Source organism: Macaca mulatta, chromosome 1 (assembly GCF_049350105.2).
Source record: "Macaca mulatta isolate MMU2019108-1 chromosome 1, T2T-MMU8v2.0, whole genome shotgun sequence".
NCBI classification, from domain to species: domain Eukaryota; kingdom Metazoa; phylum Chordata; class Mammalia; order Primates; family Cercopithecidae; genus Macaca; species Macaca mulatta.
The window spans coordinates 131973013-132045101 of NC_133406.1; the positions used below are offsets into that span (position 1 = coordinate 131973013).

At 40.7% G+C, this 72089-nt stretch overlaps 1 protein-coding gene across 1 annotated transcript; it reads right to left on the minus strand.

The window, feature by feature from the left end:
- Nucleotides 1–22919: 22919 nt before the first annotated feature.
- Nucleotides 22920–46236, minus strand: LOC695159 (NBPF family member NBPF4). Its single transcript, XM_077952256.1, has 14 exons — nucleotides 44545–46236; nucleotides 43028–43127; nucleotides 41949–42163; nucleotides 40835–40907; nucleotides 39476–39687; nucleotides 37919–37970; nucleotides 36920–37059; nucleotides 35886–35937; nucleotides 34910–35079; nucleotides 33837–33888; nucleotides 32922–33094; nucleotides 29698–29907; nucleotides 27133–27347; nucleotides 22920–24193 (listed from the first exon to the last, which is right to left on the minus strand). The coding sequence occupies exons 1-13, from the start codon at nucleotides 44780–44782 to the stop codon at nucleotides 27142–27144; spliced, it is 1893 nt and encodes a 630-aa protein (XP_077808382.1). The 5' UTR covers nucleotides 44783–46236; the 3' UTR covers nucleotides 22920–24193; nucleotides 27133–27141.
- Between the last annotated feature and the right edge of the window lie 25853 nt (nucleotides 46237–72089).

A 72089-nucleotide genomic window follows, 5' to 3' on the forward strand; every position in this document is an offset into this window, starting at 1 on the left:
TTACGAATAATGCTGCTATGAGCATTTTTGTCCATGTTTTTGAGTGAACATCTGATTTTAATTTTCTTGTTTATATACCTAGGAGTGCAATTGCTGCATCATATATGACTTTATGTTTAAGTTTTTGACTAACTGACAGACTGTTTTCCGATCTCAGTGGCTACAGCATTTTACATTCCCACTAGTAATATATGAGAATTCCATTTTCCCCATAACTTTCCAAACATATGTTGTGTTTTTATTAAAGTCACCCTTGTCAGTCTGAAGTGGTATCTCATTTTGATTTACATTTACATTTTCCTAATGAGAAAAAACATTGAACATCTCTGCATGTGCTTGTTGGCCATTTGTATGTATGCTTTACATAAATTTCTATTCAAGCTTTTTTTTTTCCCATTTTAAAATTGCCTTTTTTGCTCACTTATATGAATTCTTTGTATAATCTGATACCAGACCCTTGTTAGGTATATGATTTACAGATAGTTCTCTCATTACATGGATTATCTTTTCACTTCCTTGACAGAGTCCTTGGAAGCATGAACGATTTTTTATTTTAGTGAAGAACATTTATCTTTCTATTTGAGGATTGCTTGTGCCTGCCTCAGAAATGTCTAATCCAGAGTCACAAAGGTTTGTACCTATGATTTCTTCAAGACATCGCTTTTGGAAGGAGAACTCTCCTGGTTTTTAGGGGAGGAAGGACATTGTTTATTTATGCCTCTTGTCTGTTAACGATATTTCTCCTGATTGTATTCATATGCCCACCACCCCTCCATGGAGCATCCAATGGCTTGGAACAGAGCTCTTGGGACTGGCATCCTTCCACTGACTTTGACGCTGATGAGAGCCCTGATCATGTGATTCTACTGGCCTTACCCCAACCCCCATGCACGTACTCCTCAGACATCTAGAGCCGGAGTCCAGAGCCTCTGTGGGAACGCTTGGCAGCCCACGCTGTTCTAAGGCTGGAGCGGACTTTCTCAGTCTATTCCAGGCAGACAGGACAGCAGGGGGTCCAGCCCCTACAAGCGCCTCTGTCTGGAATAGACTGCGTTCATCTCTGGTGTTAGGAAGCAGGCCTGTTTCAGGGGTTGGGGAAGGTTGTTCGGTGTGAAGTGGGTCCTCTCTAATTATTTTTACAGTATGTGTGACTTCTTCCTAGAAAGAATTGGAGAATATTTACGTTAGAACATTTTATCTATTCTTTGTCAATTGTTGTTTGTCTGCAATTTTAAAGTAGACAAAGGAGAGCTCAATGTAAATATGTTCTTACTACTTAATTATGGTTGATGTCCACTGCCATGAGATCATATTTACTTCTATATACCATCTATTACTTAGGTATTGTCCTGCTCCTGATGAGAAAGCAGACTCAGAAAGATTATAAAATAACCCTAGGCCACAAATCTTGTGAGGAGAAGAATAACAATTAGAAACGAGTTTCTTTGGGCCTTCAAAGTTTAACCTTATACCATTAGATTGAACTGAATGACAGTACTTTTGCTATAATCGGTCTCAGAGTTTGTGGTTCTGTGTTGTTTTCCCAAGGAAACAGTGTTCCCCTTTAATGTTATTTCAAGCTTTTAAATGTCAACACCCTTTTTTTTTTTAAAAAAAAATACAGCTTCTTTTTTGTTTGTTCTATTCCATTGTTATAGTTATTGTTTTTTCTCAAGGCCATAAAGCGCGCACACACCGCCCGTCACTCCTCTCAAATATATTTAAGGAACATCTTAACTAAACGCCCTAATATTTATATAGAGAGGATAAGTCGTAACATGGTAAGCGTACTGGAAGGTGCGCTTGGATAAATCAAGGTATAGCTTAATATAAAGCACCTGGCTTACACCCAGAAAATCTCAATACCACTTGATTACCTTGAGCCAATACTAGCCCTAAGCATAACCAACACTGTATTATTTATCTGCTGAATATTTCTTACCTATCTTCTGTCAACTTTTAGTTTTTGAGTGTTTGTCCTCTGTCACTTTGTTTTATGCACCAGCTATTCACTAAGATATAATTTGCATGGAGTAAACTACAAAAAACCTAAGCGTACAGATTAATGACTTTTAATATAATTATACATTGTATAATAACACCCTGATTAAGAGAGGGAACATTTTCCTCTATGCCTAAAATTTCTGAAGTGCTCCTTACCAATCAATACTCACCCCTCAAATGAAGAATATATTCTAAATATTGTCACTATATTAGTACCTTTGTCCCTTTGTGTTGCTATAAAGGAATACCAGAGGCTGGGTCATTTATAAAGAAAAAAGAGGTATTTCGCTCATAGTTCTGTAGGCTGCACAAGAATAATGGCACCAACAACTGCTCTTCATGAGGGCCTAGGCTGCTTTCCCCCCACAGCAGAAGATGAAAGGGAACCAGTGTGTTGCAAAGATCAGATAGTGGGAGAGGAAGCAAAAGAGAGAGGAAAAGCGCAAGGCTCTTTTTAATAACTAGCTCTTGTGGGAACTAATAGAGTGAGAATTCACTCACTACCTTCTCCCAGGGAGGGGGTTAATCTATTCATGGGGATCCACTCCCATGACCCAAACACCTCCCATTAAGCCCCACCTCCAACATTGGGGATCAAATTTCAACATGAGATTGGGAGGGGACAAATATCGAAACTATAGCAGCCATAGCAGATTAATTTTGCTTAATTTTGTGCTTCATAAGAATGAAATCATTCAGTATCTTCTCTTGTTCTGACTTCTCTTAACCAGTTGGATATATATGCTACTACTTTGTTTGTTTTTTCTTTCATTTCATTTTGTTTTGGCCTAGAAATATCCTATTTATTGTATAATTATCACACAGTTCGATATCCATTTTTGTGATGGTGGACAGGTTTACTTGTTGGCTATTATGCATAAGTAACTGAATATTCTTGTAAACTTCTTTCTGTTAAGATACATACTCATTTTTCCTGAGTATCTATAGCTGGGGATGGAATTGCTTGGTGAAAGGCTGAAACGGACACAGAGTTTTGCAAATTTTGTATTTTTGTATTTTGCAAAGTTTGTATTATTTTACATTTTTATGAAAAATGTAGACTATTTGCAGTTGCTCTATATTCCCATGCATTTAGTCTTTTGAGTCTTTTAAGTTTTAGCCATTCTCCCAGGTGTGTAGTGATATCATCTATTTTGGTTTTCACATGACTATTAGTCATTTAGATATCTTCTTATGTAAAGCACCTTTTCAAATTTTTCCGCTCATTGATGTACTGGGTTGTTTGTCATTTTCTTTGTGATCTATTGGAGTTCTTTGTATATTCTGAATGAGTCCATTGTTTCATATATGTACATGTGAAGCGTTGAAGTTGACAGCCTCTCTGAGAATGCTTGGCAGCCCATGCTGTTCTAAGGCCAGAGTGGACTTCCTCAGTCCATGCCAAACAGAGGGTACCATAGGGATTGGACCCAGTCAAGACATATATATATAAAATATATAATTATTTGCAACATGCATATATGTTGCAAATCATTATTCTTGGTCTCCAGATAGCTTTTGCCTTGTTAAACACTAACCTATAATAAGAAGAAGTTTTTTAAAGATGAGGTACAATTTAATTGATTTCTTACTGTAGTCAGTGCTACAGTACCTGGTCTAAGAAATAGTTTCCTACGTCAAGTTCATGAAAATATTTTGTATTTTTTCCTTTACAAGGTTTCTAATTCTAACTTTCACATCTTAAGTTAATTTCAATGTATGGTAGAAAGTGGTTTTTACAATTAACTTTTTAGAACAACAATTATTATTTCACTCAGAAACCTTCAACTGAAAAATCTCTCATTTCCCCAATGAAGGGCATTGATGTCTTTGTTTTTTAAAAAATTAAATGACTGTACATAGGGGGCGTACTGTTTGAATCTGTATTCTTTTACTTTGATATATTTATGTATATGTACGACTGTACCATAGCTTTTACATTATTGTAGCTCTTAAATGAGTTTTGAAATCTAACAGAGTAAGTCCTCCAACTTTTTCAAGACCAACTTGCCTATTCTAGATTATTTGATTTTCAAATACATTTTTAAGTTAGCATCTATATTTCTCTAAAAACTCCCACTAGAATTCTTAACCAGAATTATGTTGACACGATAGCCTCACAAAATTGAGTACTCCAATCCATGAACATGATATATATTTCTCTATTTAGTCTTCTCTAATTTTTCTCACCAATAGCTTTCAGGGGCTTTGCACCTGCTTCATTATATGTATTTTCAATCATGTAATGATTTTGAATATTATTCTCTAGTATGTTTTATTAAATTTCATTTTCTAGCTGCTAATTGCTAGTATGGAGAAATTAAGATGATTAAATCAATGTTATAAAGGTATAGATTAAGTACAATAGACTGCAACACTTTAAAACATATAATTAAATGCAGGTTTACAAATGTATACACAAATGGAGCAACTGCTATAATCAAGTATGGGAATTTCCATAAGCCCAAAGTTTCTTGTAACCCTTTGCAGTTCATCACTCTTTCAACCCTCCGCCCCAAGGAGCCAGTGTTACTTTAGGTCAGTTTGCGTTTTTAACCATTTTCTGTAAATGAAATTAGACCTGTGTTGTTTTGTGTCTGCCTTCTTTCATGCCTCGCATTAATTTTAAAATCCATCCATATGAGTATTTTCATCAACAGTTAATACCTCATAATTGCTGAGTAGTGTTCCTTTGTGTGCAGGTTTGTTTATACATTCACCTGTTATTGGACGTTTGTGTCATTCTAGGTTTGGGCTATTAGGAAGAAAGTATCATATGCATCCACATACAAATCATTGTGCAGACAAAGTATGTAAATTCCTAGGAATGGAAGGACTGTCCATCTGATTTGTATTTGTTTAAACTTACAAGAAACTGTGAGTCAGATTTTCAAAGGAGTTGTACTGTTTTTCATTTCCACAAGCATAAGACTTCCAAGTGCTTTATATCTTCACCAACATGTTGTATTTTCAATCTTTTGAATTTTAGTCATTCTCATGGATATGTAATGGTATCTCATCGTTGTGTTGATTGATCTCCCAGATGACTAAAGAGTTTCTTTTCCTGTGCTAAATGACCATTCATATACCTTCTTTTCTGAAGTATCTATTCAAGTCTTTTGCCAAATGGTTTCATTGTACTGTTTATCTTATCAGACTACATTATATATATCCTATTTAAAAAATCCATTATTGGAGATAAATATAGTATCTCCTATATTGTGGCTTCTTTTTAAGTTCTCTTAATGTTCACTATTTTGGAGATAAAGATAGATAATCACCAAAAAGTTGATTTTATATATATATATACACATATAACTATATTCATGTCTAAGAATCATTAGTCTAACATATATGTAAGGATCTATTTCTGAATTCTCTCTTCTCTTCCATTGATATATGTTCTGTTTTTTTCAACAATACAAGTGATCTTGATTTCCATAGCTGTACAGGAAATCTGGAAATAGGTAGTGAATTCATTCACCATTGTTCTTGTGTAATGTTGCTTTTTTATTATTCTTGATCATTGACATTTCCATATAAATGGTAGCATCAGATTATAAATTTCTACCAAAATGCCTGTTGGAATTTTTACTAGAATTGCATTGGATCTGGAGATCAATTTGGGAAGAATTGACTTTTTAGCGACAACAACTCTTGTGATCCATGACAACGTTTATCTCCCCAGTAATTCAGTTCTTTTATAATTTCTTAAAGCAATGTTTTGTAGTTTTCAGCATACTGGTCTTACATCAATTTTGTTGAATTTATTTCTAAGCATATCATGTATTTAGATGTTACTTTAATTAAAATTGTATTTTTATTTCACTTTCCAAAAGCTCATTGGTAATATACAAACATACAACAGACTATTTATATTGAACTTATATTCTGCAGCATTGGAAACTCACTTATTAATTTTTATAGATTTTTGTAGATTTCTAGGATTGTGTACATACACAATCATTATCTGTTAATAAAGGCAGATTCAATTCTTCCTTTTCAGTCTTTTCAGTGCTTTATTTACTTTTTCTTGCTTCATTGCATTAAGATCGCTAATCTAATGCTGGATTGAAACAGTAAAAGTGGATATTCTACCCTTTTGTTTGATTTAATAGAAAAGCATTCGATCTTATGCCATTCAATATAATGTTACCTGTGGGTTTCTCAAGTCTGCCCTTAGTGGTATTGGAAGTATTGCCTTCTATTCTTATGAAGCTGAGAGTTTTGTGGAGTTTGTTTTTTATCATCATGAAAAAAAGTTTTCAATTTTACCGAAAACATTTTTTCTGTGTATGTCGAGGTAATCATATAGTCTTTCACTTTCATCCTGATAATGTAGAGAATTACATTGGGTTTTCTGCATATATACAAAAGATTTATTGAATCAAGTTATGACAGTTTTTTAATATTTTAAACTGTTTTAACAACTATACCGAGATATAACTTACATGCAAAACTGAACATAATTAAACTGTATAAATTTAAAAGTTTGAACATATGTATACATCTGTAATCAAGATAGTGGATATAGGCTGGACACAGTGTCTTATGCCTGTAATCTCCGAACTTTGAGAGGTCAGGGGAGGCAGATTGCTTGAGCTCAGGAGTTCAAGACCAGCATGGGAAACTTGGTGAAACTCTATCTCTAAAAAAACAAAAAATTAGCCAGGCATGGCAGCGTGTGCCTGTAGTCTCAGCTACTTGGGAGGCTGAGTTGTGAGGATGGTTTGAGCCCCGGAGACAGAGATTGCAGTTAGCCAAGATTGTGCCTCTGCACTCCAATCTGGGTGACAGGTCCGGACCCTGGCTCAAAAAAAAAAAAAAAAAAAAATAGTAGATATATCTACTACTTCCAAAGTGTCCTTGTGTCCCTAATAATTCCTCCCTCAGCTTTCTCCCCCAATCTCAGACAACCACTGCTTGGCTTTCTGTCATAATAGAGTAATTTAACTTTTCTCAAGTTTTCTGTAAATGGAATCATACACTATGTATACATTTTTGTTTGTATACTTATATATTATGGTATTTTTGTATATCTTTTTCATGCAGAATAATTATTTTGATTTGTAGCCATGTTTTCATGTGTATTAATAGATCACTCCGCTATACTGCTGAGTAATGTAATAAATGTAATATTCCATGTGATGGATATATCACTATTTATTTTATTCCTTCATCTGTTAATGGGTTCGGAAGGCTTCTGGTTTTAAACCAAAGCTTCTCTTGCAAAGTTGTATGGACATAGCCTTTCTTTTCATTTGGGTGAAATAGTATCATATGGTAGGTACAGTTTGACTATATTAAGAAGCTGCCACACTGTTTTATAATATGCTTGTAAAATTTCACATCCTCATCAGCAGTGTGTGAGTGTTTTAGTTTCAGTACATCTTTGCCAACATGTGGAATGGTGAGTCTTTCAACTTCACCCGTTTTACTTGGTTTACATTTGCATTTCCCTAATGACTAATGGTGTTGAATACCTTAATAGGCTGTTATGTGCCTTCTATATGTCTTCTTTGTTGAGGCATCTTTACAAATCTTTTATTCATTTGAAAATCTGATTGTTTGTCTCTTTATTAATAAACTTTGAGAGTTCCCTTAGTGTTATACACAGGTCCTTTATCAGATATATGATTTCCAAATATTTTCTCCTTAAGTGTGGCTTATCCTTTCATTCTCTTGCCAATGTCTTTGAAGAGTACTTTTTTAAAAGTGTTGTTGAAGTGTAATTTATTGTTTTGTTCTTTTACCAGTTCTTAGGCGGAATGCTTCCAGCTTTTGCCCATTCAGCATGATGTTGACTGTGGGTTGGTCATAGATAGTTCTTATTATTTTGAGATATGTTCCTTTAGTGCCTAGTTTGTTGGGAGTTTTCACATGAAGTGATGTTGAATTTTATCAAAAGTCTTTTCTGCAGCTATTGAGAGAATCATGTTGTTTTTGGTTTTAGTTCTCTTTATATAATGAATCACGTAACATATAATTTACCTGTTACATCTGGTAACTCTCCATATCTGCCCACTTTGTGGGAGGGGCCCTTGGTGCAACAAACAAGGAGGATTCAATGTTAGAGACACGGAGACTCCACTGAAGCCCTGGACCCCGAGAGTGAGCAGTGTCCCTGGTGTAGACCAAGAACTCTCAGCACTGAGGCTCCTGACACTCAGGAGGATGGTAAGGGTCAATCTCTTGGTGAGCAGCGAGGTCCCTGGAACTCTCACCTAGGTCTCAATGGGCATATGGGCAGCTTTTCTTTGGACAGGCCCTAGCCAGGTGACCCAGGTGCTGGCTGCATCCTAGGTAATCCACTGAGGACCATAGGATGGCACCAATACTAATGCTGGTCTCTTTGGTCATTTTAAGTGTTGCTTTTACTTCCCAATAGGCTGGCTTTAGTGCAGAACCCTCATAGGAAGCCACCATCACATGGAAAGGAGGAAAAGACCACAACAGAGTAGGTGAGCCTGGAGCCACACTAACCTTCCACTCTGAACATTCAGCTAGGTCTAAATGGAGAAGCTGGGTAGTTTCCTTAGAACCTGCCCTGGCCTGACCTCCCTACTGCCCCCAGCTCCTAGGACCATGGGGATCCTTGTACACTTGCTCCCCCACCCCCAAGGGGACACAAGAAAGCAGCATGGTCCTTCCCCTTGGAAGTCCCTTGCAGAAGAGCAGGGCACCTGGGAGACGGGTCCAGTTATTAGCCAGGGACCAAAGTACTGGTGCTTCCTTACTATTGGTCACACCATGTCCAAGCTTGGCCTAACTCCTGTGCTGCCTTGGCCTTAAGGTTTGTGTTTGGAGGCTCCACCCTACAGCTGGAGCCATCTTGCTTTGTCTCCTCTAAAACAGGTCCTGACCACACAGAAATGTAATTGTGCTTCTCCTCTGGCGTAAAACATTCCTTCAGCTTCTCAGACTGCGGCAACCCTTTCCGGTGTTGACCTGCATCCTGTGTGTATGAAAGGAAGAGGAGGTGACAGGGCATGGGGGAGGGGGAGCAGGAAGAGGAGGGGGAGTGGTGACAAAAAGCCTGAAGGACAGAATGAGTGGAGAGGCAGGATGAAGAGGACCAGGAGAGGAAGAGGACCAGAGTGTGAATACCAAGGAATCTGTATTCTCAGCCCCAGAAGGGTAGCCCTGTCTCTCTAGAACTCCACTAACCCCATCCTGGGCACACACACACCTACACACACACACACAGAGTTCTCTGATCCTCCAGCCTCCTTTCTTCCTTTAAAAAGAGCCTCTCACCCTTCCTCCCATTCCTCATCCTGGGGGTTCTTTCTTTTTCCACTGGGTCTTCCAGGGCTGGTTCAGGTCCTTCACCTGCAGCCAAACCCTTGCCTTGTGGTTCTGGAGACTTCAGAGCAGTGAAAGCTCTCAGGAAAAGGAAGTGCAGGGCAGATGAGGTCACAGGGTCACCCTGCAGAATCTGAGCGCCGTTGTCCAAGTTCAGATGTCAGACTTTTCCCAAAGAAAATCAAAGAAGATTCTTGGTCCAGGTCATTCTTGTACACAGTTAAGCTATGGGACCATTATGACCAATTCTCTTTCGAAAGCCGAAGGTCAGCCTTAACAAGGGTAAGAGTAGGTGTGGATGAAGATTGCAAACTGCACAGTGAGCAAAACTTGGGCAGCTCCCACAAAGGCCCAGGGAGGAGCTGCCTAGGCCAGAGTCTAAGAAACCTTCTGTATTAGTGAGCTTAGGCCGCCATCACAAAATACCATCAACAGGGTGGTTTGAAAAGCAGAAATGTACTCTTTCACAGTTCTAGATTCTAAATGTTGAAGATCAAGACTGAATTCCAGTGAGAGCTCTCTTCCCGCTTTGGAGATGCACACAGAGTCTCTGTGTCCCCACATGGCCTTTCCTCACTGTGTGTGATTTGTGGGAGGAGGAGTGGGGTGAACAAGCTCCCTGAGATTCCTCTTAGAAGGACACTAATCCTATCAGATCAATGCCCCATGTTTACGACCTCACTAATCTTAATCACTTCCTTAAAGGTCTTGGCACTATATAAGTCCCACTGAGGTTAGGGCTTCAACATGTACATTTTGGAAGGCTGTAAACCTTCAGTTCTGGCTCCTCCTCAGCGTGCTCTCCCACAGTTTCTCCTCCTCTCTGTGATTCAGATCCCTCTGCAGTGGCACTTGCGTGGTCTTTCTTTATAGTTTCCCCCTTCCTTGCATTCTCTTCTTTCTGTTTTCTTTCTAGGTAGTTCTATACATGTAACATTAGGCATTTGTCAAATGAAGAGACCACCTCGTAATATCTGCATTAATAAACACAAGCCTGAATTTATTACTTCTTAAAGGGAGAGAGCTATGCTGATCATTCAGTCTCTCTGAGCAGCCTGGACTTAGAATTTGTGGAAAGTGGGGTTGAGAGACTGGCTAAGGGCACAGACATCAGTGAGCTGGTGTTGATTCGTTGGCACTCAGAGCTGCTCATTGGACAAAGTTGCTTTCAACTGGCTTACTTTCAGAAGTGGGGGGCAAGCACTGACTGAGGGGCTTGCAGAAATATGTCACTGAAGTGAGTGGCTGTGGTAGGCAGAATAAACTCCCCTAAAAGTGTCCAATCCTAATCCCTGGGACTTGTGAATGTGTTACTTTACATGGCAGAAGAGACTTTGGAGAGGTGTTAAGGATGTTGAGAAAGGCAGATTATCCAGGAGAGCCCAGCGCCCTCACAAGGGTGCATGTAAATGAGAGAGGGAGGAAGGAGAGTCCGTGTCGGAAAGGTGCAATGTGACAGTAACTTGACATGCAACAGAAGGACTTATGTTTGGGGGTTGAATTCCTTCTCTCCCCTAGCAATCACTTTTTATTTCACATGGTACACATTTCTTACAATCTACTCTGTAACGTCTCGTGGAAATGCTTTGCTCAACCTTTGTGGTTACTTTTTTTTTTTTTTTAATTTATTTATTATTATTATACTTTAAGTTGTAGGGTACATGTGCATAACGTGCAGGTTTGTTACATATGTATACTTGTGCCATGTTGGTGTCCTGCACCCATCAACTCGTCAGCACCCATCAACTCATCATTTACATCAGGTATAACTCCCAATGCAATCCCTCCCCCCTCCCCCCTCCCCATGATAGGCACCTGTGTGTGATGTTCCTCTTCCTGAGTCCAAGTGATCTCATTGTTCAGTTCCCACCTATGAGTGAGAACATGCGGTGTTTGGTTTTCTGTTCTTGTGATAGTTTGCTAAGAATGATGGTTTCCAGCTGCATCCATGTCCCTACAAAGGACGCAAACTCATCCTTTTTGATGGCTGCATAGTATTCCATGGTGTATATGTGCCACATTTTCTTAATCCAATCTGTCACTGATGGACATTTGGGTTGATTCCAAGTCTTTGCTATTGTGAATAGTGCTGCAATAAACATACGTGTGCATGTGTCTTTATAGCAGCATAATTTATAATCCTTTGGGTATATACCCAGTAATGGGATGGCTGGGTCATATGGTACATCTAGTTCTAGATCCTTGAGGAATCGCCATACTGTTTGTGGTTACTTTTAATGTTTCTGTAACCATTGCCGCACCCTACTCTAACACGTGTAGACATCTGTGCTCCCCTCCTGCAAATATACCTGAACTCCTGCAAACTCTGTCTCACTAACAGCTGGCTTGCAAACCTTTGCAAACTTCAGCCAGGTTCTCCTGCCCCTTGCACTTCCTGGGTCAGAGGACACCCCACCCTGCTTCTGCTAGCCCTCCCTGTGCTGCACCCGCTGTCTAACCAGTCCCAGTGAGATGAGCCAGGTACCTCAGTTGGCAATTCAGAAATCACCCGCCTTCTGCGTTGGTCTCGCTGGGAGCTACAGACCAGAGCTGTTCCTATTCAGCCATCTTGCCCCACAAAAGATCTCTGGGAGGATAATTTTATTGTGCAATAAATTTTGAATTCGGGTGTCCTAGTAGTCTTCAGGGAAGCAATCATTTTAATGTTTGGCTCACTTACATGACATTAAGCTAATTGGAAATTTCATCAGGTTTTCCAAGTCATTTAGGAGATGGAATTCCAGGTAAAACACATTCCATCTCTTGCTCTGCCTATCTGCTAATCCCATTTCATCCTCCAAAATAAATGCAAACAATTGTCAACCATAAAAATAAGACTCTTAGTTACCGGAAAATAGCCATCGTCACTAAAATATGTAAATACTTCCCATTTCAAAATAGTTGTGTTAAATTCAAACTGCCTTAAAAACCCCATACCTCAGCATTTTGAAATGCTTGAAAAGACTATATTAAGACTGTTTCTAGATTTTCAGAATTTATTTAAAGTATGTCCTCAAGACTGATTTATGCAAAATTTAAAAAATACTTTGTAGTTCCAAGAATCAATGATCATGGAATTTGAATTGATATTTTACACTTACTTTTTATATATAAAGCCCCACCTCCCTCCCTCCCTCCCACCCTCCCTCTCTCCTGCCCCCTTTCCTTCCTTCTGTTCTTCCTCCTTCCTTCCTCATCAGATTAAAGCCATTAGGCAGGCTCGAATGAGGAACCCTGCCCAACCAGAGTCAGACCTCAGAAAGGAAGGTCGCTGAGAAGGGCAACAGCCTAATGAGGCTGAGGGATTGGTTATACAGAAGGGGATTGAGCAAATAAGTATGTTGAGGATAATGAGAGCTAAGTCAGAGAAGTGAGTTACAAATATGAAAAGAGTTAAGCTAGAATGAACCCTATAGTGTTGGATTCTAATTAGTAGTATTGGTGTGAGTTCATGGTTTTAAATAGTTTTAGATATATAAATATAAACAGATGTGTGTGTATATATGTGTCTAATGTGTGTGGATGTATGTATGTACACAATTACATACACATATTTTCTAACTCTGTCCACTAACGGGGCCTAGTAGCATGAGCGCATCCAGTACCCAGGTCTTTCTTTCTAAATATCACTCTCCAAAAGAAACTACGGGACCTTGGAGAAATAGCTGATTCCAGGGTAGGGACAACAAAGGCACAAAATAAGCCCAGAACATCTTGTTTCACCAGATAGTAAGTGCTCAAAGAATGGAGTAGTGTCAAAAGGACACAGAGTCAGCTTGAAGGGGCTCTCCCTGGAAAATCCTAAGACAATTTGCACATCAAAATAAATAGTGTTATCAGATTATATCACATTAGATGAAACAGGAATCCATTAATCCACATGGATGTCATACAAAAGAGATAAAAGGAATTTCTTCTCTAAAGTTGAATCCCAACTAATAAATGTTAGTGGAATGATGGAATTAGCATATCACCATCTGGTGATCATCATGGTAAAAGTAATTAATTCAGGCAAAGAATATCAAAAAAGGCTAACACTCAGTGTATAAGAGTTGGATAAGAAATGTGATATTTACCTTGTTTCAAACTGTTTCTCAGTAAATTATTACACATTAAAAGGGAATGTAGAATTTTTAGTGAAGAAGCTTAGAAAATACTAGCTTACTCCAATGACTAAATTTAACGTCACCAGTAACAGGAAAGAAGATCCTGGGTCACGTGATAGAGAGAACATCACTTCTGGGATAATCCCAACAAAATGCATAACGTGAATCTAATCATGAGGAAACATCAGAGAAAACAAACTTGAGGATATTCTACAGAGCAACCAGCCTGAACTTTCAGATATGTAAAGTCCACAAAGATCAGGAATGACTGTGTTGTTTTGAGTTGAGGAAACTAAAGAAATCTGATAAGTAAGTGTAATATGTGGGTCCCAAGGATGTTGTTGGGACATTTGGTGTGAAATGTGGATGGAATCTCTGGGTGAACATATATAGGCATTACTTAAAGTGTACTTGCAACTTTTTTGTCAATTAATTTTTCTTAACATACAAACTCCTAATGCCCTTTAAAAAGCCTTCCTTAACTTCCTCAGATTATACCACTCCTCAGGTTTGCCTGTGATATATTTTCCCCTGCAAACTGCCTCTGTGTGATCTAAACAAAAACAACCTATACTACTGTATCAGATCAGCAGTGCAGTATAGCTAAAGAGGTCACAGTGATGCTAGACTGATGGAATACCCGCCTTTGTTGCCTAGTTTCGTGGTCATGAATGAAGTTACAGCAGATAATCTCCCTTCCTGCAATCTCTCCACTTGCGATGCCCTCTCTGATGCTGCTAGCATCATGGGGAAGCGCTTAGAAAGCTGGCATGAAGAGGGCTGCAAAGGTGAGTGGAAGCAGTGATTATTCCATACCCACAAAGGTCGCTAAGGAAAAAGGGAATTGCCTACTAGGTGCATAGCATATTATCCATCCTTACCCTGAGAGAATCACAAGGTAAGTTTACGCTGGCATTTGTTCCAAAAATTCTCTCTAGAATACCTTCCTTCTGCTTATTTTGGGGCCAAATGTGTAAAAGAAAGGGTGAATGAAGAATAAACCAAATTCCCCTAATACCCACATTTCTTCCTATTTGTGTAGGAGACATTTCAAATAAGCACTGGCAAGATGCAATGTATGTAATGGACACTGAGCTTATTTGATGTTGTTTCTGATGTACTTTCAGAATATATTCTATGGAAACAGTTCATAAAGGCTCCAAACTTTCCCAGCTTTCATTTGAAGATATCATGTGCCAGAAGCAAAATGTGTTCTATTTGTTAGGTGATACATGGGGATAACACGTCATTCATATGAAGACGGAATTCTCAGCTCCACACAGAGACTGTGCACTGAAACCCTGATTTTTGGTTCTTATTCGGAGACATATTGAATTTTATTTAATATCTGGCTCTTGTCATATTTGCTTAATTGCTTTCCAGCAGAAGAGCAGAATCATAGCAGGAAAGCCTCAAGGGTAGCTGGGGAGAGGTCAGGAACGTCTGAGCCAGGCACAATGACAGAAGAGACTAGTGGGTGGAGGAAGAGCTAACATCCAAGCTAGAATTTCATTACAACACAAGGCAATCACAAATATTAACACAAACAGAAAGAAAGGGTAACTCCGAAAAGGCTGATTATTATCTGCATTCTTCACTTGAGAGGACAGGGGAATTGCTACTACATTAATAAAAAGTTTACATAGGATTATTTAAAGAGAAGCACAGTTACATGAATTCTCTTATATAAACTACCTTCCCCCAATCATCTTAGATATATAAAGTTTTACAAGAAGAGATCCAAACACTGAAGAGTTAGGTACCATATTGTAACAATGGTGATCAAAGTTCTAAGAAGAAAAGGGCTCTAAGTAAGATGGAAATGAAAGGACAAATCACAAGTGGTTCCATAGAAAACTCTTCTGTGCTTTTCAACATGCAAAGCAGGTGTGTGTAGACATTTCTTCCTACATACTTTGTTCCTTCAACTATTAAATATTTATTGAGTGTCTACTATGTGCCATACGCAGATCTTCATATAGGGGATGTAGCAGTAAAGAAAACCAACAACATTCTCAGTCTTCCTACAGCATATAATCTAGTTAGGGGATACAGGAAATAAGTTTACACACTTAAAGGGTTTTATAGCTAGAAGAAATTTGCGTCATATAAATAACAATTAACCTAAAAATCCATAAAAATTGCTCCGCTAACATTCATTTTAATAGCTAACACACTGTGCAGAGAAAAATTTTAAATGCACATTTCTTATTTTAAAGTATCTATGACTCATTTTTAAAGTAGAACTTTTTGTTATTTTCTTTCATGTCTTTCTGCTAAATATACTCAAAAGCTGCATGTCCTTTAAAGTCTGATTGTATCTTCAAACTCATGACTACTTGTTTCTTTGCAGTAATGTGGCTGTAAATGTATAATTCCAATAAGTTTCAAATAGTTTGAGAGCAATTGGATTTGCAGAGAGTTCATCTCTGTAGTGCATTTTCAAAATATTATTTTGAAAATTATGTTTTACTTCTGAAAGAAAGGCACCCACTAATGGAGAAATGGCGACAATGTAATGTTGCTAACCGCTCAGTAGAGGGTGCTGTAACTTAAAGCTGAAGAATGGCTCTGGGCTAGATTATTAAAGCTGAAAGGTGAATGCAGGCTGAGGGGGTAAGAGGAGAGAAAACTAAGTGGATCTTTCCTTTTTTATTCATCGCTACAGTTATAGAGCCTTAAAATACACCAAGAAATGATACAGAGCTAAAATATGATTTAAAACCTGAGTGTAACACTTTTTTTTTTGTTTTAAAAAATAATCTGTCTATATTCACTCACTGTGTACTACAATCTTACTAAAAAAGAAAACAAATGTAATACATTTATATTTCAAAATTATATTATATATTGCGAAAACGATTACATCAGCATCCCTTCAACAATAATAAAATTAAAGGTTCATATTGAGTCAGGACTTTTGCAATTCCTGTGAATGATTTATCCATGATTCAGTCATCTATTTAATCCTAAAGTGTATAATGTAGCTTTATGCTGCAAAAATGGCATGAGATGGTTAAAGTTAGTTTTGTTTTGTTTTCTTTCCTTTTCTTGTTTTATTTTATTGAGACAGGGTTGCCCAGGTTGAAGTGCAATGGCATAATAATGGCTCACTGCAGCCTCAAACTCCTGGGCTCAAATGATCCTCCTGCCTCAGCCTCCAATGTAGCCAGGACTACAGACGTGCACCACGATGCTCAGCTAATTTAAAAATTTTTTTTGTAAACACTGAGTCTCACTATTTTGCTCTGTCTGATCTCAAACTCCTGAGTTCAAGGAATCCTCTCACCTTGGCTTTCCAAACTGCCTGGATTGCAGGCATGAGCCACCATGCCTGGCGTTATTTCTTAATTGTGGTAAAATTCACATAACGTAACATTAACCATCTTAACAATTTTTAAGTGTACAGTTCAGTGGCATTAAGTACATTCATACTAATGCAACCAAACTCCAGAACTCTTCACCTTACAAAACGGAAACTTTGTGCCCATTAACACTAACTCCTTATTCTTTCCTCCTGGAAGCCCCTGGCAACCACCATTCTATTCTATTTATGAATTTCACCACTCTAAGTACTCATATAAGTAAATCATACAGTATTGGTCCTTTTGTGATGGGCATATTTCATTTAGCATAATGTCCTCAAGGTTCATTCATACTGTAACATGTCAGAATTCCTTTCTTTTTTCAAGTGGAATAATATTCTATTGCATGTATACACTGCATTTCTTATCCCCTCTTCATGACAGACACAAAGCTTGATGCAATTGTCACGGGTTTTGAGTACACAGCGAAATAATTAAGAAAGGTCAGCTAACAGTTCTCACAATAAAGTGAAAGAGAAGCTGCTGCCTTGGGTGAGTTTCTCACTCAGTTTGTTGAAAGAAAGAATATATGAATTTTTCTCCTGTACCAGATGTGGACTGTGCAAGACAGCCATGGTGGGGTTGTCTTGGATTTTTTTCTGAAGAGACTCTTCTGGAAGAAATACAGATTTCAGCAGGGGAAAAAATGTTGAGGCATCATCAGATGTCTAGGACCTGAAAAAGGAGACATAAATGACCAGCCAGGGAGGAGAGAACCTGATCCCCACTAAGAAACTACATGAGAGATCCATAGTATTGCGGTGGGGTAGGGAGTCTCCATATAACTCCCAAAAAAGAGCCATAAGAGACAGAGAGGGTTTTAAAAGCTCTCAGGGCGGAGAACGTAGTGCTGCTCACAACTGTATGAGTCAAGTAGGAACCTGCTGACTGCCCGCTTCCTCTCCTCTCTACCCTGTTGTGACTCTGATGTGGTTAGAGAGCCAGAGAAGGAAGAATCCTAGACGGAGAAAAAGAAAAAGGGAGACATGTCCACTTTCTCCGCTGCAGGCTTTTGGTCTGCAGCTGGCCTGAGTGGAGGGAGAAGAAGTTTTAGCTTGAAATTGAGATTGAAGTTTTGATGACCACCCTGGGTCTAACATATGAATTCCTTTTTGAAGAACCTTTCATTAACTGAAAATGATAAGTTGTAGGAGTTGCCCTTTCATCTAGAGCAAGGGAAGAATTAATCCCACAGAAGAAATTCAAGGTGACCCAGGGAATCACAGTTAAAATTGTCTATAATTGCATCCCCCAGTCATGCTTGTTTCTATGCTTAAAATATTCAGCTACAACTGTCTCCTCAACATGAAGATATTTAAGAGAAATGAATGGAGATGGCTGTTAAAGAAACATCCTAAATTCTAGATACTTAACATGTATTATTCTTATTTATGTCATAACATTTCAGGAAAGTTGGACTTAATACCTTTTTTTACATATGGGAAAAGTGATTATCAGTGAGATTGAGTGACTTTCCCAAATGACAGAATCATGACTCTTATCCATGCTTGTCTGGTTCCAACCACCTTGTCCTTTCTGAATATCATCTTAGTTCACATTTCCTTCTGTTAGCCATCTTCAACTTTGGGTGAATTAACTGAAAATCTCTAAGTTCCAGTTTCCTTATGTACAAGACCAAATTCATAATGCCGGCTCCGCCATCCTGCAAGGAGTATTGAAAGAATCCTAAGATCCACGCAGTACACTGTAAAGTACTACATGAACTCAAGAATGTTACTATTGGCGGAAGAGAGCGATATCTTATGTCCTCACTCTTCTACAGACAGAAGAATTATACTGGAAGCTACAACATGTGTTTGGGGACCAAAATTCATAATCGTAAATTGTTTAGAATATACTATCACACTAAAGGCCGTTGTGTCTTCTCTTAAGAAAAAATGTTTAAAAATAAGCATAAGTTGGCCAGATTTGGTGGCATATGCCTGGTAGTCCCAGCTACTCAGGAGGCAAAGGTGACAGGATCACTTCAGCCCAGGAGTTTGAGGCTGCAGTCAGCCATGATCACACTTCTGCATTCCAGACTGGGCGACAGAGTGAGACACGGACTCTAAAACATTTTTTCTTTTGTTTTAAAAAGGGTATATTGGTTTAAAAACAATAACAGTGCTACCAAAAATAAAAGTAGAGAAATGAAGACCATTGCTCTTCATTTGTGTCACTGAATCTAAAAAACTATTTGTATTATTATTTTTTTGAGAGAATCTTGCTCTGTCGCCCAGGCTGGAGTGTGATAGCACAATCTTGGCTCATTGCAACCTCTGCCTCCTGGGCTCAAGGGATTCTCATGCCTCAGCCTCCCGAGTAGTGGGAGTTACAGGTATGGGTCACCACACCCTGTTAATTTGTGTATTTTTAGTAGAGACTGGGTTTCACCATGTTGGCCAGGCTGGTCTTGAACTCCTGTCCTCAAGTGATCTGCCCGCCTCGGGTCCCCAGCGCGCTGGGATTACTGGTGTGAGCCACCAGCCGGGTCACCTATTTGGTTGATTAAATCATTATCAACCCAATGATGACTGGGCTGCAGTAATCCAGATTGCACATGCATGAACTGGAGTTCTGTCTACTATGTGCACCCGTCAGAATTTTATTTAGCCAAATTTATGTGTTAAACCTCACAACTTCCTGCTACCCACCAAACATCTTTCACAAACTTCCTGGTAGCTTTTTGCGACCCGACAGGATGAATCAATGAACAGCATTGTAAACAATACTTTGCTTGCATTGAAATATTCCCGTGCTCCCCCTAGAAGAACAAAGGTTATTTATGAAAGCAGTGGTGACTAAGAAAATCAACTCTTATAAAATTACTAAGTTTTAAAAATAGATTGAAATACACTTGTTTTATTCTGATTATATGCAGTCTAAGCAATTAATCTTAGAAACAAAGAAACTACATTAGTTAACTGGGTTATATTAGAATGATTTTTTTCGGCAACCTTAAAATTATCTCCTTCATACAAATTTCTTTGCTATTTTTAAATGATCTCAGTAATTTCATTTCTGATTATGAATCTGGCACATATATACCATATAGAAAATATAGGAGATCACGGAGGAAAAAATACTCATGATTTCACTGTCCAGAGATTTAAGTGTGTAAGTTGAGTATCCCTAATCTGAAAATCTGAAATACAATTTATTGTTAAGTACTGATCTCAATTTCTGTAACCCTGATGAACTTATTCATTCTAGTGGTATTTTAGTATACTCCTTGAGGTTTTCTTCATGTAAGAACATATCATCCTCAAATAAAGGTAGTTTAACTTCTTCTGTTCCAATCTGTATACCTTTTTTTTTTTTTTTTTTTATTTCATTCTCTTACCTAATTGTCCTGGCTACTATCTCCAGTACAACATTGAATAGAAATGTTGAGAGTGGACATCATTGTATTATTCCTAATTCAAGGTGAAAGCATTGAGTCTGTCCCACTAAACATGATGTTAACTGAAGCTTTCTGACAGATGTCCTCTATCAGGTTGAGGAAGTTCCCTTCTATTCCTTGTTTGTTAAAAGAATACTGAATTTTGTCATATGCATTTCCCACGTCTATTGAGATGATCACATTAGTTTTGGTTTATTTTCTACTGATACTACATTAATTGGTTTTCAGATGTTAAACTAACCTTCTATGCCTGGGATAAATCCCACTTGGTCATCAAGTATAATTTGTGCAGATGTTACTGGATTCAGTTTCCTAATATTTTTTGAGGATTTTATGTCTGTATTTAAAGATGACATTCATTTGTTGTTTTCTTGTGATGTCTTGGAGTGTTGGAGTAATACTGCTCTCATAGAATAAGCTGGGAAGTGTTCTCTCCTCTAATTTTGGAAGAGTTTGTGAAAAAGTGATATCAACTCTCCTTTAGATGTTTGGTAGGATTTAGCTGTGAACCCATCTGGGCCCAGGCTTTTCTTAGCATGTGTTTTTTTTTTTTTTTTTTTTATTGCTAATTCAATCTCTTTAGTTTTAGAAGTCTATTCAGATATTCAGTTTTGATTGCTTGTGGTTTTTTTTCTGTATTTAAAGCTATTGCAAACTTCTACTTTGTAATGTTTGTGATAAGAAATAGAATGTCGTCATTTCATTTAGTCCTCTGTATGTAATGTGCTTTTTCTCCTTTTATTCCTCTTAGGATTTTCTGTTCATCACTGGTTTTGATTAATGTGAGTACAGTGTTCCTTGGTGTAGGTTTATTCATGTATCTTGTCCTTAGGATACACTGTGTTTCTGTGATATTAGGGATTTATGACTTTCATTGACCATCAATGATAGACTGAATAAAGAAAATATGGTATATATACACCATGGAATACTCTGCAGCCATAAAAAGGAATGAGATCATGTCTTTTGCAGGGACATGGTTGAAGTTAGAAGCCATTATCCTCAGCACACTAAGGCAAGAACAGAAAACCAAGCGCCACATGGTCTTAATTATAAGTGGTAGCTGAATGATGAGAACACATGGACACATGGGAAAACAACACACACTGGGGCCTGTCAGAAGTGAGGGGTGGGAGTTGGGGGGAGGGAGAGCATCAGGAAGAGTAGCTAACAGATGTCGTGGTTAATAGCTAGGTGATGAGATGATCTCTGCAGCAAACCGCATGGCACATGTTTACCTATGCAACAAACCTGCACATCCTGTACATGTACCCCACAATTTAAAAGTTGAAGGAAAAAACTAAATAAAGATTTAAAAAATCCACTTAAACCTCCATACTGGCATCACAATTAAATCAAAATTAATTACAGAACTAAATGTAAACTGAAAAACTAGAGAAATTACACCAGAAAACATAAGAGAAACTCTTCATGATGTGGAGTTAGGCTAAGTATTCTTAGTTATCACATCAACAAAACGATTAAGGAAATCATTGATGAATTCAACTTTATACAAATTAAAAATTCTTGGTCAGCACAAGACACTATTCATAGATTAAAAAGACATGCCACAGACTGGGAGAAAAATATGAGAATCACTAATATGACAAAGAACTTGTGTGATGGTTAATTGTGTGTGTCCCTGTGACCGAGGCCCAGGGTGCCAGGACATTTGTTCCTATGTTATTCTGTGTGTGTACTGGAGGGGGATCTGGATGACATTAACACTGGAATAGGCAGTCTATGTGAAGCAGATTGCCCTCCATAAAGTCAGTGGGCCTCATCCAATCAACCAAAGGCCAGAGGAGAAGTAAAAGGCCTAATGAGAAGGAAATACTTTCCCGGGTATCTGCCTTTCTGTCTTGGAAATTTCAGCCTCCAGAATCTCATGTCCAAAGTGTCTGTATACACACACACCCCCCACAAACACACACACACACACACACCATATACATATACATAAATATATATTAATATATACATATATACACACACACACACACTTCCTAGGTAAGTAAGAAGGATTGCATTTTGTAAGGCTCAGCCATTCAATGATAATTCTTGAAGCTGGCCAGTGATTATGGGGATGTTGTAGTGTAGGATTCTGTCTCCTTATTTATACTGTTAAAGTTCTGCATTTGGAGAAGTAGGATAGAATAATAGCTGAATTTCTCCACAGACACTTCAAAGCCCTGGGGATTAACACAGAGTCAGAAATACCACCCATAATCCTGCCCCCAACCAGGGCTAGGGAACTCTGGGCCCCAGGTAATTTTATTTAGCCAGGTCTGGGAGCCACATAACAGCAGAGGGAGAGGAAACACCAGGCAAACAGAGGCCAGCACAGCAGCGAAGTCCTGTTAATGACAAAACACAGGTAAAGGCTTCCTCAGAAAGCCAGTGTGGAGAAACACAGATGAGGCCTGAGACCTGGTGCATCAGAACCCTGCTACTGGGCAATTAAAAACCTTTTCAGTACAATGTTAAACGGGAGCTGTCCAACTCTTCCTATAAAACAAAAAGCACACACACATACACAAACACAAAAAGAAAACATCAACATAGAAATACAGTAAATACATTCTACCATGTATGGTAAACATAGACTAAAACATGGAAGAGTTTAGAATATAAACAGAGAAATAAGACTTTTTAAATTAATCTAAATTCTTATACACCAAAATCAATCATAATAAAGCTTAAAACATTATCCATAAAAAATCCAGTAGTCCAGAGTGAGAAGCAAAAAATGTTTTAATGGAAGAGATTTAAAACTTAAACATTTTAACTGATGGACTATAATTAATTTTGGATGCAAGTTAAAATTGGGGCAGAGAATCTTCTTTATCACAACAGAATGCCAGCAAAAAGAATTAAAATTAATTTTGGATGAAAGTTAAAATTTGGGCAGGGAATATTTTTTCTTATGAAGAATGCCAGCAAAAGCAAGTCTAAAGTAAGATTTTGAGATAGAAAATTTTCAAAGTACAGACATAAATATAATAACTGACACAGGCAGGGGTGGTTAATCGATGATAAAATACTCAGAGGAAGATTGTTAGAATACAGGATGTTGATACTGTTTCAAACCACTTTCCAAATTAATTATAACCAAGATGACTTTACAAGGGACAGAGCTCCTAGACACCTCCTTTACCAAGTGACCATCCTAGTATCACAACAATGGGGATGGACACACTGGGCCTTCTCTGCCTGCAGATGGACTGAGGTAGGAAGCTCACAGCATGGACTCTGCAGAGTTCCTGGCAAAATGTTTAGGCTGAATTTAATCATGAGGACATTTTCAGATAACTTCAGAATGTAGACCATTGAGCCACACAGTCGACCTGTCCTCTACAAACATTCCATGTGATCACCATCAATGACAACAAAAAGAGGAAGAGATGTTTTGGGTTCAAAATGACTAAAAAAGCACAAACTACATAGCCTTTTTAGTCTTTTTGAGCCCAAATTGTCTCTTCTTGTTTTTGTTGTGTTCTTGGTGGTGACATGGACTGTTTGAAGGGGACAGGTCAGTTGTCTTGTTCAATGTTCTACATTCTGCAGTTGTCTGAGGGTTACCTCCTGTGAAACTCAGGCTAAGCGTTTTCAGCAAGAACATGGCATTGTTCATACTCTGCCCTTGCAGAGTTCCGGCTGACGTGCTGTCTCCTGCCAGCGGCTCCTGACTCCTGTTCTCTACACGATGGGAATTGAGAGGAGCAGGGCTAAGGCCCGTGAATGCTGTTTGTCCATCTGGGCATTGGTCTCCCTAGGCATTGATTACAATTGGAGGGGGATGGACTGTGGCTTCTCAAATCAAAGGAGCATAGTGGGTTGAAACCATCAAGAGTATTCTGTGTCTAAAATTCAATCCTCAGTGAAGGACCCCTGCAGTATTGTGTTTTGATTTGAACTTTCTTTGCTGTTTTAGTTGTTTTCATCAAGTGGAAAAGCTACTTTTTGTGACATCCTTTCACCCTTTGCATCCTTCCAGCAGTATTTGGTATCTGTAGGGGAGAGAGAGAAAAAAATCAAATGAGCATTTTTGTCAGGTCCTCCTGATGGCTGAGTCTGGACGGATTGCTAGGTAGTGATATATCAGGGGCAAAAGGATCACCTGCCAGGAGGATGAGCTGAAGCGTGGGCCGTGGGTTTACTGAAGGGTGAAGCACCATCCACAAGCGAGAAAAAAACACTCCTGAACTTCCCTGAACTTCCAGTCAGCCTGGGGTGCAGGATATAAGGACCCCACCTATGCACAACCAGCAGTGGGGAACATCAGCCCTTTTCCTCCTGATCCCCTCTGTCTGGAGCAGAGTGATGGCTTTTCCTCCCAGTGAGGATGTGCTCAGCATCCATCATGCCTGCCCAGAAACAGAGGGGAGCAGGAGGAGAGGACCCTTTGCAGAGAACCCCACCACCTTACAACTCCATGTCCTAGTCTTCTAGGGCGGAATGGGAGGGCCATGGGATGGGAGAAGCAGCAGGAACCTCAGACAACATCACATCCAGGTCCATCTTTTACGACAGAGAAGTAGTGATGCCACAGGGGTAAGATTGAACTAAGGCCACATGACTTGCTATTGACAACCCAGGAATTAGAATCCACCCACTAAGGCCGTTTCAACAAAGATTGGAGAAAGCAAGAGGAAAGGCTCCAATCTGGAGGTCTCAACAGTCATGAGAGACGGTTGGGTCACCTTGGTTAGGACGGCAATAAAGTTTTACAAATAAATATGATGTTGCTGCTGCTTCTTTGGCTAGTTAAAAAAAAAAAAAAGAAGATAATTATAAGTATTTGTCCAAAGGGGATCAGGAAAGAACGGGAATTTTTAAAAAGCGACTCAAAATGGTGTTAGCAAAGAGAGAGCGGGGACTGTAACCACGGCCCAACATATTTTCCTTAATGCCCTGAAATTGATTTCACATCTGGTTCCACCTTAAGGCATTTCTAGAAATATTCTCAATATCTAGAGCAAGAAAACTCTGAAGTACAAAGTGAAATGGATTAGTTTTTGTTTTACTACATTCTCCCCTCCCACTTACTGTTTTCCCCTAGTACATTTTGGGAAAGGTTTCTTTTTAATATTTTATGCCAGTGTGAAGAGAGGTATGAAGAAGTATTCATACACAGTCTCTTGCAGAATTTCAGTCTTACTGTGTTACTGTATTCTCTTCAGGATAGTGAGACTGATGAGTTCTCTTTGGCGATTTTGCAGAAGGACAATAATTGACCAAAAGTAAAATTTTCACATTGCAGTGGTGAGCGCATGAGTGGGCTATAAAATGGGTGTGGGGAAATGTAAAGTGGAAGTTTTCCTTTAAAATGCAAAAAAAAAGAAAAAAGAAAAAATACTAAATTCCACTATATGTAATATGGGAGGTATTATTTCAATACATTAGGTGTTAATATAATGACTATTTCTTATCTTTTATTCAAAACTGAGCAAGTGTGCTTCAAGCAGAGGCTAAAAGTCTAATCTATTAATTTTCTTGTTCGTCTTATTGATTTTTTCTATGCTATACAAACAGTACTATTGAGAGGGAAATACAGATCCCATCAAAGACTGATGGATACTCAGCCTTTTCTGTGGAGTAGCCACACGTATGCGACACTTCCATGTTGGTAACCTGAGGTCACGGTACACCAGGGGTCCTTGTCACCTTTAGCCACATATTAGAATCACATGGGAGCATTTTAAAACTACAGATGCTCAAACCACACCCCAGGCCATGTAAGTGAGAATCTCGAGGTGTGAGTTCAAGGCATTCATCTTAATGGAAACCTCAGCAGGTGCTTATTACATGGAAGCAGGATTTAGAGATATTAAATGGACCAGCCCAGTTTCTCATCATTTGCTTTCCTTTCCCCATTTCTCTCATGATTGGCTTTGTTCCCAGTGGTTCTATGTATTGTAGCCTTCTCCCTGACAATTTCAGTTCAATCTCTCTCTTATCAACTGGGCTGGGCCAAAGCAAAGATTGTCCTATAGACAGATTTTTGTCTGTCATCTTGTGTATGCATTAAGCTGGTCCTGGAGTCACTTTTCTCAAAGTTAATTCATAAAATGCTCTCTCATATACTCTGGCCTCAAGATTCATCTGACTTGCATTTTAGACCCTTCACTGGACTTGTAGAAGTGGAAATGAGAATAAAAAGGAGAGAGGTTGGAACGATGAACCTCATGATGGTTTTGAAGTCCTGCCCTGTGCATGTACTTTTGGAGTGATGTCCCTTTAGAATGTCATAAATGTTCTCCAGTTAACATCAGCTCAAGTGAGTCCATGAGGTGAGAACACTGAGACCCTGGCAACCCCATCCACATTGACACTAGGCTGCACATCTTGGGCTGAAGACAAACCTGACTCCAGGCCAGTGGGGAACCCCCACCTGTGACCCCGGTTCTAATTTAGTTTCCTAAGTGGGGCTCTTTGTGCTTAGTTTTAACACTGCTCATTCAGAAGAACAAATGATGATTAAGAGTTGACTCAGTTGGGTTGCTCAGAAGAAGACTCAAGAGGAAAATCTATGTGTAAATGATGTATTGAAGCAATGATTTCTGCAGAAAGAGGCAATGGAGTTGGGATGCAGAGAGGAAAGTTAAATTTCCCAAGAGAGTGTGTGATTCCAGGCAAATATTCCTGTGTTCAGCAGCTTAACCTATGCACTTGGTTGAGGACAAGGAGGCCTGGCTCTCCTGTGGCCATGAGAGGGGCTGTCAAGACACTAGAAGAAGGAATAGAGCACAGTTCAGAGAGCAAAGAGGATATGGGGACAGAAAGGGCCTGTCAGGGTGGGAGCCCATGGGACACAGAGGTAACACCAGACAGAGGTTACAGCAGCTGTTAGAACAAATGGAAGAGAAAAAGCAGTAGGAGAATGAGCTGTCAATAATAGACAGAGAAATAAGAAGTGAGTGCAGCTATCCGCCATAGATGTGATTACCTCTGCACTCTAAGCTTGCAGGCCAGGGAATCTGCATGCCAGTCTCCACTTGCTGAATGAGAATTTTCGTTTGATGATCTTTGGTTTCAGGACACTGGAGGCGTGAATCTGGCCAATGACTTGATGCCCTTGTGTGTTGTCTGCTGAGCCTTTAAGTGCATCATCGTCCAGCTGGGGAGGGTTCTTCATCCCCAGGGAGGGCTCTAAAACCAGCTCTGAAAATAAAAACACAGTCAGTGGGATTCACTGGCATCCATGACCTAATTGTGACTTTCTCTTCCACCCAGAGGACATCAAATCAAGAAGGGGGTCTTGGACAAGAACGTCCAACGGGTAAGGGGAAGCCAGTAGAGTCACTTTAAAATTTTCTTTTTTGTTGATCTTTCCTACATTACTCAGTAATGACAAGATTGCCTGGAGCCAAAGGCACTGCCAATTTACATCAATAAGAAACACAGGATTAAGAAACACAAATAGCTTCCAGGTAGATAATATAAAGCCAAGGAAATAATACTCTATGTAGGCTATGCTTTGGGGAGAGCAGAGATTACAAAAATCAAAGTTAAATCAGAGCTGGGTTCACACAGGAGATGGGAATGAAAGGGCCTGGCAGGGTGGCAGCCCATGTGGCACAGAGGTGAGACCAGACAGAGGTGACAGCAGCTGATGGGAGGAAAGAATCAGGAAGACTAAACCTAGAGAATTTACAAAAGTTGCATCATTATATGATCTACTGCATATATATACACCCTATGAGGTATACACACCAGATATACATAGTCACACATAATGGGACAAATGACATAAATGCATATATCTGTACATATTATGTTATTTTACTTTTTAATTTTTTTAATTTTTTTTTTTTTGAGACCGAGTCTTGCTCTGTCACCCAGACTGGAGTGCAGTGGCGTGATCTCTGCTCACTGCAAGCTCCTCTGCCTCCCGGGTCATGCCATTCTCCTGCCTCAGCCTCCTGAAAAGCTGGGACTACAGGCACCCGCCACCACGCCGGGTTAATTTTTTTTTTTTTTTTTTGTATTTTTTGTAGAAACAGGGTTTCACAGTGTTTGCCAGGATGGTCTTGATCTCCTGACCTCGTGATCTGCCTGCCTCGGCCTCCCAAAGTGCTGGGATTACAGGCATGAGCCACCACGCCTGGCCTGTACATGTTATTTTAAAGGAAAAATATTATATAGGGATTTGGGAGAGATTGAATGTAACAGTATCATCACTATTCTGGTCCAATGAAATAGGGAAAAAAATTAGAGACATGAGAAGAATGAGAAAGAAAAGGTGTGGAAGAAACAAATGACCTGGTAGACAGCAGGAGAAATCACCAGGTGAAGGAAAATATTAATGAAACAAAAGGCATTCACTCTGTCCTCTTACCTGGTGCCTGGTTCAGGCTCTGCACTGCAGGGAAAGTGAGCAACAGGGAGTTTGTCTGAGCCAGTGGGGTGAGTCTTGGCTGGGGGTGTGAGAATCCATAGAGAAGCAAAGGAGAGTCCAGTGGGAAGAAATCAGTTTAAATAAGTCATCCCGGGACGTGTCAGGGACTGCGTATCCCCCGACACTCCCTGAGCGCCTTCCATGTGTCCTCTCCATGGGCCCAGATGGTGCTCGTTATCTCATCCAACCCTCCCTCCTCCTGAGGACAGGGGTCCCCTCATTCCTCAGCCGAGGCCATCGCCTGACAGATGAGCACCAGGCATCCCCAGGGGCTCCAGGAGGAGATACTGAGTGGGAAGCGAGTGAGAATGAACACGACCCTGGGTTTTAAGGAAATCTGAGCAGAAGTGGATCCCTGTGAGACAGGAACTGAGGACATGGCCGTGGACATGAGTGGAGAATTTAAACTAAATGGAATTTCATAAAAGACACTAATGTGAACACTTTCCATGGTCCCTTTTATTTCAAAAAAAAGCAGGAAAAAAAGCAGAGGAAGCTGGACATGTCAGGAGACTGAGTGTGGGCCCAGGATTTACACTGTTACTCAATGTGCCTCATAGGTTGTTACTGAAAGTGCCTGATAGGGGAAAATTGGCTTCATGAGGGATGGGGAAGGAGAGGAAGAAAACTGGCAGAAGAGTCTGTGTGAGAAAGGAGAGGAAGAGGGGCCCTAGAAAGCAGAGATCTTCATAACTGCTCTATCTCAGAGGAGACATCATCCGTGAAGTCACTATCTAAGTGTAAATTGAGCAGAAAGATAAAAGGATTAGATAACACCTATTCATAGGTTTATGGGGCAATTCTTATGGAATCAGGCCCTTTGGAAATTATAATAATTAATATTCCCAACAGAGATTGCAGGTAGATGTAATTTTTCAGCTATCTCAGATGAGGGAACAGAGATGTAAATAGCAAAAACACAAAAACCTAAGCTAAAGTCAACAAGCAGAAAGTGGCAAACCCAGAACCTTTGCTCATCTCACTGGGTTGGAGCATCATGAATTTCATCTTGACCCTGAGGAAGCACAGAGTGGTCCCATTCTCTCCTCCACCCACAGCACCGTGACCGCCAACACCTGGATTAGATCTTCATGACGCCGTTTCCTTCCCTACCTTGGAAGGGCCATTGGTTCCCAGAATGAGCATTGGCTGAGAAGCTGCAAGTGGTAGAGGAAAGGCCCTGCCTGGCCAAGCCATTCCCTTGATCCAGCTGTAGTCGCAGACATTTGGGCTCCAGCTGTGCCTGTGAAGCCTGCACCTCTGACAGGTGGTAGCTCAAGTCTGCACTCCAAGTCCCTTGGGGACAGGCCATCTTGGTGGGAGCTGAAAGGAGAAGGGGCTTCGGTAAGAACAACCTGAGTTTTCCCTTTGTTAAGACGACCAGAACACCCATCCCTAATGTCCCTGCTCTCAGTAAAGCCATCCAGTGACCCACGCCACACAGACAGACCTCATGTGAATGCAGGCGATATCACCTTTCCTGTCTGTGCCTGAATGCAAGCGACGTCACCTTTTCTGTCTGTGTCTGGGGACGCTGACAGGGTAGGGGCCCAGGCTGGGGTGTCCCTGAATGAAAAACCTCTGCTGCAGCCCAGAGGGCTTTGGATTGTCTAACAAGAACATCCCGATTATTCGGTTATTATTCATCTCCTTCCTGTGTCTAGAGGGAAAGTTCTAGAGAGCCCTCAGCTCGCAAGAGAGGCGGAGCTGTTTTTTCCCCACACAGGGGTGTAAGAACAGGCCAAGAGTTAGAGCTGCGAGGGTTTGAGAAAGAACCACGAGAAAGGGGGCTGGGATGCTACAGACCAAACACTAAGTGAGGCAAAATTTCTGGGTTCTGGGGCATTTTGAATTTCCCATTGCCCATAATGGTTTGACCCCCTGCCCACACATATCCATCCTATTGCCATATAGTGGGTGTCAGCAGACAGAGGCAATGTAGGAGAGGGACCAGTCCCTTCCCAGAAATTCAGGGGCCACAAGAGCCACAGATTAGCATGTGCGGTTCCTTAGGAAGGTAACAGAGGACACGATCCTCACATTACCCACTGCTCCAGTGGCGTTCGGGTGGCACCCCTTAAACAGATTATTTCCATTTCCACAGGGAGAGGAATACACATTCTGAGTGGACTAAGAAAAGACTTCCAATGACATTACCCCAGTCCAGGTTGGGCTCAGGATACAGACAGGGCCTGCAGGACTGGATCCACGTTGCTGTGGGGTCCTCTCTCTCCTCCCCTCTCCACATCCTCATTCTCTGCAAGGTTTTCTGTTTTCTTAAAAATGCCTCAGTGACCTCAGCTCCAACATGGAGATGCCACTGCCCACTTGGCAGTGTCCCTTGAACCCTGAATGGGTTATAGCAGGACAGAGCTTGCTTGCAAAGGGGCAGGACATACAGCAGGTGCAAGGTCAGTGTGTATTTTAATTGTTTCATGAATCACTGTGATCCTAGAAAAGTATTTGCTTTTTTGAAACCCAGGGAGAAATGCAAAATGGGAATGGGGATGGTCCCAGTATGAAAGGCACTTACTGACCAAAATAGAATAGAGGCCAACATCTTTGTTGCTAGTTTCTTTCTGTGTGTGTGTGTGTGTGTGTTTGTGAGAGAGTGACACAGGGTCTCACTTTGTTGCTCAGGCTGGAGTGCAGTGGTGAAATCGTGGCTCACTGCAGCCTCAACTAACCAGGCTCAGGGGATCCTTCCACCTCAGCCTCCCGAGAAGCTGGGACTACAGGTGTGTACCACCATGCCCCACTAATTTTTTTTGTAGAGACAGGGTTTCACCATGTTACCCATGCTGGTCTCAAACTCCTGAGCTCAGGCGATCACCTCCTTGGTCTCCCAAAGTGCTGGAATTACAGGCGTGAATCACGACACCTGGCATTTTTGCTAATTTCATTACAACATAATTCAATATACTGAGGGACAGCACAGAGTTACTTGCTCTTACAAGAAGACAATGTAATGGGTAAAACCCCCCAAAATCTACATGAAATTCCCAGAATAGAAGTTAAAAAAAAGAGAGAGAATGAGCAAGAAGAAATGAAAACTGGATTTGGTTTTTACACGTCTTGTGAAGCTGCTACCTCAAGGGGCACTTGCTCAGAGGAAGGGTTTTCTGGACGTCGTGGGGACAGGAACCACTCTGCTTTGCTCATTGGTTACGCCAGAACCTCATGAGGGACACTAGTTGTTGATGGTTTTCATGAGCATATAGCACTGAGCCCAAAACTTGATTGAAACTAGAAACCCACACGTGGAGAAAACCACTGGAGCTCTGCAGAGGATGCAAGCCTGGCCACGCATAGAGGAAGGGACACTGGACTGCGTCAGTGGAGGGAGGACCCCTCGGAGGAAGTAGAGCCACAGTCCCCAACCTTTTTGGCACCAGGGTCTGGTTTCATGGAAGACAGTTTTTCAGGGACTAGGTTAGGGGGAATGGTTGTGGGATGATTCAGGTACATTACATTTACTGTGCACTTTATTTCTATAAATATTACATTGTAATATATAATGAAACAATTATACAACTCACCGTAATGTAGAATCAGTGGGAACCCTAAGCTCGTTTTCCTGCAACTAGGTGGTGTCATCTGGGGTGACAGTCACTGGGAGCCAGTGACAAATCAACAGGCATTAGATTCATAAGGAAAGCACAATCTAGATTCCTGGCATGTGCACTTCACAATAGGATTCGAGCTCCTGTGAGAATCTAATGCCCCCGCTGATCTGACAGGAGGTGGAATCCAGGCTGAAATGCTCTCCCAATGCTCACTTCCTGCTCTGCGGCCCAGTTCCTAACAGGTCATGGACCCATAACGGCCCATGGCCCTATGGCTGGGGATCCCTGAAGAAGAGAATCTAGCCTGGGACACAGGAATCATGAAACAGGCCTCCAAATAGTTGGGAAAAACTCCCAGCATAGATGGATGGCCAGAGAAGAGATAAGGACATATAGTTTGCAACATAATTTCAGAAAACAGAGATGCCATATCTTAAAGAAGGGGGTCTGTTATATAAATATACTGTGGCCAAGAATTTGCCATAAGCCCTCACCACACCCCTGTCTGGCCTGTTTTGACAGTCACAGCCTGCTCTTGTGAGAAGGAGCCAGGTGACAGAGGAGTCACTTGGGACAGGAGAAGAGGAAGTTCTACCCAGTGGATGTCCATGCTGAAAACTGCATCCAAGAGCCAAATTCAAAACAGGCTCAGTGTCTAGGGCCTGCCTGCGGAGGTGGTCTGTCTCAGCTGCACGAGTTGCAGAAACAAAACATACAGAGGCTCCCTGGGAGGACAGTGGAGCTTTGTGACCTCCAGGCTGGAGTACTCACAGGCTATATCCAGAGCAGAGCAGGCAAGTTGATCCTCCAGTGAGGACAAGGTGCTGCTATAAGGCTGGTGGCAGTCAGATAGGTCACGGTGAACTAAAGGAGTGAAGTAAACTTCATCCACGGAGTCCTCTGGCATTTCCTGCTCCTTCACCTCTGGCAGATCCTGGATCAAGCTGGGGTAAAGATGACAGAAGATAAACAACAGAGAGAACCAACACCACTGCGCCCAGCTGGTTCTATAGGGAGGCCCTCAGGAAGGCCCAGAGGAAGCAAAGTACAGTCCCCTCAGGGAGATACAACCATCATTCCCTGTCTTGAGCAGGAAACAGAGTGTGACAGGCTCTCAGTGCACTGGGCAGGCAGTGATCTGGGGAGGAAGGTAATGGAGTGATCCCTGTGGGAAACTGCCAGGACACAGTGCATTGGGCACTTTTGCATACATTTTGTTGAAATTAGTATCAGTAGCCAAATTAATACAGGCTCTTGAGGCTTCCCAGACAGAGTTCCTGTATCCTCAACATCTCTTGCTCTCAACATTGTAGCATGACAGAGTTATTTTCATTCACTTTTCTGCTGTCAAATACTTGTAAACATGGTAATGCCAATGAGGCAGACATCAGATGTGCAGCTCAACTTCACTTAAGCAAAAAGGACAGAAAAGGGAACTGCAGAAAATGTCTGTGACTGATCAGTTCAACAGAGTTAACTGAATGCAGATTAATAGAATTCAAATGAATTAATAAGGAAGAAATACAAATATAGGTGTACAATGAAAAGAGTCAACCTTATGAATACGGCTATTTCATGGCTGGCTGAACAGATGGAGCAGGTATATTCTGCACACTCTGATTTTCCCTGCATCCGAGACTCCAGATATCTACAGTGAATTAACTGTCCCTGATTCCTCAGAGTTACCTGGGGCACGGTGGGTCTTGATCTTCTAGCTCCTCTTGATCCTTTTCAATTTCTGCAAATAAATTCAGACAGAGACAAACACATTAAGCAGGTTCTCCTACACACACAAACAGCCCACTGTGCAATCCTAACATAGGAACATCAGTTTCCTCAGTGGGAGAACAAGACAATGTGAGAGAAACATTCCAGGAGGCCTGAGGTCCTGTCAAGAGAGAGATGCTTTGGTTTTCTTCCCTGAGCCTAGGAATGAAATCTCCCTGTTGTTATAGATCGTTATCACAACATCAACAGTCCTGATTTTGTGCAAATAGCTATGCAAATTTTTCACACCAATTCAAGGCAAACACTTCAATGGCTTTCTAGAAGGAAAACTGCAATATTCAGCCTTCAGTCATCAAATACCCACATTGTTCAAGGTTGCAAGGATTTTAGACACTGAAATTAGAATGAAGGAGAGAACGTACAGACCCTCGAATCAAAATGAAACTTTGGTACTACAAAGAGACATTGGTTGTTTGTGACATCTAGGAGTGACAAGGCCCAGTCTTGTTTCTAGACACATAACAAAAGCAAATGTACTGCTCACCTAAAACAGGTTAACATCAGAGACACAGATAATGAGGCTAGGTTCTTTGAAACTTGGGTAATATCTTTAAGGAAAAGTAGACTAAGATGCCACAGGCCTTGGGCAGGCATAGAATCTCAAAGGACATGGTTACAGAAAGGAACTTGTAAGGAACACAATAGCTGGCAAGACAAATCTTATTCAGATTAAGAGGCCTGACCGACACCTGTTGGGCACGTGCTGCGTAGGTTGGTTTGAATTTGTCAATGTCGTGACAGTGGCCCAGGGTGACACAGGCCTGGTCTGAGATGAGAAAGAGAGCAAAGCTCACTGACCCACCCCATGTCTGTGCTTCCAACTTGATTTTCGATTCTGATGCAAAACATCCTGTGTCTGTGAGTCATGCCCACCCCAATGACACATCTCTGTCCAGCCAGGGGTGCAAGGATTACAGAGTCTACCTGGGACACCAATTGGAGATTTATTGTGGTCACAATGGAGTACTCACTGTCTACAAGAGCCAAGCTGACTTGCTTTTCTTCAAAACAGTACGAAGTGCTCCCATAAGGGCGGTAGGAGTGAGGTAGTTCAGGAAGGATGGAAGGAGTCAAGCAACATCCATCCAGTGACTCCTGGGGGACTTCACGCTTGTCCCCCCTCAGTGGTCCCCTGCTGAGCCTGTAAGGTAGGAAGGAGTAAGGATTAATCCAAGGAGTTTCAGAGCCCTGCTGGATTCACGTGAGGCAGGAGGCAGTGATGGCAGAAATCAAATGGGTCAGCCCATTAAAGAGTTCAATATTCTCCTCTTCTCGGTGGGTCACAGTGTGGTTGCCATGGGGTAGGTTGCAATACAGACAGAGGGAAAGAGAGATGAGAGAGAGAGAAGCATCAGGAGCTCAGCAAAGTGGCCAGATCACGATTTTCTGAGGAAGGAGACTGAGTGTCTCTGTATGGTACAGTTGTGACTCACTGAATATCCTGTTCCATAATGGTAGCTTCATTCCTTTTTTAAAAATGGTATTAAATTTTATGTGTAGGGGCCAAGTAAACATAGCATTTGAGGCATAATTATATCCCCAAACTCTCATGCCATGAAGTCCTTCTCTCATTATTATGTGTGGTATAATAATTTTTTTCTACTCAATTTCCTTGCCTAGAAATGCTTAGCATTGTGTTAATGCAAAACTAGCAGAAAGCAGATATGCATCTCAGGCTGGTTGAAAACATAAGAGGATCGCTGCTTTAAGGAAATCGCTGGGACTGATTAGTTTTTCACAGGATCAACTGGTTTTATGTACTGAACCTGAGAAGTTAACACGAAATGGCTAACAATGCAAGGATCACAATGAAAATGTAAAACATGGTTAGAAAGGATCATTTCTGGTTGGCTGAAGTCCTGATATTCAGGACTTTCTGGTTTTCTGTGTATATGAGTTCCACAGGTGTCACCCCTGAATAGACAGCCCCTGAATTTCTTTAATTACCTGGGATCAATTGTTTGTTTTCCTTTCACCTCTTCAAGATTATTTTGCTTTTCTGCAAGTAAATTAAGAGAAGACCAGTCAGATGAACTTAATCACATTTATACATTCACAACCTTGTGTCCAAACCTACTTAGGGGCATAAATATACTTGGTGTGATAACAGGCTATTGTGAGAGAAACTTTCCAGGAGGCCTCAGGGTGAGCCTTGTGAAAAGTCACTAGGTTTGCTTTCCTGAGCCATGGAGCAAATCTCCCTGATATGACAGGTCATCATCACAGTCCCTTCTGTCCTGAGTCACAGCAAAATGTTAACCATATCCTATTTACTAACAGATCCTGGAGATCTACTTAAATGCTTCCTAGCAGGTTACTGCAGTATTCAGTATGTTTCCTTCAGATAAGCTGTTGTTGGTGTTTTTGTAGAATGTACATTTAGAGGGACAGATTAAATCAAATGAATCTCTAACGCTACATGGAAACATAGGCCTTTCATGAGGCAGGGAGTTCCAGGGCCCAGCCTCCTTTCAGAAACATACAACATCTAATAGTGGTGTCATGTTCTGGTACTCACAGACCTCTTAGCTAAGACAAGCCTGCTAAAAGGGGAGGGAGTCTAGCCTGAGAGAAGTGAACGAGGGTAATGACAGCTCCAAGGATATAGATAAGGCTGCCAGTGGCCTTGGACAGGCAGAGAAACTCAGGTTATTTGAGAAGGAAAATTAGAAGATTTCATGTGAGATGACAGATTAAATCTAAATCAGGAGGAGTGGTGGATACATCCTGCACCCAGGCTGCAGAGGTGGGTATGAATTTGTCAGGTCAACCTTGGGTACAGTGATTTGACAATGGGGCAAAGATGAAAGACAATGTGTGGTTGTGGAGGAGGATGGAGCAAAACACTGACTCCTAGGATGCCTTTTTTCAAACTCAATTCTAGAGCCTGGTTCTACCAGTGTATAAGCATATTGTCTTCCTGAAGGTATGAAATCTGTCATTATGGACAGATTGTGGGGTGCAAAGAATAGGGAGCCTACCTAGGAAGCCAAGTGGGGCTTCATCCCATTTGGAATTGGAGTAATCCCTGGCAACATCCTGAACAGAGCAAACTTTCTCTTCATCCAGTGCCAAGAAAGTGACTTCATGATGCAGGTAAGAGTTGGATATATCATGGTGTCTAGAATGAGAAAAAACACATTCCTCTAGTAAGTCCTGCAGGACTCCCTTCTCCTCAGACTCCTGCACCCTCCTGATGAGCCGGGTAGGATAGGAACGACAGCAGATTAGATCAAGACAGACTCAACACCACAGCATGTCATGTGATTTGATGGGACACAAAGGGAGTGGTCACAGAAAGCAAAGGGGGAGCCTCTCCAAGAGAGAAAAGTCATCCTTCTAAATGTGGGGTGGATGTGACTGCCCTGGGGACAGAGCAAATGCCAGCAGCAGGTGCTCAGGGCACTTGCCACAAAGGAGCTGCTGCAGGAGACCCAGACTCTCCCTGTAAACTAGCAGCATGACCTGCAGCAGAGAGAACTAACACAGGCCTTCACTTCCTTCACACAAATGGCGTTGACATTTACATGCAGCATCTAAGTGAACAGAGCTCTTGAGGCATTCCAGACACACAGATGCTGTGTTTTTAAGTTCCCCCTTTTTCAAATTTTGACATCATACGAAATTTTTATTTTTAATTTCTCTCTTGCAACTAAGTAGTTGCCAACATGCTGACACAAAACAGAGAGAAAGCAGATATGCATCTCGCTCTGGATTAACCACATGGGAGACCACAGGTGAGATCAGGAAATCCCTGAGTTTAGTCAGTTCACCTGGCTCAACTGATTGTCTGTTCCTATGCTTGAGCGGGATTAAGAAATGAAAGGTATTCAAGTACCACAATAAGACAACATTGTAAAAGGGGTAATTTGCAGTTGGATGAATGGATGAGACAATTCTATTCGTCACTTCCTATTTTCCCTGGATCCGTGGTGTCCAGGTGTCACTACTGAACTAACAGCCCACAAATCCACAGTTACCTGGGGAGCACTGGCACATTCCCCTGTTCTTCCTCACGATCATTTTGATTTTCTGTAAACAAATTCAGAAGAGCAGGTCACAGTAAGGAATCAGTGCCCAGTCATGGCACAAGACACAAATATCTTCAGTGTAAGAATGTGACATTTTGACAGGAAGGTTGTAAGGCACCGTAAATTAAGTCTTGTCAGAAGTAGATGAGCCTCCTTTCCAGGCCCATGAAACAAAATCTCCCTCATCTGGTAGATAACAATCACCTCTCCTCTGATCTAAGTCTGTGCCAACAGTTAAAGAAAACTTTTCTCACAAGAATTCAAGAATTGCCCTAACTACTCTCCAGAAGTGTTGTTGCAATACTGATTTATCTCATCATATATCATGGTCAATGAATGGTTAGAGAAATTTATATAGGAGACTGAACTGATGGATAAATTCTAACAACCCCTGCATAAAAATGGATCTGTGGTACTACACAGAAACATTGGCCACTCATGGTTTGAAGAACTCAGAGCCCAGCCTTGTTTAGGGAAACTACAAGCAAGATAAAGGTATAAGTGTTTATGTCCTGCTTTCAAGGTGGCTGCTTAGCTGGGACAAGCTGATTTAAAGGAGACTAAGCCTGGGGCTGAGAACAGTGAATGCAGAGAAACAATAGCTCCAAATACACAGGCAAGACTGTCAGCGGCCTGTGACAGGCATAGAAACTCCATGAACATTGTTGAGGGACACTAATCATTATTGCATGTGACAAGAGTCATAGGAACCGAGCCAGGAGGCCTGACAGCAACCTCCTGTACACAGATGGCTATGACTTTGTCACACCTGCCTGTGGTCCAACATGCTGACATTGGGGCCAGGAAGACAAAGTGATGCCATGGGCCAAGGAGGAGAGGAAAGGTCTCTGACCCTCGGATAACTGTGTGCAATATTCCCTCATAGTTTCTTTTCTTTTCTCTCCCTTCCCTTCCTTTCTCTCCTTCTGTCCTTTTTTCTTTCTTTCTCTCTCTTTCCTTTCTTCCTTTCTTTCTTTCTTTCCTTTCTTTCTTTCTTTCTTTCTTTCTTTTTTTCTTTCTTTTCTTTCTTTTCTTTCTTTCTTTCTTTTCTTTCTTTCTCTCTTTCTCTCTCTCTCTCTCTGTTTCTCTCTCTCTCTATTTCTTTTTCTTTTTTTTTTGAGACAGAATCTCTGTCTGTCACTCAGGCTGGAGTACAGTGGTGCAATTATGACTCACTGCAGTCTCTGCCTCCTGGGTCCAGATGACTCCCCCCATCAGCCGCCGGGTAGTTGCGATGACAGGCACGCACCACCATGTCTGGCTAATTTTTCATATTCTGTGTAAAGATTGGTTTCACCACATTTCCCAAGCTGGTCTTGAACTCCTGAACTTAAGTGACCCACCCACCTAAACCTTGCAAAGTGCTGGGATTACAGGTATGAGCCACTGCACCCAGCTCTGTCTTAGTATGTAAATCAAACCAATATGTATGTATGCAGCCTGTCCTCAGAATTGATCTTCCTCAGCCTAGACAGAGGCAGGAGGGACAAAGAATAGAGAGGCTACCTGGGAGAATGTTTAGAGCTTCCTTCTCTTCATCATGAGAGGGTTCATTCTCTACAACCAGAGCAGAGTCGACTTTGTCTTCCTCAGATGTGATTTTGGTGCTCCTGTGAGGCTGGTTGGAGTCAGATGGGTCGTGACTATTTGAACAAGTGACAGCACATTCCTCCAGTGAGTCCTGAGGGACTTCCTTTCCTTCAGCCATCTGCACCTCCCTGATGTGCCCGGTGGGATAGAAATGACAGAAGATTAAACCAAAAGGCATTGGACCCCAGGAAGTCCTACTGGTTTTGACAGGAGGCATAAGAGAGTGGTCTCAGAAAGCAAAGGGGAGTTTCCCTTTAAGATGGAACAGACAGGCCGGGCGCGGTGGCTCACGCCTGTAATCCCAGCACTTTGGGAGGCCGAGGCAGGCGGATCACAAGGTCAGGAGATTGAGACCACGGTGAAACCCCGTCTCTATTAAAAATACAAAAAATATAGCCGGGTGCGGTAGTGGGCACCTGTAGTCCCAGCTACTCAGGAGGCTGAGGCAGGAGAATGGCGTGAACCCGGGAGGCGAAGCTCGCAGTGAGCAGAGATCGCGCCACTGTACTCCAGCCTAGGGGACACAGTGAGACTCCGTCTCATAAAAAAAAAAAAAAAAAGGAACAGACAATCCTCTCCTCTCTGCAACAGAGCAGAGAAAACCAGAGACGAAACAGTGGCTGGTGATCATTGCACTGGGTAGGTAGGAGCTGAGGATGGAGACTCAGCTGTCTCTGTATGGTACAGTCTTGAGAGCACACACAGACTAAAAACAGCTGCCACACGGTGTGTCTAAGCCGGGTTGTAGTTAACCTACTGTGGCCACAGGAATACAGGCCTTTGAGCCATTGTAGACTCCAGAGATGGTGTGCCTTCTAAATTTATTTTTATTTTAATATTGTGACATGAAATGTAAATTCTTTGTCTAGGTACTTTTCTTTGTGTTCAACTTTGCTAGGTACTTCCTAATTCCTCTGTTTGTTGCCTCTCTGCCATTTATCTTTCCTTAAAAGAACATAAAGACAACCGTGTAGAAAGCAGCTTTGCACCTCCTCCTGGCTTTCACTGCAGGGGAGAACATGTCTCCTCTGTGTGTGCAGGAAGTCCCTTGGGCTGTGAGTTCATCTAGGGTCATGCTTACGCGTACCATGAAGACAATGGACAAGCATGTTAACAGGCTATTTCCTTGCTGGGTGAGTGCATGAAATCAGTGGACTCTGCAGGTTTCTTATCCTGCATCTGGAATCTGTAACTACCTTCACCCGCCTTGTGTTCTTTCTGAGACCCTTTTCATGTTTTACCACCCATTACCCGCTCCTGATTATTCAGTGTTACCTGGGAGCAGGTGATTCCTGTACTTTCTCAATCTCCTCATCTTTCTCATCTTCATACTCATCTTCATCATTCTCTGCAAATACAGAAGTGTCCATTCAGATATTTCCTACTTCACCTATGCAAGTACAGTGAGCCCTATGTGCACGGATACACAAACATCTATATGTATGAGACCAGACTGTACAAGAGCTCTCATGTTTTATCTTTAACAAAATGCCCTGGAATGGTTTCCTAATCCATGAGGCAATGCATTTCTGATCTGCAGGGTCACCATCAAGATGTGGCCAAATATTGAAAAGACTTTTTCCTCTTAACATCACTGCAGGCTTGTCCAGCCTCTCTCTGAACTTCAGCAGCTGTCTCCCCAGTCCTCCCACAGATGTGATTCCCAGGCACAGGCTGTGTGTCCTGTCACAGCTCGCATTTAGAACCTGTATCTTTCTCTTAGAACAGGACAAACAGCCTTGTCCCACAATACTCCATACATCAGGGACTTCATGTGCCCCCCAAGTGGCTTATACTGTGTTATCCAGGGACACTGTCTCCATGGGGAGTGCTTCAGCCTCAACCACTTCCTACCACCAAATGCCAGCACTTCAAATACCTTCTCCAACAGCACACAGCAAGGGGCTTTATCTCATGTGAAATAGAGTCATAAGTGTTCCCATATTTGAATGCCAGAGACAATTTGTTTGCTTTTACAGATTTAGAGACAGAAACCCAGGAAGGATAAATTAATCAGTTGACCACAGTTGCTAAGGACGTCGTTGAAGATAGAGCCTGGGAACCTTCACTCTTAGGCTGGGCTCTTTTCACTCTAACAAGCTGCCTCCTGTCACAGCCTCCTTCCTGTCCTTTAAAACTGGACAAATGCTGCGTCTTGCTCCAAAGACTATGTTCCATCAAGAAAGGAGGAGACCTTTGCAATACTGTGACCTCCAGCCCAATGGGTTTCCCATCTCTGTTTTTACCCAGGAAGTTCTGGTCATGTCACAGCCACAAATGTTTACGGGAAAGATACACTATACATAAAATGGTCATTGTGGAGGTGTGGAGGTCTTAGGACTTTCATAAGCCTAGGGCTGTGTGTCATCACGGCCCGTGGCCACCTCACCTGGACTGAGCTTGTGGAGAAGTCGCTCTGCCAGCCGGTGCCCCTCAGCCAGCTGCTCTCGGAGGTCCTGACCCTGGAACTTGTCAAGGTCATCAGGAGTGAGGAGGGCCTTGAAATGCTGATTCAGTGAGCGGGAGGCATCTCTCCCTTCCTGTAACTTCTCCCGTAACTGGGTCAGCTCTCGTGCCTGAGAGTGAACCAGGGCTTTATATTGCCTAAGGTGAGATAGTAGAGAACATTTAATAAAAGAAAGGAATGAATGATCAGTTTTAATACTACAATATAGATATCTTTCAGAATGTCTTCAAGGAGACCTCCAAGGAGAAGGTCAGCACATGTTTGGAGAAATGCCTGTGGCCAAGAGAAAAATAATAATATTAATAAAAATATATTTTTAAGGTATATATATATGTATTTTAAGGCTCCCTCTATGTAAGAGAGTGCTCCTGTAAGATCCTCGATGATGTTCCATTCATCTATTCTTTCTGTAAACAAAAGCCGGTGTCTTTCTAGATCAGTTCCAAATGGATTTCTTTTCAGTTCCTCACTTTGGCCATAGACATTTCTATATGGAAATTCACACAGTGCATCTTGCAGTAAATAGAGCTAAAGCCATGCAAAGAAATGTGACCAGGTGCAAATGCAGTGGATTGCTAAGATATAAGAAGAAAAAAATAACAGGGTCAAGACCACAATACTGATTGAACGAATGACATGCGGCAGTCAGTCAGGAGGCGATTCTAACTAAGAGTAAATGGAGTGGTGATCACACACCATTTTGAGTGTGCTAAATGCTGCTGGGTGGTTCGCTTTCTTTTGCATAACTTTGGTTATGCAAATTTCACCTCAACAATTCCTTGTTTTAAAAAGAGAAAACAAGGTTCAAGAAATAACTGCAACCCATAACTTACTAAGATGACTGTTCTCAATTTTATAAATATTTGTGTGACATGTGCTTGCCATGTAAATGCCTGCCCTTGTCCTGGCCCAGCTTAGCTCTTAGTTCTCCCAGCTGAGTTGCTGCACTTCGGAGATTCACACCCTTGCCCATCTGCCTGCCCCCAATGGGGCCTACTCACCCGAGCTCCTCAGCTTTCCTGAGCTTCTCTGCCAGCTTCTCCGTGAATTGCTGTTCATCCCTCAGCACAGAGTCTATGATGTCCTTGTACTCTTCGCATTCTGAGAAAAGACAGACATGCCTGCCTCAGTGCAAGGCTGGACATGCAGCTGGGGTCACTGCCTACAGGGCAGGTGGCAGCATACATCCAAAAGATGAAAGCAGCCCCAGTACCAGGCTCTAGGCAGGCATTTCCACATCTTTAGTTATCAACCTCCCAACTTTCTGTTATCTGATACTCCCCAACTTAGAGATGGGAAGAAAGAAACTCAAGGGCCCATCAAGTAGCTTGAGAAGATGATTCACCTGGAACAAGGCAGAGTCAGAATTCACAGCCCCTGAGGTCTGACTCTGAATCTTGGGACATTTTCCCAAGCCTTGCAGCCTCTCCTGTAAAACACTGCGCTGGGGCATGAGGTAATAATATCCTGCACAGTCGGGAAGACCCTTAGCACTATGGGACTCACGGTTTCCCTGGTACTGGAAATTTCAAGCACAAGTATGTCAAATATGTAAAATATCGTATCTGAATATAATTGCATAAAATATGAGGCATAACACCCAAAGGCTATAATAGAAATATGCCCAAATACTAATAAACTTTGAATTAAGTTAAACACAGTAGAATGAAGAACTAATAGAGAGTGTTTTCTCTGTGCCAAGAACTGTTCTAGAAGATTTAGAAGAAATGGATCATGTAAGTCATTGCACCACTTTTCTGGGGTATGTATTATTATAGTACCCAGTGAACAGATGAGGAAACGTAGGCACAGAGAAGATAGGCAACTTGGATGGAGCCCAGGAGCCCAGGGTCCCTGCTCTGCACACTACACTGCTACCTCCACAATGTCTTATGTGCCAGCTTTCTTCCTCTTTAGGAATAAGAGCCTGTGCCCCAGGAAGCAGGACTTCCCTCTCACCATGGTACTCCTTGCTCTTGATGCTGTCACTTATGGCTGCCGCAGTTACTATGAGTAGTAGTCTCCTCTTTAAACTCCTTAGAGCGGGTGCTGTTTATTGTCACTATGTTTCCCCCAGGGTGCCCAGAATAGAGCTTTGCCTAATGGGCCTCAAAGAATTTTGTACTGAATGGAAGTTCATTAGTCCCAGACGTTTAGACCAACAGACTAGATGTTACCTGTCTGCAGCATCTTACATGGTACAGAGAGGATTCTCATAAACATGATTTAGCCTATTGCTGAGAAAAACAGGTGGTTCTGTTGCCTGTGTCAGCAGTCAATATGTTGGATTTTAATTCTACTCTCACCGCACACCAGACTGCAAATGTGGAAAAGTTGCTAAATACTTTGTGCCTCTGTTTTCCATCCTTAACACCATGAAGTTAAAAAATCCATTTCTATTTTCCTAGAGGTATGGGAAGGATGTCATTAATTTTGATGAAGAGACCGTTCAGTTTCTCAGAGGCCACAGGTGGTCATTCATCACTTTTGTGATGGTGAATCTATACATAGAACTTACTGTATTTCTTTAGCTGGTTGGCCAGGGAGTAGGTAGTAGCTTGAGTTATAAGGAATTTCTCTTTGAGGTCTCGGAACTGCTGATTGCTCTCTGCCAGCTGGGAGCGCAATTCCTTGTTGATTTCTAGGATGTTCATCTCTGCCCTCTCGCCGGACAAAGGGTCGGCAGATACCACCATGCTGACGTTTGTGGCAGAAGAGGTAGAGCCAGGGACTGGGGAGAAGAAACCCAAACACATGATGGCTCAAAAACTAGTGAAATCAGTTAGGTTTCATTAGGACTGAGAGATGACAATAACTGGAATTGTTAACTTACAGTTGAGAGAAACTTGATCAACACCCCACAACACTTTAGAGTCCTTAACCACAAAAACAGGGTCCAGGATGCCTGAGCTCAGAGCTGAATGCACTGCCTGTATCTCCGACTCTGACAAGAGTGAGGGAGGTAGCAGCCAGCGTGCCAGGTAACGGTCTGCAGTTGCAATAACAGAATTAGAAGGTGGAGGTGTCATGGAATCTTAGGAGCCCTGTATTCCAATTGCCCAGGATGTGCTGAAACACTAGGGCCCTGGTCTCACCTGATGGTCACTGATGGGGACCATTTCTTCAGCAGTCACTCTCAGTGTTAGTGCACCCTTGTGACAATGCTACAGGCCCACCTCTTTCCCAATACATCTAAGCATATTCCTCATTGCTCATCCCTTGTGTGTATAAAATCGTCAAGGTAGAGGTAGTTTCCCAAAAGCTTATATTTTCTTAGTGGTAGTCACAAAATCACTCTACCTTCTCTAAGTTGAATCAGATCCTAAGGCTTTTCCATATGTGAAAGATATCAGACTTTTAGACTGCCATGATATCCCCTGGGTCTTCTGCATTTTTTTCTGTAGCTACTGAAAAGTGAATGAATGATTCATTTTTGAAAATATTTTCTCTCCTGGCTCAGTATTCCTCTTGCTGCATCCCATTGTTATGTTGATTTCTTTTCTCCTACTGGGGCAGCATCTTGGCTTTTTATTACACTTAAGACCAGTTTCACATCCCTATGTCCATAGCTCTTCCTCTATGTGTAGGTTGATTTGTTTTTTAGTGTCACTGAACACTCGTTTCATACTTGTCACTTACAAATATCATTCTGGTCCCACAAGAGCTCTTTTCAAGGTATTAAGTGATCAAAATCATTTGTACATATCCCCTGAAAACATGTATGACCATGTATCTTGGGAAATCTTGTAAACCCGAGGATATTTTGTTGTTTTTGGTTTTCCCATATATTGAAAAGAACACGGCCTTGAATGCTTCTCAGAGAATATTATTGGATATATACATATGTATATATTGAGTTGCTCTAACACCGTTGATGTGTGGTTGCATTCCACTAACAGAACCTGGCAAGATCAAGCTCACAGTCAGGGGTGGTTGGTGATCCTCCGTGTTCCTGTGCAGCAGAAGGTGAGTTTGAGATGAGAGGGACGAGTAGGGGAGCGTGCTCCCCCGAACCACCTCCTCACTTTCTCAGCTTCCATCCTCAACTAGGTTTTGTGAGGCTAGGACTTGGGAATTTGTCCTGTAGCCCAGATCTCCTAAGTGTGGCTGCTGAACTTGCCTGAGTTGAGTTGTGATAAGTGTGACCACGGGCTACCCAACATTCATGTGGAAGCGAAGGGAGGAGGACTGGATTAATCCCATTGGAAAGTGCGCCTCTCAGCAGCCTGCACCATCCTCCAACTACACTGTGTAATGACAGTGCTTTGAGAGGTATTAAAGGCTATAAATTTATCTATTCTCTGGTGTCTCAGAGACTTGACATTCTGTGTCAGAGTGAAAATCTGTCTAGTTTCTTCATTTTAAAAATGATGAAACTGCAGGTTCACAACGTTACATGGTTTACTTGAGGTCATACAGGGATGAATTTTGAGCACTGCCAAAAAAAGGAATCACAAAAGCTATTCAGTAATTATTTATAGAATCCATGTAATTCAGTAAAAAGTCACGTAATTATTTATTCACCAATTCATACTAGGCATTTTGTTCAAAACTGTACACATACTTGGATATCTTATTTTCATCATAATCCTTAAGGCAATGTTATTTTCCGTAAGACACAGGTAAGAAACCTGAAGAAGAGGGATAGCAAATCATGTATTTGGCCGTATTCCTATTTTTTGGTTTCTGTGATGCTGGAAGAATGACCAGAATGAGTCATGGGAAGAGCATTCATCCCTGTATCATTTTCCAGGACAGAGGTGTGCCCTCCTTCAGCACTGGGACAAAAATCAGAAGTGTCTGCAATCTTGCTTTCACAACGTGGGAAATAACCTCTATTACCTGGAATTTCACTGGAACTTTGGAATATACAAGAGAAGTATGACACTTGCATCTTCCCATGGCTGCAATTAATTCACTCTTCTCATTAAGACTTTTGCCTTGTTATAACCACAATATATATTTTATGGAGAAGATTTTACTCTTAGCTCTATTTAGAATGAATAAATATAAGCTATGATTTAGGTTTTACGCCCTGGACTTAATATTTTTTCTGATTTCTGTTTTGAGATTAAATTCTCATGTAAATAGAAAAATGCTTCTTATTACTTATAAGAGTAAATTAGTTATTGGTTTGAGTTTCTGAGGTCGAAGCACAAACTTTTGTTTTTCATCTTTGTCTGTCCCCATCAGTGCCACTCATTGTCTCTCAGTATGACCTGGCCGTGCTTCTGCACTTACCCTCATCCTGTTGAACCATCTCCAAGCACAGTACAATTCCATCAGTGATTCAGGCTCTTCTCAAGCTCCCTGAAATGGATCCAGGTCCCAGGATGTCAGACACCTTCCAGACACAAAAGCAACACATACTGTAGAGAGTGCAGCAGGGTTCCCACCTCCCTGAAGTTGGCAGGGATGTCCTAGGGCAGGAAGGAATGCTTTCCCTTTTTAGGGGGTCTTTTCTTCATGTCTCAGTGCCTCTGATCTTGTGACCACAACTGTCTTGAATGTGAAAGAATTGCAAAATTTATGGTTTCTTTTCAGTTGGCTAGAACAGATTTATAAGACTTACCCATGTCTGCTGAAGTTTGAATTCTTGGTAGTATGATTTTTGTTTATTTCCTTGTAAGGTGAGCGGCTTGCAGAAGACTGGCCTTGTTGCTGTACAAAAAGACGTAAACTTAATTTCTACTCAAAGCAAGCTTGAATTTGAAACTAGGGCTTCCGTTGTTCCAAAGTTGGACTGTCACTGCCTCAGGCATGTGTCCTGAAGGGCTCGTGTCTCTGCCATACTCAGGGTAAAGTTAAGATGGAGAGTAGCAAGGCGGGTCTCCTTCAATTCTAGGTTCCCCCAAGAATTTTCTCCACTTTAAGAGACTGCATTGAATATATTCTTGTTCTGCTTTTGTGTTTGGGCTTTGGAATGATGTGATGAGGCTCAATGATTCCCACCCCCAAGTTGACCAGAGAAAGAAACACTTGGGAAGGTCGGTGCAAATACAAGTCCAGTGTCCTCCTTGCAGGGATTCTGATTCAGTGCGCTCAGGTGGGGCCTGGAATTTATTTGTTAACATGACTCAGATGTGCAGTCCGTTTGGGGGACCCTCTGATACCATGGACCTTACAGTTGATGGGATGATTCTGTTTTGCTGATGAAGAAACCAAGGCACAGAGAGTCTGTAACTCACCCAAGTTCCCTTTGCTGTAAGGACTGAAGCCAGATCTCAGGTAGAGTCTCCCTCCCACAAGCCCCATTCCACGTTTTCCAATTCAGTTGTGTGGTTTCTTTCTAAGTAAGTGTTTCTCTCCCCTGTACCTCATTTCTGCATCCCCGCCTCAAAAAATTTTTTTAATTTAATTTGTTTCATCTAATACATTTCCTCTCAACATGCTGTCAGCAACCTATTCTGAAAACTCACTATGTGACATGCCTCTTTTTGAGACAGGGTCTCATTCTGTTACTCAGGCTGAAGTGCAATGGTCTGTACTGCTCACTGCTACCTCAGACTCTTGGGCTCAAGTGATCCTCCTGTCCGAACTTCCCAATTAGCTGGAACTCTAGGCACATATCACCATTCTGGCTAATTTTTAAAAATTTTTTGTAGAGATGAGGTCTTGCTATGTTGCTTAGGCTGCTCTCCAACTTCTGGCCTCAAACAATTCTCCCACCTAGGCCTCCAAAAGTGCTGGGATTACAGGAGTGAGCCATTGATCCTGGCCCTAAAAAGCTTTAAAAAAAAAAAAGCAGGGCATGGAGATGTGGAAAGATACCTCTCTGTATTACTGTTGTTATTATTATTACTTCTAAAGTAGAATTCATATATCACAAAATTCTCCATTTTTATGCATACCATTCAGCGTCTTTTACTATATACCCAAGGTTTTGCAGCCATCACCACTGCCTAATTTCAGAATACTTTCGTAATGCCGGAAAGCATGCCTGTACTTACTGACAGTCACTCTCCAATTCCCCCGTTTTTGCAGTCCCTGTCAAACACTAATCTACCTTCTCTGTATATAGATATACTTGTTCTGGGCATTTCCTGTATATGGAATAATGCAACATCACCTTTTGCATCTCTTACTTATTACAATGTTCTCAAGGTTCATCCTTGCTGTTACATGCATCAGTACTTCAATCCTTTTTGTGGCCAAATGATATTCCATTTTATAGTTATACCAGATTTTGTTTACCTGTTCATCAACTGATGGTGGTTTGGAACGTTTCCACTTTTTCACTATTATGAATAATGCTGCTATAAACATTTTTGTACATGTTTTTTTAATGAACATCTGATTTTAATTTTCTTGGTTATATACCTAGGAGTGCAACTGTTGTATCATATATGACTTTATGTTTAAGTTTTTGAGGAACTGACAGACTCTTTTCCAATCTCAGTGGCTACAGCATTTTACATTCCCACTAATAGTATATGAGAATTCCATTTCCACTATAACTTTCCAAACATATGTTGTGTTTTTTTAAAGTCACCCTTGTGGGTCTGATGTGGTATCTCATTTTGATTTAAGTTTACATTTTCCTAATGAGGAAAAACATTGAACATCTCTGCATGTGCTTGTTGGCCATTTGTATGTATCTTTTACAGAAATGTCTTTTGAAACATTTTTCCCATTTTTAAATTGGGTCATTTGTCTTTTTGCTCACTTATGTGAGTTCTTTATATACTCTAGATACTAGACCCTTGTAGGTATATGATTTGCAAATAGTTCTCCCATTATATGGATTATATTTTCACTTAGAAATGTGTAATCCAGAGTCACAAAGATTTGTACCTATGTTTTCTTCAAGACATCGCTTTTGGAATGAGAACTCTCCTGGGTTTTAGTGGAGGACGGACATTGTTTATTTACGCCTCTTGTCTGTTACAGATATTTCTCTTGATTGGTATTCATACGACCACCGCCCCTCCATGGAGCATCCAATGGCTTGGAACAGAGCTCTGGGGACTGGCATCCTTCCACTGACTTTGACACTGATGAGAGCCCTGAACATGTGATTCTGTTGGCCTTAACCTGACCCACATGCATGTATTCCTCAGACATCTAGAGCTGAAGTCGAGAGCCTCTGTGGGAACGCTTGGCAGCCTATGCTATTCTAAGGCTGGAGCAGACTTTATTAGTCTATTCCAGCCAGACAGGACTGCAGGGGGTCCAGCCCCTACAAGCCCCTCTGTCTGGAATAGACTGCGTTCATCTCTGGTGTTAGGGAGCAGACCTGTTTCAGGGGTTGGGGAAGGTTGTTCGATATGAAGTGGGTCCTCTCTTAATTATTTTTACAGTATGTGTGACTTCTTCCTAGAAAGAATGGAAGAATATTTATGTTAGAACATTTTATCAGTTATTTGTCAATTGTTGTTTGTCTGCAATTTTAGAGTAGATAAAGGAGAGCTCAATGTAAATATACTCTTAATACTTAATTATGGTTGATGTCCACTGCCTGAGATCATATTTACTTCTATATACTATCTATTACTTAGGAATTGTCCTGCTCCTGATGAGAAAGCAGACTCAGAAAGATTACAAAATTGCTAGGCCACAAATGTTGTGAGGAGAAGAATAAGAATTAGAAACTAGTTTCTTTTGGCCTTCGAAGCTAACCTTATACCATTAGATCGAACTGAATGACAGTACTTTTGCTAAAGCAAGTCTCAGAGTTTGTGGTTCTGCATTGTTTTTCCAAGGAAACAGTGTGTCGCTTTAATATATTTTAAACTTTTAAATGTCAAATTCTATTTTTTAATAAAACTTTTTTTGTGTTTGTTCTCTTTCATTGTTTTTGTTTTGTTTTGTTTTTTCTCAAGGGATCCCTATTATTTATCTGCTCAATATTTGTTACCTATCTTCTGTCAATTTTTACTTTTTTGAGTGTTTGTTATCTGTCACTTTGTTTTATGCTACTAGCTATTCGCTAAGGTGTAATTTGCATGGAATAAACTACAAAAACCTAAGGGTACAGATTAATGACTTTAATATAATTGTACATTGTATAATAACATCCAGATCAAGAGAGGCAACACTTTTATTCTATGCCAGAGAGTTCTGACATGCTCCTTGCCAGTCAATACTCATCCTCAAATGAAGAATATATTCTAAATCTTGTTACTATCTTAGTCCCTTTGTCCCTTTGTGTTGCTATAAAGGAATACCAGAGGCTGGGTCATTTATAAAGAAAAAAGAGGTATTTCGCTCATAGTTCTGTAGGCTGCACAAGAATAATGGCACCAACAACTGTTCCTCATGAGGGCCTGAGGCTGCTTTCCCCTGCAGCAGAAGATGAAAGGGAACCAGTGTGTGCAAGGATCATATGGTGAGAGAGGAAGCAAAGAGAGAGGAAAAGCGCAAGGCTCTTTTTAATAACCAGCTCTTGTGGGAACTAATAGAGTGAGAATTCACTCACTACCTTCTCCCAGGGAGGGGGTTAATCTATTCATGGGGGATCCACTCCCATAACCCAAACACCTCCCATTAAGCCCCACCTCCAACATTGGGGATCCAATTTCAACATGAGATTGGAAGGGGACAAATATCGAAACTATAGCAGCCACATCGGATTAATTTTGCTGATTTTTTTGCTTCATAACAATGAAATCATTTCAGTATCTGCTCTTATTTTGACTTCTCTTAATCAGTTGGATATATATGCTACTAATTTGTTTTTTTCTTTCATTTCATTTTGTTTTAGCCTAGAAATATCCTATTTAATGTATAATTATCACACAGTTTGATATCCACTTTTGTGATGGTAGACAGGTTTACTTGTTGGCTACTATGCATAAGTAACTGAAAATATTCTTGTACACTTCTTTCTGTGAAGATACATACTCGTTTTTCCTGGGTATTGATAGCTAGGGATGGAATTGCTTGGTGAAAGGCTGAAAATGGACACAGAGTTTTGCAAAAAAGTTATATTATTTTACATTTCTATGACAAATATAGGCTATTTCCATTTGCTTTACATTCCCACACACTTAATATTTTCAGTCTTTTAAGTTTTAGCCATTCTACCAGGTGTGTATTGATATCATCTATTTTGGTTTTCACATGACTATTGATCATTAAGACATCTTATGTAAAGCACATTTTCAAATTTTTCCACTCATTGATATACTGGGATGTTTGTTGTTTTCTTTGTGATCTATTGGAGTTATTTACACATTTTGAAAGAGTCCATTGTTTCATTTATGTACATGTGAAGCATTGAAGTTGAGAGCCTCTCTGAGAATGCTTGGCAGCCCATGCTGTTCTAAGGCCAGAATGGACTTCCTCAGCCCACGCCAGAGAGGGGACCATAGGGGTTGGACCTAGTCAAGACTAATTTTATATATATATATATATATATGAAATATATATATATGAAATATATATTTATTTGCAACATGCATATATGTTGCAAATCATTATTCTTGGCCACCAGATAGCTTTTGTCTTATTAAACACTAACCTATAATAAGCAGAAGCTTTTCAAAAATGAAGTACATTTAATTGATTTATTATTGTGGTCAGTGCTACAGTTTAAGAAATATTTTCTGGTCTAAGAAATACTTTCCTATGTCAAGTTCACGAAAATATTTTGTATTTTTTCCTTTAGAAAGTTTCTAATTCTAACTTTCACATCATAGGTTAATTTCAATGTATGGTAAAAAGTGGTGGTTACTATTAAGTTTTTAAAACAACAAATATTATTTCACTCAGAAACTTTCTATTGAGAAGTCATTTCCCCAGTGAAGGGCATTGGTGTCTTTGTTTCTAAAAAGTTTAAATAACTGTACATAGGGAGCATATTGTTTGAATCTGTACTCTTCTACTTTGATGTATTTATGAATAGTTACACATTTCCCATAGCTTTTAAATTATTGTAGCTCTAAAATGAGTTCTGAAATCTAGCAGAGTAATTTCTCCAACTTTTTCAAGACCAACTTGCCTATTCCAGATTATTTGATTTTGATATACATTTTAAAATTAGCATTTACATTTCTCTAAAACTTCTACTAGAATTCTTAATCAGAATTATGTTGATGTGATATATTCGCAAAATTGAGTCTTCCAGTCCATGAACATGATACATATTTCTCTATTTAGTCTTCTTTAATTTCTATCACCAATAGCTTTTAGGGGCTTTGTATCTGCTTCATTATATGTATTCTTAAGCATGTAATTATTTTCTATATTAATCTCCATTATGTTTTATTGAATTTCATTTTCTATCTGGTAAGTGCTAGTATGGAGAAATTAAGATGACTAAATCAATGTTATAAAGGTATAAATTAAGTACAATAGACTACAACACTTTAAAACATATAATTAAATGCATATTTACAAATGTATACACAAATGGGACAACTGCTATAATCATGATATGGGAATTTCCATAAGTCCAAAGTTTCTTGTAACCCTTTGCAGTTCATCACTCTTTCAACCCTCAGCCCCAAGGAGCCAGTGTCACTTTAGGTCAGTTTGCGTTTTTAACCATTTTATGTAATGAAATTATACTTGTGTTCTTTTGTGTCTGCCTTCTTTCATGAATCATGTTAATTTTAAAATCCATCCATATGAGTATTTTCATCAACAGTTAATACATTGTAATTGCTGAGTAGTATTCCTTTGTGTGGTTACACCACGTTTGTTTATACATCCACTTGTTATTTGACATTTGTGTCATTCCAGGTTTGGGCTATTATGAATAAAGTATCATAAGCATCCACATACAAATCATTGTGCAGACATAGTATGTAAATTCCTAGGAATGGAACTGAGAGACAGGACTGGCTGGATTTCCTAGGCCGACTAAGAACCCCAAAGTCTAGTTGGGAAGGTGACCACATCCACCTTTAAACACGGGGCTTGCAACTTAGCTCATGCCCTGCCAATCAGGTAGTAGAGAGAGCTCACTAAAGTGCTAATTAGGCAAAAACAGGAGGTAATCATCTATTGCCTGAGAGCACAGTGGGAAGGACAGTGATCGGGATATAAACCCAGGCATTTGAGCCAGCAACAGCTACCCACTTTGGATCCCCTCTCTTTGTAGGGAGCTCTGTTTTCACTCTATTAAATCTTGCAACTGCACAATCTCCTGGGCCGTGTTTGTTACAGCTGGAGCTGAGCTTTTGCTTGCCATCCACCACTGATGTTTGCCACCATCACAGACCCACCGCCAACTTCCATCCCTCCGGATCTGGCAGGGTGTCCGCTTTGCTCCTGATCCAGGGAGGAGCCCATTGCCGCTCCCTGTCAGGCTAAAGGCTTGCCATTGTTCCTGCATGGCTAAGGGCCAGGGTTCATTCATCCTAATCGAGCTGAACACTAGTCACTGGGTTCCATAGTTCTCTTCCATGACCTACACTTCTAGTAGAGCTATAACACTCACCGCATCCATTCCTTGGAATCCGTGAGGCCAAGAACCCCAGGTCAGAGAACACAAGGTTTGCCAGCATCTTAGAAGCAGCTCGCCACCATCTTGGGAGCTCTGGGAGCAAGGACCCCCGCAAATGCGCCAGGTGCCATAACAGAAAGACTGTCCATCTGATTTGTATGTGTTTAAACTGAGAAGAAACTGTTAGCCAGATTTTTCAAAGGAGTCGGACCATTTTTCATTCCCACAAGTATAAGACTTCCAAGTGCTTTAGATCCTCACCAACATGTTGTATTTTCAGCCTTTTTATCGTTCTCGTGGATATGTAATGGTATCTCAGCACTGTATTGATTGATCTCCCAGATGACTAAAGAGTTGAGCATCTTTTCCTGTGCTAATTGACCATTCATGTATCTTCTTTTCTGAAGTATCTATTCAAGCCTTTTGCCAAATCGTTCCTTTGTGCTGTTTATCTTATCAGACTGCATTGGATATATACCATTAAAAAAATCCTTTGTTGCAGATAAATATAGTATCTCCTATATTGTGGCTTCTTTTTAAGTTCTCTTAATGTTCCCTATTTTGGAGGTAAAGATAGATAATCATCAAAAAGGTGATTATATATACACATATAACTATATTTATGTCTAAGAATCATTAGTCTAACATATATGAAAGGATCTATTTCTGAATTCTCTCTTCCATTGATATATGTTCTATTTTTTTCAATAATACACTTGATCTTTATTTCCATAGCTGGATAGTAAATCTGGAAATAGGTATTGAATTCATTCACCATTGTTCTTTTATAATGTTCCTTTTTTATTATACCTGATCATTGACATTTCCATATAAACGGTAGCATCAGATTGTAAATTTCTACCAAAATGCCTGTGGAATTTTTACTAGAATTGCATTGGATCCCAAAGATCAAATTTGGGAAAAATTGACTTTTTAACTACAACAACTCTTCTGATCCTTGACAACATTTACATCCCAACTAATTTAGTTCTTTTATAATTTCTTAAAGCAATGTTTTGTAGTTTTCAGCATACTGGCCTTACATCAATTTTGTTGAATTTATTTCTAAGCACATCCTGTATGTAGATGTTACTTTAAATGAAATTGTATTTTTATTTCACTTTCCAAATGCTCATTGGTTATATACAAAAATATAACATTTATATTGAACTTATATTCTGCAACATTGCAAACTCACTTATTTTTATAGATTTTTATAGATTTCTAGGATTGTGTACATACACAATCATTATCTGTTAATACAGACAGATTCAGTTCTTCCTTTTCAACCTTTTCAGTGTTTTATTTACTTTTTCTTACTTCATTGCATTGGTTAAGATCACTAATCTAATGCTGAAAAAGGAATGCCTGTAATCTCAGAACTTTGGCAGGTCAAGGAGGCAGATTCCTTGAACTCAGGACTTCAAGACCAGCATGGGAAACATGGTGAAACCCCATCTCTAAAAAAACAAAAAAATTAGCCATGCATGGCAACACGTGCCTGTAGTCTGTTACTTGGGAGGCTGAGTTACAAGGATGGTTTGAGCCCAGGAGACAGAGGTTGAAGTTAGCCGAGATTTTGCCTCTGCACTCTAGTCTGGGTGACAGGACTGCACCCTGTCTCAAAAAAAAAAAAAAAGATAGTGAATATATCTACCTACTTCCAAAGTGTCCTTGTGTACCTAGTAATTCCTCCCTCACCTTTCTCCCCCCACCTCAGACAACCATTGGTTGACTTTCTGTTATAATAGATCAATTTAAATTTTCCCAAGTTTTCTCTAAATAGAATCATATACTATGTATCCATATTTGGTTTATACATTTATATATTTTGGTATTTTTGTATATCTTTTTCACTCAGAATAATTATTTTGATTTGTAGCCATGTTTTCATGTGTATTAATAGATCACTCTACTATACTGCTGAGTAATGTAATATTCCATGTGATGGATATATCACGATTTATTTTACTCATTCATCTGTTAATGTGTTTGGATGACTTCTGGTTTTAAAACTAAAGCTTCTATCAACAAAGTTGTATGGAGATAGCTTTTCTTTTAATTTGGGTGAAATAGCAGTATCATATGGTAGGTACAGGTTGACTATTTTAAGATGCTGCCACACTGTTTCATAATGTGCTTGTAACATTTCACAACCTCATCAGCAGTGCATGAGTGTTTTAGTTCCCGTACATCTTTGCCAACACTTGGAATGGTGATTCTTTCAACTTTAGCCATTTTACTTGGTTTACATTTGCATTTCCTAATGACTAATGATGATGAATACCTTGTCATGTTGTTATGTGCCTTCCATATATCTTCTTTGCTGAAGTACCTTTACAAATATTTTATTCATTTGAAAATCTGATTGTTTGTCTCTTTATTAATAAACTTTGAGAGTTCCCTTATTGTTGTACACAGAGGTCCTTTATCAGATATGCAATTTCCAAATATTTTCTCCCTAAGTGTGGCTTGTCTTTTCATTCTCTTACCAACGTCTTTGAAGAGCAAATTTTAAAAGTGTTTAAGTGCAATTTATTGTTTTGTTCTTTTACCAGTTCTTAGGCTGAATGCTTCCAGCTCTTGCCCATTCAGTATGATGCTGACTGTGGGTTGGTCATAAATAGTTTTTATTATTTTGAGATATGTTCCTTTAGTGCCTAGTGTGTTGGGAGTTTTCACATGAAGTGATGTTGAATTTTATCAAAGGCCTTTTCTGCATATATTGAGAGAATCATGTTGTTTTTGGTTTTAGTTCTCTTTATATAATGAATCACATAACATACACTTTTTGCATACCTTTTGCATCTGGTAACTCTCCATGTCTGCCCACTTTGTGGGAGGGGCCCTTTGGAGCAACAAATGAGGAGGATTCAATGTTAGAGACACAGACACTCGTGGACTGAAAGCCCTGGACCCCGAGAGTGAGCAGTACCCTGGTGTAGACCAAGAACTCTCAGCACCAAGGCTCCAGACACTCATGAGGATGTAAGGGTCAATCTCTTGGTGAGCGGCTAGGTCCCTGGAACTCTCACCTAGGTCTCAATGGGCATATGGGAAGCTTTTCTTTGGGCAGGCCCTAGCCAGGTGACCCAGGTGCTGGCTGCATCCTAGGTAATCCACTGAGGACCATAGGATTGCACCAATACTAATGCTGGTCTCTTTGGTTATTTTAAGTGTTGCTTTTACTTCCCAATAGGCTGGCTTCAGTGGCAGAACCCTCATAGGAAGCAAAGACCAATGGAAAAGATGAAAAGGCCACAACAGAGTAGGTGAGTCTGGGGCCGCATTAACCTTCCACTCTGAACATTCAGCTAGGTCTAAATGGAGAAGCTGGGTAGTTTGCTTAGAACCTGCCCTGGCCTGAGCCCCCTGCTACCCCCAGCTCCTAGGACGATGGGGATCCTTGTCCACTTGCCCCCTCCCCACTCCAAGGGGACACAAGAAAGTAGCATGGTCCTTCCCCTTGGAACTCCCTTGCAGAAGAGCAGGGCACCTGGAATATTCAAGTTCCTGGGAGACTGGGGGCCAGTTGTTAGCCAGGGACCAAAAGTACTGGTGCTTCCTTCCTATTGGTCACATCATATCCGAGCTTGACCTAACGCTTGTGCTGCCCTGGCCTCAGGGTTTGTCTGTGGAGGCTCCGCCCTACAGCTGGAACTATCTTGCTTGGTCTCCTCAAATCAGGTCGTGACAACGCAGAAATGTAATTGTGATTCTCCTGCTGGCATAAAACATTCCTTCAGCTTGTGTGTGTGTGAAAGGAAGAGGAGGTGACAGGGCATGGGGGAGGGGGAGCAGAAAGAGGAGGGGGAGTGGTGACAAACAGCCTGAAGGACAGAATGAGGAGGAGGGGAGGAGTGGGGAGGCAGGATGAGGAGGACCAGGAGAGGAAGAGGACCAGAGCCTGAATACCAAGGAATCCATATTCTCAGCCCCAGAAAGGCATCCCTGTCTCTCTGGAACTCCACTAACCTCATCCTGGGCGCGCGCACACACACACACACACACACACAGAGTTCTTTGGTCCTCCAGCCTCCTTTCTTCCTATAAGATCAGCCTCTCACACTTCCTCCCATTCCTCATCCTAGGGATTCTTTCTTTTTCCACTGGGTCTTCCAGGGCTCTTTCAGGTTCTTCACCTGCAGCCAAACCCTTGCCTTGTGGCTCTAGAGAGTCCAGAGCACTGAAAGCTCTCAGGAAAAGAAAGTGCAGGACACTTGAGGTCACAGGGTCACCCTGCAGAATCTAAGTGCCATTGTCCAAGGTCAGATGTCAAACTTTTCCCAAAGAAAATCAAAGAAGATCCTTGGTTCAGGTCATTTTTTCTTGTGGACAGTTAAGCTATGAAACGATTATGACCAATTCTCTTTCTAAAGCCAAAGGTCAGCCTTAACCAGGGTAGAGTAGGTGTGGATGCAGATTACAGAAACTGAGCTCTGAGCAAACTTGGGCTGCTCCCACAAAGGCGCAGGGAGGAGCTGCCTAGGCCAGAGTCTAAGAACCCTTCTGTATTAGTGAGCTCAGGCCGCCATCACAAAATACCATCAACAGGGTGGTTCAAAAAGCAGAAATGTACTGTTTCACAGTTCTGGATTCTAAATGTTCAAGATCAAGATTGGATTCCAGTGACAGCTCTCTTCCCAGCTTGCAGATGCACACAGACTCTCTGTGTCCCCACATGGCCTTCTCTCGCTGTGTTTGATTTGTGGGAGGAGGAATGGGGTGAACAAGCTCCCTGAGTTTCCTCCTAGAAGGACACTAATCCTATCAGATCAATGCCCCATGTTTATGACCTCATTAATCTTAATCACTTCCTTAAAGGTCTTGGCACTATATAAGTCCCACTGAGGTTAGGGCTTCAACATGTACATTTTGGAAGGCTGTAAACCTTCAGTTCTGGCTCCTCCTCAGCCTGCTTCCCACATTCAGATGTCAGCAGCTCCCAGCTCTGAGGGAGCCTCACAGGCACTGGATACTCAGGTTCTTCTTCTCCCCCCCAGTTTCTCCTCCTCTCTGTGATTCAGATCCCTCTGCAGTGGCACTTGCATGGTCTTTCTTTATAGTTTCCCCCTTCCTTGCATTCTTTTCTTTCTGTTTTCTTTCTAGGTAGTTCTATACATGTAACATTAGGCATTTGTCAAATGAAGAGACCACCTCATAATTTCTGCATTAATAAACACAAGCCTGAATTTATTTCTTCTTAAAGGGAGAGAGCTCTGCTGATCATTCAGTCTCTTTGAGCAGAGTAGACTTAGAATTTGTGGAAAGTGTGGGGTTCAGAGACTGGTTGAGGGCACAGACCTCAGTGAGCTGGTGTGGATTGGTTGGCACTCAGAGCTGCTCATTGGACAGAGTTGCTTTCAACTGGCTTACTTTCAGAAGTCAGGGGCAAGCACTGAGTGAGGGGCTTGCGGAAATATGTTCACTGAGGTGAGTGGCTGTGGTAGGCAGAATAAACTCCCCTAAATGGTTGCTGCAACCTCTATAATTAAGAGGAATTGGATTTCACTCTCCTACCTGGTAAAATAAAGAAAAAAATAAAACAGACAAAATACATGAAAAGAACATTTTCAAAATTGTGGACATCAGGCAAAATAGGACAGGACTGTAATCCCTAAAGAAGGGCCCCAAACAAGTGAGCCCTATAATTGCTCCAACTTACTACCTTTAGAGGGTTTCCAAGTTAGGCGCAGGAAGGGCAAAGTGAAGAGGAGCTCAGTGAGCCTTTTGAGTCGAGGACACTGAGCTGAGAGTCCAGGGAAGCCAAGATAGCATAAAGTCCATAGAGAGAGTAGCAGGGTGCAGCGAACCGTGGAAAGTAAATCAGAAAGAACTGCAGAACACGACCCAGCATGCAGCACAGTGCTGATCCATATGAGGATGCCACTCAGGTTCAGAGGAAAAATCATTTCAAAAGATTAGAGAGAACAGTGCCTGGAACTCATACGGAGCTAGAATCATGCCTATTTCCCAAAGATGACTGAAAAAAAGGCCTCATAATTCACAAGGCATAGAGTAGAGATCTCAGGAAGGTTTTGTCTCAGTAGTAAGAACTAATTACCCCTAGACTGAGCACTGCTGTGGACCTCTTGAAACAAATCATAAAAGCAAGACCTGAAATGATCAAACAGTTTGACAGCAACTTGACTGCCTCCCTGAACAAAACTCAAAGTTATAGGGACACAAAAGTATGCAGCAACCAACAAAGTAAAATTCGCAGTGTTTGGTTTTCTATCAAACTTTTGAGCCACACTAAAACAGGGAAATGACCACAATGAAGGGACAAATCAATCATATTAAACTGACTCAGAGCTGACACAGGTGTTAGAATTACCAGAAAAGATCATTAAATCAGTTTTTATAACTGTATTCCATACATCCCCCAAATTAAGTAGATGGAAAAAAAAAAGGTATAAAAAGATTCAAGCTAACATTAAGAAATAAAAACTGAGGCTTGGTGCTGTGGCTCATGCTTGCAATTCCATCACTTTGGGAGGCCTATGCAGGAGGATCACTTGAGCCCAGGAGTTCAAGAGCAGCCTGGGAAACGAAGTAAGACCCCATCTCTACAAAAGCTAAAAAGAGTAAAGAAATAAAAACTGTGATATCTGAGAGGAAGTGTCCTGCCAGGGATTAACGGGAAATTAGAAAATGAAGAAAAAATATTGTAAATGTTAAGGCATAGCAAAGAAAAGTAAAAAGAAATACTGAGAAAAAAAATAAAGGGAAAAGCATCAATGAGTTGTGGAGCAATTCAGCTGACCTCATACACAGGTGACTAGAGTCCATCAAAGGCAAACACAGTGATGGCAGAAAAACTCTTGAAAGAAATAATAATCCAAAACTCACCAAGCGAGGTAAGGTGTGGTGGCACAGGCCTGTGGTCCCTGCTATTCAAAAGGTTGAGGCAGGAGGATCAGGTAAGCCCACGAGTTTGAGAACAGCCTGGGCAATGTAGCAAGATCCTGTCCCAAAGGGGGAGACAACCCCCCAAAAAACAAAAATCTAATCTTACCAAATGTAATAAGAACTATAAATCCACAGATCCACAAAGTCAACATACTCAAGCACTAGAAATATGAAGAAATGACACCAAGGCATATCATAAATTGTTCAATGATGATTAAAAAACTCTTAAAAGAAGCCAGAGGAAAAACACACCTTATCTACACTGGAACAAAGATATTATAAGGATGACATCAGATCTGTCACCAGCAACAATGCACATAAGAACACAGAGGAGTCACAGCTTTAAACACTCAAAGACTAAAATTGCCCACATAGAATTCTATACACTGCAAAATTAGCTTTCAAAAAAACAAAGGTGAAATAAAGGTACATTCAAAAATATAAAATGTGGGCCGGGCGCGGTGGCTCAAGTGTAGGAGATCGAGACTATCCTGGCTAACACGGTGAAACCCCGTCTCTACTAAAAAAAAAAATACAAAAAACTAGCCGGGCGATGTGGCGGACGCCTGTAGTCCCAGCTACTCGGGAGGCTGAGGCAGGAGAAAGGCGTGAGCCCAGGAGGCGGAGCTTGCAGTGAGCTGAGATCCGGCCACTGCACTCCAGCCTGGGCGGCACAGCGAGACTCCGTCTCAAAAAAAAAAAAAAATATATATATATATATATATATATATATAAAATGTGAAAATTCATCACCAGCAGACCTGCGCTCCAAAAATGTTAAAGGACATCCTTCCTACAGAAGGAAAAAGGTATGAGATGGAAATCTGGGTGTCCACAAAACAATGTCAAGCACTAGAAATGGTAACACGTGAACAAATATACGCATTTCATTTTCTTATTAGTTAAAACTCTTTAAAAGAAAATTGAGGCCCTGTGCAGGGACTCATGCTGATAATCCCAGCACTTTGGGAGCCTGAAGCAGGTGGCTTGCTTGAGGACAGGAATTCGAGACCAGCCTGGGCAACATGGCGAAACCCTGTCTCTACTAAAAATACAAAAATTACACTGACATGGTGGTGTGCACCTGTAGTTCCAGATACTTGGATGAGGTACAAGAATCATTTGAACCCAGGAGCCAGAGGTTGCAGTGAGTTGAGATTGCACCACTGCACTCCATACTGGGAAACAGAGCAAGACTCATCAAAAAAAAAAAAAAAAAAAAAGGAAAAGAAAAAGAAAATCGATTGTATAAACAATAATAGCAATAGATTGTGCAATTTTTTAATTTTTAAAAAATTTTTATTTTTTTATTTCAATAGGTTTTTGGGGAACAGATGATGTTTGGTTAAATGGACAAGTTCTTTAATAATTACTTCCAAGCTTGTGGTGCACTCATAAACTGAGCAGTGTACACTGTATCCAGTGTGCAATCTTTTATCCCTCACCACTTCTCATCCTTTCCTCCGAGTACCCAAAGTCCATTATATCATTATTTTGCCTTTCTGTCCTCATAGCGTAGCTCCCACTTATAAGTGGGAACATACTATATTTGGTTTTCCATTCCTGAGTTACTTCACTCAGAAAAAATGCCTCCAACCCCATCACTCAGAAAAAATGCCTCCAACCCCATCCAGGTTGCTGCAAATGCCTTTATTTCATTCCTTTTGTGGCTGAGTAGTAGTCCATGGGGTATGTGTGTGTGTGTGTATCACATTTTCTTTATCCACTCATTGATTGATGGACATTTGGGCTGGTTCCATATCTTTGCAATAAGCAAATTATGCCACTATAAACGTGCATGTGCAAGTGTCTTTTTTATATAATGACTTCTTTTCCTCTGGGCAGATACTGAGTAGTGGGATTCCTGGATCAAATGATAGATCTACTTTTAATTCATTAAAGAATCTCCATACTGTTTTCCCTACTGGCTGAACTAGTTTACATTCCCACTAACAGTGTAAAAGTGTTCCCTTTTCACCACATCCAGGCCAACATCCATTACTTTTTGACTTTTTAATTGTGGCCATGCTTGCAGGAGTAAGGTGGTATTGCATTGTGGTTTTGATTTGCATTTTCCTGATATTTAGTGATGTTGAGCAATTTTCACATTTGTTAGCTATTTGTACACATATTTTGAGAATTGTCTATTCATGTCCTTAGTCCACTTTTTGCTGGGATTGTTTTTTCTTTTTTTTTTCTTTTTTTTTTTTTTTGAGACGGAGTCTTGCTCTGTCGCCCAGGCTGGAGTACAGTGGCCGGATCTCAGCTCACTGCAAGCTCCGCCTCCCGGGTTCACGCCATTCTCCTGCCTCAGCCTCCGGAATAGCTGGGACTACAGGCGCCCGCCACCTCGCCCGGCTAGTTTTTTGTATTTTTTAGTAGAGACGGGGTTTCACCGTGTTAGCCAGGATGGTCTCGATCTCCTGACCTCGTGATCCGCCCGTCTCGGCCTCCCAAAGTGCTGGGATTACAGGCTTGAGCCACCGCGCCCGGCCCCGATTGTTTTTTTTTTCTTGCTGATTTGAGTTCCTTGTAGATTCCTAAAATTCATATGGAGCCATAAAGAGCCCACCTAGCCAAAGCAAGATGAAGCAAAACAAAAACAAATCAGGCATTACATTATCTGACTTCAAACTACACTAAAAGGTCTTAGTCACCAAAACAGCATGGTACTGGTATAAATATAGGCACATAGTCCAATGAAACAGAATAGAGAACTCAGAAACAAAGCCAAATACTTATAGCAACTGACCTTTGACAAAACAAACAAAAACATAAAATGGGGAAAAGACACCATATTCAACAAGTGGTGCTGAGAAAATTGGCAAGCCACATGTAGAAGAATAAAACTGGATCCTCATCTCTCACCTTACACAAAAATCAGCTCAAGATGGATAAAAGACTTAAATCTAAGACCTAAAACCATAAAAGTTCTATAATATCAGAAAAACCCTTCTAGACAATGGCTTAGGCAAAGACTTCATGACCAAGGACCCAAAAGCAAATGCCACAGAACCAAAGATAAATAGATGGGATTTAATTAAACTAAAAAGCTTCTGCACAGCAAAATAAACAGCAGAGTAAAGAGACAACTCACAAAGTGGGAGAAAATCTTCACAAACTATGCATCTGACAAAGGACTAACAACCAGAATCTACAAGGAACTCAAACAAATCAGCAAGAAAAAACAAATAATTCCATCAGAAAGTGGGCTAAGCAACATTCAAATTCAGGAAATACAGATAACATCACTAAGATATTCCTCAAGAAGTGCAACCCCAAGACACATAATCATCAGATTCTCCAAGGTTGAAATGAAGGAAAAAATATCAAGTGCAGCCAGAGAGAAAGGTCGGGTTACCCACAAAGGAAAGCCCACCAAACTAACAGTGGATCTCTTTGCAGAAACCCTACAAGCCAGAAGAGAGTGGGGGCCAATATTCAACATTCTTAGAGAAAAGGATTTTCAACCCAGAAGTTCATATCCAGCCAAGCTAAGCTTCATAAGTCAAGAAATAAAATCCTTTCCCAACAAGTAAATGCTGAGGGATTTTGTCACCATCAGGCCTGCCTTACAAGAGCTCCTGAAGGAAGCCCTAAATATGGAAAGGAGAAACCATTACCAGCCACTGTGAAAACACACCAAAATATAAAGACCAATGACACTATGAAGAAACTGCATCAACTAATGTGCAAAATAACCAGCTAGCATCATGATGACAGAATCAAATTCACACATAACAATATTAACCTTAAATGTAAATGGGCTAAATGCCCCAATTAAAAGATGCAGATTGGCAAATCAGATAAAGAGTCAAGACCCATCAGTGTGCTGTATTCAGGAGACCCATTCCATGTGCAAAGACACCCATAGGCTCAAAACAAAAAAAAAGGGGGTGGGGGGATGGAAGAATATTTATAAAGCAAATGGAAAGCAAAAGAAAGCAGAGGTTGAAATTCTAGTCTCTGATAAAACAGACTTTAAACGAACAAAGATCAAAAAAGAAAAAGAAGGGCATTACATAATGGTAAAGGGATCTATTCAACAGGAAGAGCTAACTATCCTAAATATATATGCATCCAATACAGGAGCACCCAGATTCATAAAACAAGTTCTTAGAGATCTACAAAGAGACTTACACTCCCACACAATAATAGTGAGAGAATTTAACACCCCATTGTCAATATTAGACAGATCAATGAGACAGAAAATGAATAAGGATATTCAGCACTTGAACTCAGCTCTGGACTAAGTGGACCCAATAGACATCTACAGAACTCTCCACCCCAAAACCACAGAATATACATTCTTCTCAGCAGCACATAGCACTTATTCTAAAATTGACCATATAATTGGAAGTAAAACACTCCTCAGCAAATGCAAAAGAACAGTAATCATAAAAGTCTCTCAGACCACAGTGCAATCAAATTAGAACTCAAGATTAAGAAGCCCACTCAAAACAGCAAAACGACATGGAAACTGAACAACCTGCTCCTGAATGACTACCAGGTAAATAACAAAATTTAAGACAAAAATAGTGTTCTTTGAAACCAATGAGAACAAAGAGACAATGTACCAGAATCTCTGAAACACAGTTAAAGCAGTGTTTAGTGGGAAATTTATAGCACTAAATGCCCACACAAGACAGCAGAAAAGATCTAAAATCGATGCCCTAACATCACAATTAAAAGAACTTGAGAAGAGCAAACAAATTTAAAAGCTAGCAGAAGACAAGAAATAATTAAGACCAGAGCAGAACTGAAGAAGATAGAGACACGAAAGGCCCTTCAAAAAATCAGTGAATCCAGGAGCTATTTTTTTGAGATTAACAAAATAGACTGCTAGCCAGACTAATAAAAAAATAGAGAAGATTCAAATAGACATAATAAAAAATGGTAAAGGGGATACCACCACTGATCCCACATGAAATACAAACTACTATCAGAGAATACTATAAACACCTCTATGCAAATAAACCAGAAAGTCTAGAAGAAATGGATAAATTTCTGGATACATACACACCCCCCTCAAGACTAAACCAGGAAGAAGTCAAATCCCTGAATAGACGAATAACAAGTTCTCAAATTGAGGCATAATAGCCTACCAACAAAAAAAAGTCCAGGACCAGACAGACTCATGCCAAATACTACCAGAGGTACAAAGAGGAGCTGGTACTATTCCTTCTGAAACTATTCCATACAATAGAAAAAGAGGGACTCCTCCCTAACTCATTTTATAAGGCCAGCATCATCTTGATAGCAAAACCTGGCAGAGACACAACAAAAAAAGAAAATTTCAGGCCAATATCCCTGATGAACATCCATGCAAAAATCCTCAATAAAATACTGGCAAACCAAATCCAGCAGCACATAAATAAGCTTATCCACCACGATCAAATCAGCTTCATCCTGGGATGCAAGGCTGGTTCAACATAGGCAAATCAATAAATGTAATCCTTCACATAAACAGAACCAATGACAAAAGCTGCATTGCTACATTATTATCTCAATAGATGCAGAAAAGGCCTTCAATAAAATTCAACATCCCTTCATGCTAAAAACTCTCAATAAACTAGGTATTGATGGAATCTATCTCAAAATAATATCATACTGAGTGGGCAAAAGCTGGAAGCATTCCATTTGAAAACCAGCACAAGACAAGGGTACCTTCTCTCACCATTCCTATTCAACATAGTATTGGAAGTTCTGGCCAGGGCAATCAGGCAAGAGAAAGAAATAAAGGGTATTCGAATAGGAAGACAGGAAGTCAAGTTGTCTGTCTGCAGATGACATGATTGTATATTTAGAAAACTGCATCATCTCAGCCCCAAAACTCCTTAAGCTGATAGGTAACTTCAACAAAGTCTTGGGATAAAAAATCAATGTGCAAAAATCACAAGCATTCTTATATACCAATAGTAGACAAACAGAGAGCCAAATCATGCATGAACTCTCATTCACAATTGCTACAAAGAAAATAAAATGTCTAAGAATACAACTTATAAGGGACTTGAAGGACCTCTTCAAGGAGAACTACAAACCACTGCTCAAGGAAATAAGAGAGGACACAAACAAATGGAAAAACATTCCAGGTTCATGGATAGGAAGAATCAATGTTATGAACATGGTCACACTGCCCAAAGTAATTTATAGATTCAATGCTATTCCCATCAAGCTACCATTGACTTTCTTCACATAATTAGAAAAAACGACTTTAAATTTTATATGGAACCAAAAAAAGAGCCCGTATAGCCAAGACAATCCTAAGCAAAAAGAACAAAGCTGGAGGTATCACGCTACGTGACTTCACACAGGGGTACAATAAGCAAAACAGCATGGTACTAGTACCAAAACAGATGTATAGACCAATGGAACAGAATAGAGGCCTCAGAAATAACACCATACATATACAACCATCTGATCTTCGACAAACCTGACAAAACAAGCAATGAGGAAAGGATTCACTATTTAATAAATGGTACTGGGAAAACTGGCTAGCCATATGCAGAAAACAGAAACTGGACCCTTTCCTTACATCTCATACAAAAATTAACTCAAGATTGATTAAATACTTCAACCTGAAACCTAAAACCATAAAAACCCTAAAAGAAAACCTACACAACACCATTTAGGACATTGGCATGGGCAAAGTCCTAATGACTAAAACACCAAAAGCAATGGCAACAAAAGCCAAAATTGACAAATGGGATATAATTAAACTTAAAAGCTTCTGTTCAGCAAACAAACAAACAAACAAACAAAAACTATCATCAGAGTGAATAGGCAACCTACAGAATGTGAGAAAATTTTTGCAATCTATCCATCTGACAAAGGTCTAATATCCAGAATCTACAAGGAACTTAAAGAAATTTACAAGAAAACAAAGAACCCCATCAAAAAGTGGCCAAAGGATATGAACAGACACTTGTCAAAATAAGACATTTATACGGCCAACAAACATATGAAAAAAAGCTCATCATCACTGGTTATTAAAGAAATGCAAATCAGGCCGGAGGCAGTGGCTCATGCCTGTAATCCGAGCACTTTGGGAGGCCGAGGCGGGCAGATCACGAGGTCAAGAGATCGAGACCATCCTGGCCAACATGGTGAAACTCCATCTCTACTAAAAAAAATACAAAAAATTAGCCGGGCATGGAGGCGGGTGCCTGTAGTCCCAGCTTATTTGGGAGGCTGAGGCATGAGAATGGCGTGAACCCGGGAGGCGGAGCTTGCAGTAAGCTGAGATCGCGCCACTGCACTCCAGCCTGGTGACAGAGCGAGACTCCATCAAAAACAAAGAAAAGAAAAGAAAAAGAAATGTAAATCAAAGCTACAATGAGAGACAATCTCATGTTAGTTAGAATGGTGATTATTAAAAAGTCAGGAAACAACAGATGCTGGCAAGGATGTGGAAAAATAGGAACGCTTTTACACTGTTGATGGGAGTGTAAATTGGTTCAACCATTGTGGAAGACAGTGTGGCGATTCCTCAAGGATCTGGAATCAGAAATACCATTTGACCCAGCAATCCCATTACTGGGTATATACCCAAAAGATTATAAATCATTCTACTATAAGGACACATTGACATGTATGTTTATTGCAGCACTATTTACAATAGCAAAGACTTGGAACCCACCCAAATGTCCATCAATGATAGATTAAAGAAAATGTGGCACATATATATCATGGAATACTACGCAGCCATAAAAAAGAATGAGTGCATGTCCTTTGCAGGGACATGGATGAAGCTGGAAACCATCATTCTAAGCAAACTAATGCAGGAACAGAAAACTGAACACTGCATGTTCTCACTCATAAGTAGGAGCTGAACAATGAGAACACATGGACACAGGGAGAGGAACATCACACACCAGGGCCTGACAGGGGGTTGGGGGCAAGTGGAGGGAGAGCATTAGGACAAATACCTAATGCATGCAGGGCTTAAGATCTAGATTATGGGTTGATAAGTGCAGCAAACCACCAGGGCACATACCTATGTAACAAACCTGCTTGTTCAGCACATGCATCCCAGAACTTAAAAGTAAAATTTTTTAAAAAGTGGGCCAAGGACATGAATAGACAATTCTCAAAAGAAAATAAACAAATGACCAGGAAACATATGAAAAAATGCTCTCAACATCACTAATTATCAGGGAAATGCAAACCAAAACCACAATATGATACAACCTTACTCCTGTAAGAATGGCCATAATTTAAAAAATCAAAAAACTATACACGTTGGCTTGAATTTGGTGAAAAGTGATCACTTTTACACTGTTGATGGGAATGTAAACGAGTACAACCATTATGGAAAACAGTGTGGAGATCCCTTAAAGAACGAAAAGTAGATCTACCGTTTGATCCAGCAACCCCACTACTGGGTGGTTAGCCAGAGGAAAAGAAGTCATTATATGAAAAAGACACTTTCACACTCATGTTTATAGTAGCACAATTTTCAATTGCAAAAATAGGGAACCAACTCAAATGCCCATCAATCAACAAGTGCATAAAGAAAGTGTGGTTTATGTATACCATGGGATACGACTCAGCCATAAAAATGAACAAAATAATGGCATTCACAGCAACCTGGATAGAGTTGGAGACTATTATTCTAAGTGAAGTAACTCAGTAATGGAAAACCAAACATCATTACTTCTCACTCATAAGTTGGGGCTAAGCTATGAGGATGCAAAGGCATGCGAATAATAAAGTGAACTTTGGGGACTCCAGGGAAAGGGAAAGGAAGAGGGAGGGATAAAAGACTACACATTGGGTACAATGCTCGTGTGATGGGTGCACCACAGTCCTGGAAATCACCACCAAATAACTTCTCCCTGTAACCAAACACCTCCTGTTCCCCAAAAGTTATTGAAATAAAATAATTTTAAAAAGGGGAAATTAGAAATTGTTTTGAACTGAAGGAAGGTGAAAACATATGAAAATAGAGAAGGGGATTTATAGCATTAAAAGTCTATACTTATAAAGCCTGTATTTATAAAAGCCCATAAAAATTTTAAAATGATTTCAAATCAGTGATTTCTGCTTCTACCACAAGAACCTGGAAGAGTAAATTAATCTTAAAGTAAGAAGAAAGTAAATTACAAAGATAAAGATGGAAATCAATGAAATAGTATTGTGGGTAGGGAGTATGTTCTCATTTTGTACTATTAGCATATAGCAAAAGTTCATAGCAGTTTTTCTCTCTGGTGCCTTCTGTTAACCAAAAGGTTGCTGGGTCAGACCATACAAGACACAAATCTCCTCAAATCCCACCAAAGATTTTTGAGCAGCTTTTGCTTCGAGCAACCCCCTCATTCTGCAGCTCTCACTTCTCCCCCATGATTTTTTCCTTTTGTCACCCAAAATGTCTGCAAAGCTTCTTCCAACAAACTGACTCTCCCCAGACCTTTATATGGTACAACTGGTCTCCTTGCACTACCTGAGAGGCAGAGGCTGTCTTCATTTATCACATCTATTATCTGAATTCTGTGGGAGCTTGCAGGGCCAGAGACTGAAGGCCCAGGAACCCCTTTCTCAAGCATGTGACATCGGAGTCGCCATCTGCTCTAAGTAACCATCTGCTGTTGACTCAGATTGTTGCACCTCAACATGCAGTGATCGTCACAGGATCACAGGACACCCAACCCCTTGATTTAGCACTTTCCTGTCTTAATTTCATATCAGATTTGTATATAATGAAATGGACCCATTGTAAATATGTGACTCAATTTATATAGAGTGTCTCAACCAGTACCATAATACACTTTTAGAACATTACCTTTACCTTCCCAATTTTTTCCAGTGCTGTTGTAGCGAATCCTACTCTCTTCTGCAGCCCCAACAAAACAATTAATCCGTTTTCTGCCTACAAATGTCATCTTTTCTGGACATATTACATAAATGGCATCAGACCATAGACAGTCTTTTGTGACTAGCATCTTTCATTTAGCATAGTGTTTTAAGATTCATCCATGCTGTAGCATGTATCAGATTTCTCTGCTTGTTAATTGCTGACTAGAATTCCATTGTGCAGATAATACCACATTTTATTTATTCACATAACAGTGACAGACATTTGTTTCCAGGTTTTGCTATCATGAATAACACTGCAATGAACATTTCAGCACGAGTTTTTGGTAGACCTATGTTCTTGTTTCTCTCAGATTTCTAAGTGTGAAATAGCTGGGTTATATGGTAAACTTATGTTTAACTTTTTTTTTTTTTTGAGACGGAGTCTCACTCTGTCACCCAGGCTGGAGTGCAGTGGCGCAATCTCGGCTCACTGCAAGCTCCGTCTCCCGGGTTCACGCCATTCTCCTGCCTCAGCCTCCTGAGTAGCTGGGACTACAGGCGCCTGCCACCATGCCCGGCTAATTTTTTGTATTTTTTATTTTTTTAGTACAGACAGGGTTTCACCGTGTTGGCCAGGATGGTCTCGATCTCCGACCTCATGATCCACCTGTCTCGGCCTCCCAGAGTGCTGGGATTACAGGCCTGAGTCAGGGTGCCCCGCCGATTAACTTCTTAAAAAGCTGCCAAAGTGGATTTCAAAGTAGTTCTATCATTTTACGTTTTACCAGCAATATAGGAAGGTTCCAGTTCTCCGCCTTCTCAGCAAATTTGCTGGTCTCTCTTTTTTTTTTTTTTTTATTTTAGCTACACTAGTGAGTGTAAAATGGTATCTTATGTTGTTTTTACTTGCATTTTCCACTGACTAATGATATTCAGCACCTTTTCATGTGGCAATTACCCGTATA

Bases quoted from the DNA above. Each gene is read 5' to 3' on its own strand.
- LOC695159 (XM_077952256.1), bottom strand. From the start codon at position 44,782: ATGTGTTTGGGTTTCTTCTCCCCAGTCCCTGGCTCTACCTCTTCTGCC. The intron at 43,128-44,544 runs GTAAGTTCTATG...GTCTTTTCTCAG, and splicing joins CAACCAGCTAAAGAAATACA to AATGCGAAGAGTACAAGGAC. The intron at 29,908-32,921 runs GTGAGTACTCCA...TTCTCCTTTCAG, and splicing joins CTCTGCTCTGGATATAGCCT to CTCCCACCAAGATGGCCTGT.